General features: G+C 43.9%; 4 protein-coding genes and 1 long non-coding RNA gene across 9 annotated transcripts in view; 3 read left to right on the plus strand and 2 right to left on the minus strand.

Moving 5' to 3' along the window:
• The first annotated feature begins 11,868 nt into the window (after positions 1 to 11,868).
• Positions 11,869 to 20,633, plus strand: LOC110366997. Of its 2 annotated transcripts, none has more exons than XR_002427144.2 (4): positions 11,869 to 12,064; positions 12,397 to 12,531; positions 13,050 to 13,150; positions 20,533 to 20,633. It is a non-coding gene; the product is annotated as an uncharacterized LOC110366997 (long non-coding RNA). The 2 variants fall into 2 exon arrangements; XR_002427146.2 differs by lacking the exon at positions 20,533 to 20,633 and adding an exon at positions 19,641 to 19,753.
• Positions 20,634 to 26,300: 5,667 nt separating this feature from the next.
• Positions 26,301 to 29,156, plus strand: ntmt1 (N-terminal Xaa-Pro-Lys N-methyltransferase 1). The gene is made up of 4 exons (XM_012853537.3): positions 26,301 to 26,442; positions 26,966 to 27,125; positions 27,198 to 27,450; positions 28,800 to 29,156. The coding sequence occupies exons 2-4, from the start codon at positions 26,967 to 26,969 to the stop codon at positions 29,054 to 29,056; spliced, it is 669 nt and encodes a 222-aa protein (XP_012708991.1). The 5' UTR covers positions 26,301 to 26,442; position 26,966; the 3' UTR covers positions 29,057 to 29,156.
• An 821-nt stretch (positions 29,157 to 29,977) lies between these two features.
• On the minus strand, positions 29,978 to 35,880 carry ndor1 (NADPH dependent diflavin oxidoreductase 1). The gene is made up of 15 exons (XM_012853535.3): positions 35,743 to 35,880; positions 34,805 to 34,944; positions 34,485 to 34,562; positions 34,315 to 34,412; positions 33,870 to 33,968; positions 33,654 to 33,755; positions 33,371 to 33,574; positions 32,040 to 32,167; positions 31,758 to 31,969; positions 31,560 to 31,667; positions 31,366 to 31,480; positions 30,867 to 31,013; positions 30,677 to 30,795; positions 30,503 to 30,597; positions 29,978 to 30,245 (listed from the first exon to the last, which is right to left on the minus strand). Exons 2-15 carry the CDS (start codon positions 34,937 to 34,939, stop codon positions 30,101 to 30,103), a joined length of 1,785 nt encoding a protein of 594 aa, XP_012708989.2. The 5' UTR covers positions 34,940 to 34,944; positions 35,743 to 35,880; the 3' UTR covers positions 29,978 to 30,100.
• A 1,347-nt stretch (positions 35,881 to 37,227) lies between these two features.
• lrsam1 (leucine rich repeat and sterile alpha motif containing 1) lies at positions 37,228 to 58,842 on the minus strand. 3 transcript variants are annotated; one of them, XM_021311116.2, is made up of 26 exons: positions 58,558 to 58,842; positions 58,135 to 58,214; positions 57,347 to 57,504; positions 57,171 to 57,227; positions 53,886 to 53,930; positions 53,736 to 53,813; positions 51,808 to 51,876; positions 51,295 to 51,379; positions 49,311 to 49,432; positions 49,132 to 49,222; positions 48,944 to 49,056; positions 47,988 to 48,017; positions 47,719 to 47,841; positions 46,645 to 46,784; positions 46,501 to 46,545; positions 46,148 to 46,218; positions 44,911 to 45,010; positions 43,224 to 43,311; positions 43,065 to 43,139; positions 42,708 to 42,788; positions 40,875 to 40,970; positions 40,693 to 40,791; positions 40,494 to 40,625; positions 40,315 to 40,381; positions 39,244 to 39,446; positions 37,228 to 38,396 (listed from the first exon to the last, which is right to left on the minus strand). In XM_021311116.2, exons 3-26 carry the CDS (start codon positions 57,416 to 57,418, stop codon positions 38,274 to 38,276), a joined length of 2,205 nt encoding a protein of 734 aa, XP_021166791.2. In that variant the 5' UTR covers positions 57,419 to 57,504; positions 58,135 to 58,214; positions 58,558 to 58,842; the 3' UTR covers positions 37,228 to 38,273. The 3 variants fall into 3 exon arrangements, with proteins under 3 accessions (XP_021166791.2, XP_021166790.2, XP_012708992.2); XM_021311115.2 differs by having other exon boundaries at positions 58,135 to 58,217; XM_012853538.3 differs by lacking the exon at positions 58,135 to 58,214.
• Positions 58,843 to 64,963: 6,121 nt separating this feature from the next.
• The window catches only part of lmo4a (LIM domain only 4a), a 15,556-nt gene continuing 10,784 nt past the window's right edge, over positions 64,964 to 69,735 (plus strand). For both annotated transcript variants that reach the window (XM_021311127.2, XM_036139913.1), the window contains exon 1: positions 64,964 to 65,207. The gene's annotated coding sequence lies outside the window, so the exon portion shown is untranslated. The remainder of the gene's footprint in view (positions 65,208 to 69,735) is intronic.

The raw sequence follows: 69,735 nt of genomic DNA on the forward strand, positions 1-69,735 counted from the left end.
AAGTTTTCTTAAATATAAAATTTAGGCAAACAGTAAATATTTTCAGTGCGGTCCATTCTTGTCTTCTTGGGGTTGATCCCAGTTTGAAACTGAGCGCCGGTTCTCAGCGGGGTTTGGGTCTGGAGAGTTTTTCTGACCACAGGTCCAATTCTGCTACATTCTGATCTTTGATCCACTTCTTTATTGGGTTAGTCTTGTTACTCGGTGCTCCATCATGCTGGAAACCTAATCCCCCGTTAGATCATCCAGCTGCTCCTGGACGACGTGTTGATGCATCTCTTCAGTCATGCCGGTGTTCCTGGGCAGCGGGAGGAAGCCTTTGCATGAGAAGCAACCCACACATGGATTGTATCAGAACTCTGTTGGCACCACACTGGACTCATGGTGGCTCCCACAGTTTCTTCTCCAGATGCCCCAAACAGTCAGGAGGACTCAGTGGGAAATATGTAGCTCAAGTTTTTCTTGTTCTCCTCAGCCGGCATGCAGCTACTTTCACTCCAACCTCATGGCAACACCGAGCAAGCTCTGCACTGGTGGCAGCATTTTAATCTCACATTTGTGCTTTAGAGAAGCTTACAGAGATGCAAACTCTTCTACATTAAAAACACTTTTGGCTGGTTGTGTTTTGACTGTGAGTCGATGTGCTGATTGTGGAAGAGTTTCAGAAGTAGTAGTGCTGATAAAAGACCCGTATTCCCAGGTTCTGAGCTTGACCCTGACTGGTTGATGGTTCCAATCTGAGGACCAGAGACATTGGGACGGGGTGTAGCATGAAAAGCAAAGTAGAATCTGTGCCTTAAGCTTGTGAATGTCAGTTAGACCCATACTGAATGTGTAAAGTTAGATCCTAATGTGTAAAACAGCTGGAGGTATAACTTTATAAACAGGATTATACTTTAATTGTAACTTTAAAACAGGAAACATCCTCACCTTACAATCTTTATGAAAACTTTTTCCTTTGCAGAAACTTTAACATCAGTGCAGTCGGCTCCACAGCTGCTGCAGTAGATCAATCTGTGCTCGACACGTTTGCAGGGACATTTAGAAATAAGCATAATTTAAATCACTTATTGTGTGAAAATAACATTAACTCTGTAATTTGTATTTACTTATTAACTGTGTTATTGTATTTGATTAAAAAATCCCATTCCTAACCGTGCTGTGCATGGCTGCCTGCAGGAAGGATCTCATGCAGCGGTCGGTCTGTCAGTGGATCTGGAGAAGCTTCTCACTGAAGACTCTCTGTTGTTGTTTGACAATCTGATGAAGATGATGCTCAGGATTATCCATGATGTTCTTCATTTATGAAGAATAGTTCCTTGAAAAATCATCTCTAGATGAAGCTCAGTTACTCTGACGCTTCAAGTCAGTTGCATCTGAAGCTAACCCTACAGATAATGGCAGAAGAGAGAACAGGCTACTCAACAGAAGAGATCTGCAGCATTTTGCTACAAACACTGAAGGACATCAGCTTCTTCAAGATGTCCAGTCTGCTCCGTCACTTCTTCTAGACGCTATAATTTACATGACCTTTGTTAGGCTGCTCTGTGTCAGGGAAAGTGTAACGGGAACCCCTGACCTTCTGATCGGTCAGAGTTTTGTTCCTGTTCTCACCCTCCTCTGTTCCTCAGGTTCCAGATGAATCTTATCTACTGGTTGTCGCACATTCCAATCATTCTGCGCTCTCATAACGCCAGTGACCACGCTCGTTCCTTGTTACGTTCCATTTGCTGGTTGCACACTTCTTGTTTTTATGTATCCAGTTAGCTTAGCAGTTAGCTTAGCGGTTAGCTTCTGTGTTAGCCGTTCATTGTAGCTCTGCTACTCTCACCATAGACTTTGAACATGGCTGAGAGTCATGTGTTCATGTTAATGAGAAGAATAAGAAGAAGGCCTCAGGAGCAAGAAATAAGACCAGAGAGGATTTGGGAGATTTTTTCCCCAGGAAATCCCCCTGAGGAGCAGAAAAGCAGATAAAATGGTCTTGCACAGTAATTAAAAAGAGTGGGGAAACTTACAAAAAATTGCAGACTCTACCTTTAATAATTTCCTCTGGCACTCATAAATCGTTATTCATAGCCAAAACCAAACCTATTGTTGTACAACATGTGCAGCTGCATTCCAGATATGATGCCGTTTGGAGGCTGAACCATAGAGGATATTGTTGCACTAAGTCGAAAGGCGAGAAAGGCACAAATAATGGTTTCATGCATGAGGAAGGAGGGTGAAATGACAGAAGAAGACAGTTCTGGTGATTGCTGATGTGGTTCATGATTATGGGATGGCTCTTGAAGTTGACTCTGGGGTTGTGAATATGTGAGAAAGAAGTGGCTGACGTTGAGTCGTGGGAACTTTTAATCACAGATTTTGTCCCAGTGTTTGAAATGGTAGTTGAGCTGGAGAAAACAAGTTGGTTATTTTTTCTGCGCTGTACAGGTTGTGTTTATTGGTTGAGATGTGGATCTGAACGTTGTTGGTATAGCAATTCTGTGACAGCAAATGAGGCCAATAAGGAGACTATAAAAAGCCAAAAAGAGAGGACTAAGCACAGAACCTTGGGGAATGCCATGACTGTTAACGTGGAGGTGGAGTTAATTTTGTAAATTTACCTCTCTCTTTTACAGACGCCCTCCTCGAGAAGAGATGATCCTGGAGTTTACTGGACACTCTTGGGCGTCCTGAAGCCATCAACGCTGCTACTAAACATCTCACTTCCAGGGTCTTGATAATGGAGACGATGATTGAAGAATTGATTCCTGCTGGACTTCTTCAGCTTCGCTTGTGCTGGTGGTATGAGTGGGCTGGCATGTAGCTTTATGCTGATGATGTGGTTCTGTTGGTCTTTTAAAAACCATGACCTCCAGTGTGGAGGAGCGGTTAACAGCTAAGTGTGAAGTGGCTCAGCCAGGAGCTGGAGATCATGGTTATCCACCAGAAAATGGAGGGAGGGTGGAGACCTCCCTCTGGGTCTAGAGGAGGAATTCAAAGATCTTGGCATATTGTTCACAGGTGACAAACTGCTTAGACTTTTACCTTCATGCCCCACAGGGAGGAAACTCCGGGACAGACCTGGATCTCCAGCTTTACTGGCTGCCGGCGGAGCCTGTGAGGTTCTGGTTCCCCAGCGTCTGCCTCAGTGCTCTGGGGGTCTTTGGTTCCTCACATCCACTACTGAGCATTTTTCTCATGGATAAACCTCACAGACACAAGTTCACTCTCACCAACACCTGCAGGTGATCCAGGTGCTACAGACTCCCTTCTATCCATAAAACCCCTGTTATTATCTCCAGCTGTCACTTTCTACATGTCGTATTAATTAATCCTCTTATTATCTTCAGTGATGGTATCAAGGTGTTTGTACCTGTAATACTTTATCAGCTGCTTCTGCTGTTCTTTATATCTCTCTCTGCAGGTGTAGAAGCAGACTCAGAGGATGTTCTATCGCTCTCTACCTTTCCTCTCCTCTTTCTCCTTTTTAGCATTTTGTCTGTTTCTCTCCTTTTTTTCTCTTCTACCTGTTTCTGTGTCCATTGAACATGAAATAGTCCCAGAATAAAATCTAAAAAAGCTTCTTGCAGATATAAATTAAGCAGAGCTCTATGGTGAAAGCGGTAAGGCTCCACTGGTGAAAGTAAAACCTGTTGGGCTCTTTTTGGCATTAAGACAATTCTTAGTGTTTCACTGTCAGACAGGACACAAAAAAAAAAAAAAAAAAACAAGGCGCAACTAATGGACAGTTTCTTTTTTCTTATTATTCACCATGAGCCCGAGTGATGGTTGTGTGTGGAAATCCCTGCAGATCACTAGTTTCTGAAATACTCAGACCAGACAGTCTGGCTCTAACTACCATGCCTCGGTCATTTTTCCTCATTCTGATGACCAGTTTGGAAAATGGCTTTTACTTGTATAGCGCTTTATCAAGTACAACGACCCCCAAAGCGCACTACAGTCATTCACCTATTCATGGTGGTGAGCTATGCTAGTAGCCACAGCTGCCCTGGGGCAGACTGACAGAACGAGGCTGCCATACATCGGCGCCACCTGGTGCATCCAATGCAAAAAAAAACCTGCAGCCAAACCAGGAACTGGAAATGAGTTCCTTCAGCCGCTTTCCAGCGGAAGAACCAAGACTTTACTCCTCACCTTCCTAATAACACCATTCTTGACTCCCTCTACATGCATTAGCACCGTCACCTCGACAGAACGGGATTGGAGGGGAAGTATAGAGGCATCCAGCTGACGTCTGTCCCTCTGTCTGCAGTTTGTCCTGGAAACACGCGTCCGACCGCCGGTTCCTAAACCCCGCAGCCGTTCCCTCAGTTTCTCTGGGTGGGAGGCTGAGCTAGGTGTGTGTGTTGCAGATGCATTCCAGAGAACCAAGACAAAAAGGGAAAGAAAGAGGGATACACATCATTATAATGACTGCATGCAACTCGATACTCTTGCATACTGAATATTCCCCCAGAGGGCTTTTTTCCATTATCCCCGAACGGGGGAGTCGTTTAGCTGATCCAGCCCAGCTTTGCGTTTCTTTATTCTTCCTTTTTTTTCCACTCTCTCCCTCTTCTTTGCTGTTTTTTTTTTTTTTCCACAGACACATTGTGCAAATGTAACCTTTTGCAAGGCCCAACCCCCTACCCTACCGCTCCCCATCCCCAGGAAGTTGGCTCGCCACTTTGCTGCCAAGAAATATGAAAAACTGGCAGGCTGCCCGTTTCATCTGCAAACACACGGCGGAAAAAAAGGGAAGGGTGGATGGAAGCAGCAGGAGGCGGAGGGGAGGGAGGGAGTGGAGGTGACACAGAGGCGAAGGAAACGCTGCTGCTGTGCTCGCCACGAGGAAGAAAAAGAGACTCTAAAAGCAGAGCAGAGCAGAGAGAAAGCAGGCTGCAGAGAGATAAGGATGAATTTTACTTGCATGAAAAGAGGCCACATTACTGACTGAAGATAAATCTTATGTGGACATTTTCTCAGCGCACAGCCAGAGATGAGCCGGGTTTACGCTCAGGCCTGCACCCACACATGCAAATCAGCTAGCGGCCGTGCCCGTTCCCTCATCTTAGCCGCTTTTATAGATGCAGGATTTATTTTTGCTAATAACAGGAGGAAGCCGAAGCTCCACAGCAACACTGATGAGATGTTTTCTAACAGTGAGATTGACCTGGGTCTGAATAATTGGCTGGATCCAGTTTAGACCAGCATAACTACTGAATCCGAGGGAAGATTCACGGCTTCTGTAGCTGCTAAACTTTCAATCATCTGGTGTCTTATGAGTAAAGATTACTGTATTCTTTATTTAACCTTTATTTTTACAGGTTTGTCTCATTGAGATCTTATTTTTCCTTCACAGGAGAGATCTGTTTTAATAAAACGACGTGTTGTATCAAAAGAACATAAAAGCTACAGAGTAGCAATACAATCAATTAAGACATTCGGCTCCAATTAAAGGCACTAATAAAATATAACCTAAAACAGGAACCAGTTTCATAGGAAGATTTCTCTATTTTTCTTCAGATAAATTCAAATAGCTAGTTTTAGGTCTAGCTGGACAGTGGTGCAGTTTGTAGCTGTTTCCTTGCTGCAAGAAGGTCCTTGGTTCAAATCCCAGCTTGCTCTTTCTGGCTGGAGTCTGCAGGTTCTCCCTGTGCATGCATGGGTTCTCACTGGGTACTCTGGCTTCCTCCCACAGTCCAGAAACATGTCTGTTGGTTGAATTGGTCTCTCTAAATAGTTATTTTTTAGTTTTTTCCTAATGGTTACAGGATTAACTCACCTGTGTCACCGTCACTCCTAAGTCATTCTTTATTTAAACAGTGCAGAACGCCAACTGCTATTCTTCTTCTGCTGGTTTGGCAGCAAAGCAAGATCTGTTTCTGTAGACAACCCCTAGTTTGAGCTTCAACATTTTCACAATGAAGATTCTTTATGCCCAGAAAATGACTGGTTTTTCCAGAGCGTCCCTTTACCTTTCAGATCCTGTCTGATGCGTCTCCTCATGGACTCCTCTGGACATCTGAAGGTCTGACAGCGATGTAATTCCCAAAAAATAAAAAAGCGGATACTGGCCGCTGTTTCTCCTTATTATAGGAAGACGAAAGTAAGAATAACAGCTATTAACAACGGTCTGGTGGAGCAGGAACTGCTGCTGCTGTGTGTGGATGTGTAGTGAGAACCAGGACAGTGACGTAAACAGCAGATGAAATGCGCCATGACCGCTTTGAAAAACATATCCAAATTAGCACCACATATATCAGTATATAGTAGTATATGAGTCACGATATGAATTACTACCATCTGGCGAATGGTATAGATATAAATATTCATTCATCCCTTCCTCCATCAGATTAATAGACAAATTGCCCCTATGGGGACAATAAAGTATAATCTAATCTAAAAAAGTGTCACAAATTGGATTTTTGTTGAGTGAAAAGATCGGAATCGGGCCGTTCACACGGTTATGGGTCACATATGGGCAAAAACATCACATTTGGGTTGCATTTGTAAACGTAGCCTTTACAAATTAAGAAGTTCTGAACATCTCCCCCAGCCAGAGGGGAACCATCAGCCTCTCCTCCTGCAGCTCCGCCAGGTGACGTCAACCCTGAAGAAGGTCAACACCAACCAGGCTGCAGGTCCAGACATGGAGTCAGCCCGGACGCTTAAACATGAGCTGACCAGCTAGCAGGGGTCTTTCTGGACATCTTTAACCTCTCCCTGCAGCTCTTCATGGTCCCTGCCTGAAGTTCTCCATCATAGTTCCTGTTCCAAAAAAAAACTTTGCTTCAACAGCACCTTTTACACCTTTTACTCCAACGTTTGACCCAAGGAGTTAAATTTAGGGCTTTATGGGGAAGTTTTGGCCTCAGCCATGGCGAGAATAGTGATAAAGACTTTAAAGTGGAGAACCGTGGATTTTTATAGGTTGGGTTCTGGATATGTGTGCTGCACTGATTCTGTGGAGTGATCTTTGGTCTGAGGAGCAGGCAACCCCTCTGCCCCCCCCCCCCCCCCCCCCTCAACAATCTGGAGCAGTGCAGGAAACCAGAGACTAGCTTTGCCTTCTCCACACGGTGGTTCCATCAGAGGCCCTGAACAACTTTTTCAACCACAGACGCAAAACAAAGACAAAACTTAACAGCTTTCAGTGTAAAATGAGAGAAAGCCTCGCTGAATCCACAGATCTGTTCACATCACAATGGATGCTGAGAAGAAAACTCTGTGACGCTCGCAGGCAGGCGGAGCGGAGTGGAGATGGAGATGGAGTCGGTGTAAAAGGTAGTAACCACTACTGTTCTTCTGACCCCTGCCATTAACGGAAAGTCACTATAATCTGAAAGGAACTGAAATTGATTAAAAACCTCAAAACCAAAATCATGGAACAGACCATCACGGTAAAAGGAATTAATTTGTGGAATGGACTTTGTCAAGGAAGAGTCAAGAAGGATGATGACGTTCAGTAAAGGTATAAAAAAAACGACAATGTTAGGGATGTATAAAAGTAAGAGTTCACAGAAATTATGAGAAAATATCTATGATGGTATGACGTTTTGAATATTTTTGAATACTGTAAAATGTAATTATAGCAAGTGTGGATAACTGAGAAAATATGGATGTAAATTCTGTAAAAAAAGATGAAGTAGCAGAACGGATGTAGAGTTATTGTAAGATAAGTTAAAGGGCAGATATCATCAGATTGCTGTTCTCTCTGCTCCGTTTCATTCAACATGCATGATTTGGGAGTGGATGTATTGTTCTGTATGAATTTTAAAGTTATTTTTGATTAAATAAATTAAACTAAACTATTCATGGACTTCAGCATTCAGCACGGTGCTCCCAGACATGCTGGCCCTGAAGCTCCACAGCATGGATTCTCCACACCTGTCTGCTCCTGGATCAGTGACTTCCTCACCAACAGACCCAGGTGGTGAGGATGAGGAACATCTGCTCCACTGATCCTCAGGAGCACCACAGGGCTGTGTCCTCAGCCCAGATCTCTTCACCTTTTCACCCAGGACTGTTCTGCTCCCCCCCCCCACAGACACAGTGGAGAAGTTAGTGGACATGATCTCCACCAATGATGAGTCCCACTAGAGGGAGGAGGTCCACAGTCTGACCCAGTGGAGCTCTAGGAACAACCTGATCCTGAACACCAGTCAGACCAAGGAGGTAATAACAGACTACAGGAGGTCCAGGAGGACTGAACACCTCCTCTCTACATACAGGGGGAGGTGGTGGGGGCGTGGCCAGCATCAGGTTCCTGGACATTCACATCTCCTCTGACCTCCTGGACTGTGAACACCTCCCACCTGGTGAAGAAGGCCCAACAACGACTCTTCTTCCTCAGGAACCTGAAAGGGTCTGGATTCCCAATAAGCTGCTAAAGAAACTTCTACAGAGCTACAATAGAAAGCATCTTGTGTCTCAGTGTGACAGGGTGGTACAGTGGCTCCACAGTGCTGGAGAGGAAGGATTTAGGACAGGTGGTGAGGACAGAGCAGGGGATTGTGGGATGCCGTCTGCAGGATCTGGACACGGTTTATGCAGCATGAGTCCAGAGCAGGGTCAGACTTATTGCTACAGATCCACCCACCCGGGCAATGCTCTGTCTGACCCACTTCCACCAGGGAAACGATTCAGGAACATGTCTTCTGACAAAGTGACAAAGAGGATTTAAAAGTCCTCGCAGTCTTTCGGGCTGTAACTGCTCATCCCTGCAGCCAGAGGCCACAGAAATAAAGCTCCTAAAACAACAGACCACAAAATCACCAAAGAGGAACTAACTGATAATTAATAGCTGCTGCTTTTAGATTATAGCTTTTAGTAAAAGCTTAAAATCTATTCTGAACTCTACCTTAAAGGGTAACTCACCCCCAAATCAATTATTACTTTTATTTTTTTGCCAATATCCTGTTAACATGGTTGTCTTACTGTTCTGTTTACATATCCTGGTTGGTATTTATTTTGACAAATTATTGCACCTTTGTTTAAATCCTGCCTTTGTGTCTCGTTCCGTCAGTGTTGCGCCCTCCTATGGTTCAACAGGGGCCTCACATTGAACCTTGAATCAGTATTGCTATTGGTTCAAAAGTATTTGTGACATCACTTGGAGAAATTGACGAGTCAGCAGCTCTGCCGCTGTGCCTCCGTAGCAAGTTGGAGCTTGAATGGTGAGTTTTACGGTCCTTCTATCGATTTTTCAGGTTAGCGATTTAGTAGCTTAGCATTCAGTTAGCTTATTTAGCTTTTACTAGTAGCCCAGACCACACCCAGCCTTGGATCTAAATCTGAATAAACTGGATTGATTTAAATGACTTGGGACCAGTGGCGGTTTTTGGAAGCTAATTGAGACAAGGGAAGGCCAAGGATCCGCTCTACAGTGCAATGGTCTAACGGATTTAAAGACTCTTTTCCAGTAGTACCAACAGTAGTCCTTCACACCGAGGTGTGGGGTGGCCAAGGCGGTTCAGGCGGATTCCCAAACGGCCGGTCTGGTTTTTACTTTTTTCATTCTACCCAATAATAAAACGCAGCTGTGGTGAAGCCCGGGCTCAAAGTCAGTACAACAGGCTGAGTCAATATGGTGTTATGCGAGATACAACCGGCCCCTCATTATTAAAGAAGCAAGAAAGTCCTTCCATGGCTCCCTGTATCTCAGAGAATAGACTTTAAAATCCTTCTGTTAGTCTATAAATCCCTGAATTAGCACCTAAATACATCACAGACTTGTTATCAGGGCATCAACCCTCCAGACCACTCAGGTCTTCTGGCTCCAGCCTGCTCTGCAGAACCAGAACCAGAACCAGAACCAGACATGGAGAAGCAGCATTTAGTTCCTATGCTCCACTGATCTGGAACAAACTCCCAGAAAACTGTAAAGGTGCTGAAAGCCTGAGTTCCTTTAAATCAGGATTAAAAAAACATTTGTTTAGGATTACCTTCAACTGTTCCAGTTAACTGAAACACCACTAGTTTTTTTATGTCCTATTTTCTATCTACATTTTATTCCTACTTGCTTTTATTCTGTTTTATTTTGCTATATTTTAATCATGTAAAGCACTTTGCATTGTCTTTGTACTGAATTGTGCTATATAAATAAATTTGCCTTGCCTTGCCTTGCCTTGCCAAGAAATATACTGGTGCGACTTAAAGTAGAAAAGATGCTGGAAAGAAATGAGTGGAGTAGAGAAAATGTCTGCAGGATGTTGACAAATAAAGCCTAAATTAACCACTTAAGTTTTTTACAGCTGTTTATTTTACTGTGGAAGCGCAGTTCTGTCATGGTGCAGCTTTTCCTGCTGCACCATGAACATTTCATGGCACTTTCCACCTCCCATACGTTCCACTTCTCTACTCCACCTTCTGATCATTTACACCTATCAGCCTTAATCAAGCCCAGACTCAGCGCACCTGCCTCCTTCATAAGCTCTCCTCAGTCAGCTCTTCTCTGCCGGATCGTCTGCTCATTACTGCTCACGTTATCGGCCTAACCTCGTCCTGCCTGAGCTCTCTGCGTCTCTGCTCTCTAATCAATTAAAATGAGAGTCTATGTTCAAAGGGTAATATTTTAATAACTATAGGTTAGGCCAAGAAAATTCCAAATGAGTTGAGTAATTCCCTGACTTTGTTGGTGTGTTTAGCACTTTCCTTATCTTAGTAATTTTTTATTGTATTTGTGTTCTAACATTCTATAATGTTTGTTATTGTAGCTGTTATTGTTATTAGTAGCTGAGGAGGCCAGTTTCAGTCGTGGAGCTGATGCAGAAGGACAGAATAAAGTCATAGGAGGAGGAGGCAGGTGAGGGAGGACAGGAGGAGGAACCGCCTAAAAACAGGTCCAGGTGCAGGCTGGGTTACCAACAGGTGTTTGCATTGAATCATATAAAACAACCAAGGTTTGCTGTCCAAGCCAAGGTGTTTTGACATCTGCTAATAGGCTGAAAAGGTTGTATTTGAAGGTATGCCTGTACTTAATATTTGCTTTTATATGGTAAGCTGCTTGTTTAGTAAACTTTTCTAAACATTAATGTAGCGTTTGCACATGTCGGGGGTCACCTAACATATATAACTTTATAGATGTTAAGTGACAGAGCAGTGCAAAGTTTTGCCTAAATGGAAAGTAGAAGGAAAATCATTCACGGTTTTCCACATCTTTATAAACAGAAAGCTGAAAAGTGCGGCAGATGTTTTCTTCTACAGCCCGTTTGCTCTTTCAGTGCAACGTGTCGGCTAACGCCCAAAAGTCGTGTTGCATCTATAGCCGCTCCCTTCAAATGATCATCCTGCGTCTTTAGCCCTGATAACTAACTTCAGCTCAGTCTTTTTTCAGTGTCTGAGCTAAATGAAGGAGGGAACATTTAGCTGCAGCAGCTTCCCAGGATTTAGCGTCCCCTCCCTCCATCATGTGCAGTAATAGTGTGAACTGACTTTTTTGGGTCAGACGACATGTTCTGGAGAAGCTAACTGGAGATGTACTCATGCTAACGTTCTGACGGCTACATTACTGTTAAGTAGTTAAACTGTCACAAGTGAAACATTGGCTGATTATGTGGAAACAAGTGGGACAACCACACTGCCGCTTGTTTGGCCGCCCACGTCTTTGGAGACGGAGTAACAATGCTGGTCAGAAGTGGAGCAGTAAGTTCCTGAAGGCTGTAGGAGTTTTAGTGTCATAAGTGGCCATTTCCCGCATGCGTAAATTATCAGCAGACACATGGGTTCACCACTGAGAGGTAGAAAAGGCCTCCAGGGTGCCAGGTCGTCTCTGAGATACGAATCTCCGACTTCCTCCTCCTCTTCTCTGGATAAACTGGATAAATCAAGGTAGAAATCTTTATTTTATGAGCTCTAATTTGTCGTCTTTGCTTTGGTCTCAGTTGGAAGTTTTGTTTTGAGTCCAGAGTTTCAAATCAAACAGCTCCAAATTTCATCTGTGTTCTCTGATGATTTTCTCTTTTCTTTTTGTCCTTATTTACATATTTCTTAATTTCGGTCAAAGGAATGAACACAGCCGTCATGATCTACAAGGTGGAACCCTACTGAAAAAGAAAAGTTGTGAAAAACTCGTGTGAGCAGAGCTCCATAAAATGGGAAAAATACGAGAGTTTTAACTGTGCTTTAGAAATAACTGTCAACGTCTGCCCTTGTTTCCTGTGAATTATTATAGCAGAAATAATATTATAATTTTAGGTGAATAACATTTATTTAAAAAGAATCCACCAACGTCTCCGGGTTCAGATCTTTGCAACCTACTTTCTCCACTAAGGTGCAGAAGTGATGCAGAAGCGTCCTAATAAATATTTACTCCTGCAGCTCTTTCCCCGCGCGGCTCGTTGAGGTGACCAAACAAATGTTTTCAGTGTGCTGGCGGTCATTAAAGCTCATGTGTTGCTTTTTCAGGTGTGCCGACGCTCTCTGGATGTTTTCCTTCAGCCTGAAGTGTCTTTCTGGGAGCTCTTCCTGTGGTTTCCACGTCTCCAAGTGATGCTCTTCCTGTCCGTTGCCTGGCAACAGAGGAGGGAAAAAATAGATGAGGTGATGAGTGAAGGTGATCTCGAGGGAGTTTGGAGGAGAGGAAGGAGAAGGCTGGGAGGAGGGGGAGGGAAGCGAGGTTTTCTTTTCAGAGAGCTTTTCGCAGATTGTTCCGCTTCTGTTCTGTGGCGTTTGTCTTCCTGGTGAAATGAAAATAACGTCCAGTTCTGTGCGTGAAAGACCGGAACGTATTTATCTGTCGTATTTAACTGTAAAGATGATCCAGGCTTCACAAACCAGTGAGAAAATGTGAATCTATGGGATGTAAAACACTTGATGTTTCTCAGATTGACGCGATCGTTCCTCCACAGTGGAAAAAGTTGCTGACCTGTTAAATTAAATTCTCCTTTTTTTTCATACCGTGACTTGGATAAATATTCACAATTTTGTCGCATTTTAACCACAGAGTTTCATACATTTTATCAGAATTTAATGTGACAAAGCAGAGCGGAGGGAAAAGGATGTTTTAACACGTTTTACTAACTAAACTCTGAAAAAGTTGATTTTATCCCCCGTTACAGCACCGCCCACCGGCCTGGATCTAGATCATCCTGTGAGACGGGACAAGACAACATGTCCATCAGCAAACCTTCAAAGATAATGGAGCAGCTGCATTATACTGGTACGTAAAATAATCACACCCCACCTGTGCAGCTGAACCACCCTAAGCATCCAGTCAGAGGTATTATGGGATGGTTTAGATCAGAGCAGAGCGATGAGGTGGAATGGCCTAGTCAAAGTCCAGTAATAATAATACATTTTATCTATAATGCACTTTAAATTTCAAATAAATTCTTAAAGTATTACAATAGCAGGGGGTTAAAACAGTTCCCAGAGTGTAGTAAAAACACCATAAACGCAAAATTTAAGTCCTAAGTATTAAAAGGCCGTTTGAAACAACAGCAATGACTTTAGGTGCTTTTTGAACACCAGACCTGAGACCAACTGAGAATCTGTAGTAAGACTTGAAAACTGATGTTCTCAGATGTTTAGTGAAGAAGAATGGACAAAGATGACAAAGCTGGTGGAGAAAAAACCAAAAGCTTCCCAGGAAGTTTTCATCAGGAGGACAAACACAAACGCTTACATTTCTGCAACAAACGCTGAAAACCAGGTTTTATTCTCCGTCCACTTCCTGATTACCACACTGTGTAGGTCTGTTTCTTCTCTAATTTTCAGACCCAGGTTTCCATGTTAATAAAGCTTTAAAAGAATTTTACTTTCAAATTAGTATAATTATTCACAAGATTGCCTTAAATCCAAGTTCAAAGCTGCAATGATTCACAGTTCGTTTGCTTCTGTCTTAGTGGCTGCAGACATGGTTCTGCTCATGGTTCTGTTGGGTCGTCTCATCTGATAATATAATATCTCACTGAAAGTTCACTATAGATCCACATGATGGACTAATTGTTTCTAATTAAACAAACTTAATTAGTGTTTAAAGGTTGTCCAGCCTTGCTGATGGGAGAACACTGAGTTCTGCTCTAACAGAACCGGTTCCATGTTGATGTGAATGAATGATCTGGATCCTTTGTCTGTTTTCTGGCAGAAGCTCGGTTTGAACGAGGCTCTTTTTAGGAGAAACGGCCCGCAGCATCACAGATCCTCCATCGTACCTGCCTGACGACGCTTTAGCAGCCTTTGTTTGACACCTGGTTGCTAAAACGCGTCACCTCAGCCTCATCTACAGTTCATGGCTCCACTTCACATCCCAGCAGAGTTCAGCGAAATGTTTCACGTTTGCGATGCTCACAGAGTTTCGTTGGTTTTCAGCTTTTTACTTAATGATCTGCAGATATTAGCACATTTAGGCCAGCAGGCATGTAGATGCAGCCTGACTGTTTGTCTGCTTTACATGTGGAGCGCTGCGTCCTCGCTGCCATAAGCAGCGCTATCACAGATCCTTCCTCCCAGCTGCTGTCGACGTTAGAACCGTCGCTGCTCCCAACAAACCCAAAAATAACTCACATCCCGCCTGTTGTTGCAGCTTTTAATGCACAGTTATGTATAAAGATGTTGTGCATTCGGTGTTATTTCTTTTTTGTCATAGGTTTGCCCTCACCTTTCAGTCTTTTATTCTTACTTTCTGTTTTTATTTTAGCTTTGTGTGAATCTGTCCGCTCCCCTCTGGCTCAATAAAGGCTGTTTCTGTTCTGTTGGACCTTCCTGGAGTTTTCTCTGCCCCGTTTTGAAGAGTGGCTAAAAGAACAGCGTGGTTGCTGCTCATCTTTTCCCTTCGGTCATTAAACACGTGAGCAGTTTGAAGTTGCCGAGCTGCAGCTTTGCATTTAGAAAAGAAAACATTGGGATCAGATTAGCGGCTGCAGGGTGACGTTCCCTTTCATCGCCTCTGTAGACGTAGATGTGCTTTGGTTGATGTTTTAGCAGCTTATTAATAGGCGGGTAGATGTTGCAGGAACGACTCCTCTGTTAGTTTTAAATCTAAAAGAAAGGGATAATATCTGGCGTATTCTCTGAGCATGTCCTGGTGGTCCAGGCTGAACGCTGAGCTGCACCGGCAGCCGTAATGTCAGAGATGGAGCAGAGATCAATAAGCACATCACATAAAGTGTCAGATCATCTCTGCTTTGTGTAGCATCAGCACCACGGCTCGCTAAAAGCTGAACTAAGCAGGAATATCTCTGGCTTCATGGGCCAAAATTTCCATAATAACCTTTTAGCAATAATGTAGTTTAAGTGGTGCGAGAGGAAACCTGGACATGTGCTCCTCCTCCTGGCTGCTTCCAGGCTTCAGAAGATCCAGTCAGGAGAGTCGTTACATGCTGACGTGTCTTCACGTCTAACTAATTCACTGAAAAGCTGGATAGTAAGCTTTGTGTGCCTCAGGGCTCCGTACTGGGCCCTCTGTGTTTAGCTTTTATCTCAGGGACTCTCATGAAGATGTGTACAGTGCTGTGAAAATAATTCACCTTACAGATTTTGTGTGTTTTTGTGTTCCTGTCCCACTAAAATGTTTAAAAAATACATAATGTTGACTACACAACTTTGAAACATTGAATCTGCATCATAAAACAAGTGACTCTCAGTGATTTTAATTTAAAAAAGCAAAATAAACGAGGTAAACAGGAGTGAACAGCGTTCCAGTTGACACACTCAGAGAAGTCGGATTCCAAAAAACAAACGAAAAAACAAAAGGTTAGTATTCCAACATGGCGACGGCCAGGAAAGCTGTTGTTTAGTTCGTAGTCCCTCTTATAAACGTCCTTTAAAGCTGAACTTTCCACATGCAAACACCTCCTTTAATCTGTGTAACATTGATTCTAGACGCATTCTTACAGCGGTGTGTTGGAAGATAAACACGTTTTACCACAGATAACTGTTGTTGATGTGAGTGAGCGGCCATATTAAATCTGATAATCGACCTTAAAACATTTCTCCGCCTTTCCAAGGGGAAAATCCAACTTTAGCGTCTGTTATAGTTGATTTTTCTTATCAGAAGCCGACTGAAAATGGAACGTAACATCTCAGCTTGGTTCTCGCCCATGGAGCCCTTTCTGACAGGCGGTGAGGCCTGCAGAGCTTTAGATGATTTCTGGGTTCTTCACGGATCTCCTGGACGAGTCGTTGATGAGGTTCTGGGGTGATTCTGGTGGGTCGGCGGCTCCTGGGAAGGTTCTCCACTGTTCCGTGTTCTCTCCATGTGCACTGCAAAAACAGAACTAAAATTAAGTCAAATTTTCTTGAAATTAGTGTCTTTGTCCTTGATTTGAGCAGGTAAATAAGATGAGCTGCCAATGAAATGAGTATTTTGACCCCTAAAATAAGATAATTATATATACTGCACTTGAAATAAGATGATGTAGATGAGTTGTTCCTATTTTAAGTGCAGAAATTTTATTCCATTTGCAAATCATCTTATTTGCCTAATCAAATCAAGGACAAATACACTCAGTTTAAGAAAATTTGACTTATTTTTAGTTTAGTTTTGCAGTGTGTGGATCACGGTTCTGACTGTGGTTCTCTGGAGTCCCATAGCCTTAGAGACGGTTCTGTCAGTGACTTTGTCTTTTATCTGTTCTTGAATCAGAGCTTGATGTGTTACTTTTAGCCTACTTCATGCTGTCAAACAGGTTCTACTGCAGTGATTTCTATATTCTACGGTAATCAGTCTGGATTTGATTCCTGAAATTAAAGCCAAAGAATATAGTTAATTATATTTAACTTGTGATTTAAAAAGTGGGGAATTGCTTTTTGACATTCGGCCACGTTGGTCTGAAAAGCGTTTTCCCTTCAAATAAATGAAATAAACATGAAATAAATATGAAAACTCTTTTTTTGTATGTGCAGGTTGTCTTTGTCTATTGTTTGCCACAGTTGACTCAAACTAATTTTAATATCAAAACAGAAGTCCTCTGTAACGTGCCAAACACAATATGCAGATGACACAGTCATATATTTCCATAAATAACCAGAATGCTGCCGTCTGTTCTAACGGTTAACATCTCTGACTAGTTGTGTTGTTCAGGTTTGCATCTCAGGGGATTTCATTGTTTCGCCTGTTAATAGACACTCAGATGTTAAAGTGGCAGGGAGATGACGGTCAGGAATGCTGAATTGTGGGTATTCAGGTGAAGTAATGGGTTCATCACTTACTGCTAAAACACGTGTTAAAGAAGTTAGTGACAGAATTAAATTAAATTTGATGATTTTTAGAGTCATACGGAGCAATTTAACCCCCGAGGCTTTGCAGACGGACATGAATGCTGTGATTGTGTCACATTTAAATTACTGTTGGCCCAAAGCAGGAAGGACAACACCGCAATCAACAGGAAAAATATACAGCGGGAGCAAGATTTAAAGTACTGAATAAAAGGTCTAACTCATTCCTATCACTGCATGGTTTATTTACTTAATAAACCAGGATTAAATATTCTGATATTTTACTGCAGTTTAAAGCTCAGCCTGATTTGGATCCTTCTCCATTGAATAACTTCATTAAACTAAATCAGAACAGGAGAGCTGGAACCTGTAAGAAAGTTCAGACATATATTCTCCTCATATTTATGGGTGCTGCTAGTAGAGCATAGATTTTTGATTTTCTTTTTAGTTTTAACACTTTGTAACCTAATGAAGCTTAGTGAGCACAAAGACCCCAGACGTGACTTTTTATCCTCTTTAGCTTCTTTCATCAAAGCCCTTTAAGAAATCCTAACTTTTTGTCTCCTTCTGTGTCTCTGCTCTGTCTTCTCTAACATAGAAAGTACTCCTGGATCAATGTGAGCTTCTGAGCTTTCTGTGTCTCTGCTCTGTCTTCTCTAACATAGAAAGTACTCCTGGGTCAATGTGAGCTTCTGTGCTTTCTGTGTCTCTGCTCTGTCTTCTCTAACATAGAAAGTACTCCTGGGTCAATGTGAGCTTCTGAGCTTTCTGTGTCTCTGCTCTGTCTTCTCTAACATAGAAAGTACTCCTGGGTCAATGTGAGCTTCTGTGCTTTCTGTGTCTCTGCTCTGTCTTCTCTACCATAGAAAGTACTCCTGGGTCAATGTGAGCTTCTGTGCTTTCTGTGTCTCTGCTCTGTCTCCTCTAACATAGAAAGTACTCCTGGGTCAATGTGAGCTTCTGAGCTTTCTGTGTCTCTGCTCTGTCTTCTCTAAGCCCCAGTGGGTGGAGGCAGATGAGCGTTCACACTGAGCCTGGTTCTGGTTCTGCTGGAGGTTCTCCTCCCTGTTAAAGGGGAGTTTTCCTCTCCACTGTCGCTTCATGCATGCTCAGTATGAGGGATTGCTGCAAAGCCATCAACAATGCAGACGACTGTCCACTGTGGCTCTACGCTCTTTCAGGAGGAGTGAATGCTGCTTGGAGAGACTTGATGCAACCTGCTGGGTTTCCTTAGAGAGGAAACTTTCTCACCAACCTGGAGGATCTGATGGAAGCTGACTTTGGAAAGAGCCTTGATGATGATATGGTGGGAAGTGGTGCTATAGAAATCAAATTGAAGTGAATTGAACTGGTTTCTTGGATTTAGAAACCAGTTCATCAGCATCAAGAGTCTCCAAAAGAGCGAGGACCTTCAAACTCTGAGATATTGTGTTCAAAATGTTGTCTGATTATAAATTATCCTGATTAAGACATTTAGAAAAGTTTTCTAAAACTGTTGTATTTTCTAGTTTTAGTTTTAATATTAGTATTGCAGTAAAAATACCCATTTAATCTGTTATCTAAATCATATTACAACATTTAATGATCTAAACATCTAAACATTTTTAATTAGAAACCTTCTGATGCCTGAGCCATGCTTTAAATCATTTCATAGATAAAATGAAAGCTTTGGTTAATACAAACTATATTTATAAAAATACTCGAAACAAATAGTATAGTGGTCAGAAATATCCATTACTGTGGGGAAGCGGTGCTGGTCCAGTTTACCCGGTCCAACAACTGTCCTCCTGTTCCGTGTGGGAGGATACAAGTGATGGAGGCCAGGATGCATAAATGAGAAGAATCCCAATTAAATGGATCCCAGGAGTGACAGAGAGAAGGAGAGCAGGTCTAAATGAAAGAGAAGGGATCACCAGAAGGGAATGTGTGGCGTGCCAAAGCCGGGGAGGGGGGGTTGCTGGAAGGATCAATATCTAATTTCAGTGCTGAGCTCACGCTGGACGCTTTTCCAATAAGACCGGGATAAAAACAGCCAAGCCTGAATAGGTGTGTGTCTGTGGCTGTCTGCAGACCACACATCCATCTGCTGCTGCTGCTGAGAAACCGGCTCCGGCTCCGGCAGCCCGGCCCAGTCACACTGAGCAGGAGCTGGTGGTGTGTGCCGGCTAATTTAAAGCCCAGTCTGAGCGCATGTCACCTCCAACAGCCGCTGCCACACACTTTGGGATTTCACTCCCAAACTGATCCCAAGGTTTAAAAAGTTCATTTTATTTCAGCGTTTTCCATCTATCATCACACACCTGCAGCAGAACCACTTCCTGGACCCTCAGTCAGGGATCTGACCGCAGATCAGCACAAACCGGCCGACAGGCACGGTGGTGGAGGGGTCATGGTTTGGGCCGCAGACCCTCCAGTCCGTCTGTGAAACATCTGAAGCTCGGTCCAATGAAGGCGAACACAAGAGAAACATCTCTGTCCTTCTGTCTCTGCAGGCCAAACATCAGCGGCGAGGCCAGGATGGATCCATCAGAAACTGGACCACTGTGGGCCTCCTTCCTTTGAGACCGAGACAAACAGGAAGTACACATCATTAAAATGTATTTTTTCTTTAGTTTTTTTTTACACGTGTCCTGTCTGGCAGCGCAGCATTAATAATTGTTGCCAAAGAGAGCCCAACAGATTTACTTTCACATGTGGAGCTTTTACTGTGAAAAGCTTTATTAGATTTTATGCTGGAACTATTTCATGTTCAATGGACACAAAAAGAGGAAGGTGGAAGAAATAAAAAGAAACAGATGAGACAAAATGCTAAAAGGGAGAAATGGTGAAAGAGAAAGAGGAGAGGAAAGGAAAGGAAGAGAGCGATATAACATCCTCTGAGTCTGCTTCTACACCTGCAGAGAGAGAGATAAAGAACAGCAGAACCAGCTGATAAAGTATTACAGGAACAACCAACACCTTGATACCATCACTAAAGAATATAAATTAAATTCAATTTAAATTTATTTATATAGCATGTGATTTCAAGGTTCTTTCCAAAGTCAGACTCCATCAGATCCTCCAGGTTGGTGAGAAAGTTTCCTCTCTAAGGAAACCCAGCAGGTTGCATCAAGTCTCTCCAAGCAGCATTCACTCCTCCTGAAAGAGCGTAGAGCCACAGTGGACAGTCGTCTGCATTGTTGATGGCTTTGCAGCAATCCCTCATAATATAGAGGGAATATACAGTATTAATTAATACGAAATGAATAAAGTCACAGTTAAAGCTACTAATGAGCGTTTTCTGTATAAAAGAGAGTCAGTAAGCACCTGTAGGTGTGAGAGAGTGCTGGTGTCTGTACGGTTTATCCATGACAAAAATTTAATTTTACATTTTTCCTCATTCAGGCGGCTGCAATGAATCTGTGAACAGCAGTAAGAAACCGGCTGAAGGAAACAGGATTTAAGTCCAGAAAAAGGCGAATTACGACCATTATTAGGGAGAAGAAAAGGTTCCTGTTGGCTTAAGAGAAGCAACCAAGGACCGCTGAAGATAACCAGTCTGCACGGACCAAAGTGATGATGGTGGAGCTTCATTATGTGAGGAAACCAGCAGGCGTCCAGCATCACTGATGATGATGTGCAGCTGAATGAGGTGCAGGAGCAGGAAGGATGGCGGCTGGCCTCTGAGAGAAATCACCAGGGGGACATTTAGTCCAACACCACAGAGAAAGTTCACTGATGATCTGGATCTACATCCATTCGTCCACCAAGCAGACGGAGCTCAAACTGTTCAGCCGGATCTCCTTCAGGGAGGAACCTGGAAACCTTCTCCGTCCTGCAGAGCCCAGCTGAACACCAGAACAGAGAAACCTGGTTTCCATCTGAGAAATCCTGTCAAATCAGAGCAAAGCTGCGGCACAGACTAAAGTTACTCTGATGTTCTCCCTTTATAGGGAGACCATGTGTGGGAAGCTTTGTTCCTACAAAATAAAAGCCCTGAATGAACCTGAAGCTCAGGAGGAGAGCCCTGGGATCAGATGCTCTGGTGGTAGCGGTCCAGTCTCAGTGATCCTATAAGGACTTTATCTTGTTGCCCCAGCAGCAGATTACTGAGACACAGGAACACAACAGATCATTGAAACGTTAATGACATATTTTCATCCTTTTGATAAGACAATAAATCAGTTTTCTTTTGCTCTTTGGGGAATTTTCTCTTCCTGAAAGTTGAGTTTAGGAATGAAAAGTGAACCACCGAGCTGGGCTGAGTTCTCTTTATTTATTATTTTAATAGTTTTCATTTCTGCACTGGAGCTCCCCTCAGTGGAGGCTGGCAGGAATTGGACCCGCATCCTCTGAGCGCGGGAGGAAACAGAAGCAGGTAGGAAGGTGCTCTCCATCCTGGGTCCTCCAGGGGTAATCACTGCGGGTTTAAATCAGAAAGTCCGGCTCTGTTTGCGCTGGTTTCTGGTGAAGAACCGCAGAGAGGAGTCTAAAGTCTGCAGGTTAGAGTTTCACTAAGAGACAAACTCAAATACTGAGAGGAAACGACCCCAAACTCACACATTACGCCCGCGGATCGCTGAAGCTCGGTGCTACACTGCCCCCATGTGGCCACGTTGCAGAACTGCAGGATGCAACGTTCCCCTGCGGGGATCCGGCAGATCAGAACCTTTGCGTTGACCCACTTATCGCTGCTTCTTGTTCCAGCGTTTCTCTGACTGACTGCAGAACAAATTAAAACATTTATACCTTTTCAAGACTTTTATCAGCCGATTGGTCCCGTTTCTACGCAGAGGGAATATTTCCACTTGTCATGCTGGACATCCACATCTGGACCAGATCTCTGGAGTTTGTTGGTTTCTGTTTCTGCAGAATTTCAGAATGTCCTTAGCTTTGCCTGAAAGTCTATTTCTGCAGTGCAGATGTTCTCGATCCCACTCACTGCCTGTGCTGAGCAAGCTCTGCACTGGTGGCCACATGGCTCCATAGCGCCCTCTAGAGGAGCTTGTTGGACCTGAAGCTTTCTTCTCTTATGCAGCCGAGACCCTCAGCTTGAAGTTCTTGATGATGCAGAAAACTCAGCAGGTTCTCCCACTGGTCAGCACTTAAAAGTGTAATATTTTTTTAAAATAAAATAAAAATATTTACATTATCTCAAGAAAATAATGTTCTGATGTTATTTTTCAGTAAATCTTTATACTTTAACACTCAATGGATCATGATTTTGTTTGTGAATGGAATAGAAACCTTTCATTGCTTCGTTAGGACGTTGTCCTCACTGCCGAGGAACAAAAACACGAACAATAAATAAATCTGAATAAATAATTTCTTTTTTTTTTTGTGGAAAAAACTGAAATAAAGTTCAGTGACTGGAGGAAAACAACACGGTATTGTATGACAGCACTTTATCAGGTCCTGAGGACAACAAAGACCTTTACACAACCATTCTCACGCTGATGGGGGTGAGCTACATCCACAGCTGCTCTGGGTCAGACTGACAACCGGAACCTCTGACCACTGATATTTCATCCTGTTGCCTCCAAAATGAAATTAAAATGGATACTTTGAGAGTTTTCTACATTTTTCATGCTGGACGGTTTTGACTGGTGAATCCTACCTAATTGTTGTGATCAGCACCATTCAGACAGCGTTCTCCTTGGTGGCTGAAAAGTTACGTTTCAGTCTCATCTGACCAGAGTACCTTCCTCCAGACATCTGGAGAGTTGCCCATGTGCCTTTTAGCGAACTCAGACCCTATTTGTTATTTTTAGCATTTAGTAACGTCTTTTTCCTGGGCACTCCTCCATAAAGCTCAGCTCTATGGAACGTACGGCTCTGCAGATCCTTCAGGGTGACTTTTGGTCTTTGCTGCCTCTCTGATTCATGTCCTCCTGGTGGAGAGTCGTCTGCATTGTTGATGGCTTTGCAGCAATCCCTCATACTGAGCATGCATGAAGCGACAGTGGAGAGGAAAACTCCCCTTTAACAGGGAGGAGAACCTCCAGCAGAACCAGAACCAGGCTCAGTGTGAACGCTCATCTGCCTCGACCCACTGGGGCTTAGAGAAGACAGAGCAGAGACACAGAAAGCACAGAAGCTCCCATTGACCCAGGAGTACTTTCTATGTTAGAGAAGACAGAGCAGAGACACAGAAAGCACAGAAGCTCACATTGACCCAGGAGTACTTTCTATGTTAGAGAAGACAGAGCAGAGACACAGAAAGCACAGAAGCTCACATTGACCCAGGAGTACTTTCTATGGTAGAGAAGACAGAGCAGAGACACAGAAAGCTCAGAAGCTCACATTGACCCAGGAGTACTTTCTATGTTAGATGGTAATAGAGGATGATCTGCCTCCCCTGATGATGTCACAGCTAACAGAACGCCAGACCAGGTGTACCTTCTATGAAGAGAAAAATGACAGAGAACAAAAAGTTAAAAGATGAAATGACAACAAACAATGCAGATCGGAGAGCAGTAGGAGAACTCCGCAGAGCGAGTTCCAAAAAAAGGTAAAAAACAAAGCAACTGAACTTGTTTTCCGTAGTTGAAGACGTTTCGCTTCCTCTCCAGGAAGCTTTCTCAATTCAAAAAGAGAGGAAGCGAAACGTCTTCAACTACGGAAAACAAGTCCAGTTGCTTTGTTTTTTACCTTTTTTTGGAATGACCATGACCTGATGACTGAGAATCTTCACCAGCATCCGCAGAGTGAGAGAAATAGGCCCTGATGTCCTCCAGCAGCCTAAGCCTATAGCAGCATAACTATAGAGGTAGCTCAGGGTAACATGAGCCACTCTGACTAGAAGCTTTGTCACAAAGGAAAGTTTTAAGATTAGTCTTAAAAGTAGACGGGGTGTCTGCCTCACGGACCAAAACTGGGAGTTGGTTCCACAGGAGAGGAGCCTGATAGCTAAAGGATCTGCCTCCCATTCTACTTTTAGAGACTCTAGGAACCACCAGCAGACCTGCAGTCTGAGAGCGAAGTGCTCTGTTAGGAACATACGGGATAATCAGAGCTCTGATATATGGTGGAGCTTGATTATTAAGGGCTTTATATGTTAGAAGGAGAATTTTAAATTCTATTCTTGATTTAACAGGAAGCTAATGAAGGGAAGCTAAAATTGGAGAAATATGATCCCTCTTGTTGATTTTCATCAGAACTCTTGCTGCAGCATTTTGGATCAGCTGAAGGCTTTGAACTGCATTTTGTGGACTTCCTGATAGTAAAGAATTACAATAGTCCAGCCTTGAAGTAACAAATGCATGGACTAGTTTTTCAGCATCACTCCTGGACAGAATGTTTCTAATTTTGGCGATATTCCTGAGGTGAAAAAGGAAACTCTGGAAACCTGTTTAATATGGGATTTAAATGACATGTCTTGGTAAAAAATAACACCAAGATGACATCCAGCTTTTGATGTCATCAAGACATGACTGCAATCGAAAGCATATATATAGTAAAGAGAATTGTAACTGTACTGTACAATTCTGTACTGAGAACTTTACTGAAGAGAAATCTAGGATTAGTTTTATTCTCCTCAATTAATGATGAAAACTATGCTGCTCTAACTCTGCGAAGTTTTTTTTTTTTATACAATAATAGACTGTCTTTCCAGATTAGGTGGGATTCCTCTTGGTGTGTAGAGCGCCATAACTGATTTACTAATTCCAGTGCATCATATGTTATAATTTTTTTTTTTTTTTTTTTTTTATAGCGCCAAATCATGAAACATGTCATCTCAAGGCACTTTACAAAGTCAAGTTCAATCATATTATACAGATTGGGTCAGATTATACAGATTGGTCAAAAATGTCCTATATAAGGAAACCAGTTGATTGCGTCAAAGTCCTGACAAGCAGCATTCACTCCTGGGGAACCGTAGAGCCACAGGAAGAGTCATCTGCATTGTACATGGCTTTGCTGCAATCCCTCATACTGAGCAAGCATGAAGCGACAGTGGGAAGAAAAACTCCCCATTAACGGGAAGGAAAACCTCCGGCAGAACCGGGCTCAGTATGAACGGTCATCTGCCTCGACCGACTGGAGTTACAGAAGACAGAGCAGAGACACAACAAGAGAAACTTTGTCTGTTTGTTTTTATTTGGTTTATAGAAAAGGAAAGATTTGTTGTTGTTAAATCAAATTTTGCCAAATCCATATTAGAGCAGCATCATTTTATAAAAATCCAACTTTAATTAGTACATTTACTTAGTGGGAATGCCACACTAAGTGAAAAATGTTTCAAGAAAATATCCAGTGGGCGAATAACTGGCTCCTCTAACAGGGTTCAGTCCTTGGACCAATTCTATTTACTATATATATGCTTCCGATCGGCAAAATTATCAGACAGCATGGGATTAATTTCCACTGTTATGCTGATGACACTCAGCTATATTTATCCATAAATTCTGATCAATCCAATCAGTTACTTCGACTGCAGTCATGTCTTGATGACATCAAAACCTGGATGACTTTAAATTTCCTGCATTTAAATTAAGACAGAAGTTGTAACCTTTGCACCAGAGTCCTCAAAAAATAAACTTCTTAATCAGTCACTTAATCTGGATGGTATTAACTTGGCCTCTGGTAATAAAGTAAAAAATCTTGGTGTTATTTTTTTACCAAGACATGTCATTTAAATCCCATATTAAACAGGTTTGTCTGACCATCTTTCAATGTGGCATATGTGCAGAACCCTTTTCAAGTTTGCGGTCTACAATGATTTACACATCGCCTTTCAAAAAATAGCACACTTTTAAATCAGTTTGGGTCATTTTAGTTGGTTTTTAAAGAGTACTTTTGGCCCTCAAATACTTTTGATTTAGAGCATGGTCAGAGATATTAGTCTGTTTTTGCTTTAACCTGAAGATTGTGACAGAAGAGAACTGCACTGCTGGCACAAAGGGATTTACAATTATATTAACAACAGGGTGATAACAGCTGTTGTTGCACCCATAGATAAAATGTCTCCATCTTATCGTTGCACCTTTGATTGTGGTGAAAACTAATATTACTTTAAAAAAAAACACTCCCACTGAATAAATGTTCGGTGAAGAAATTAGCGGCTGTATTAAAAAAAATTAACATGTGACATCACTGCAATAAAAACGGATTTAATAATTAAAAGGTTTCATGGCCCATCAGGGCTGAACCGTCTAGAACCGGCCAGCAGGGGGAGCCACTGCCGGCTGTTCCCCAGGAAGACCAAATAAGGAAATGACGTGCCGTCCGTGCGGCGATGTCCTCAAATAGAAAGTGTGCTTTAAACGCGGCGTGGAGGACCGTCTGACAGAGACTCCGCGGACTCTAAACCAGGTTAGTCTCCGTGTTTAACCCGGGTTAAAGCCGTTCAGGGTCAGAGCTGCCGGCTGTCACCGCAGGGAGGGAAGCTAGCGGCGGCTAACGGCTAAAAGCGGCAGTTTGCTGTTAAATCAGCAGGAAGTAAAGCGCTTTAGATGTTTAAAATTAAATTTTTTAAAACAGCTTTTCTGCTGCTGAAGCTCCGGGTATCGGTAACTAGTCACTGTCAGGTCAGATATCTGCTGTTATAGCGGGTTTACATGTTTAACAGAACCGGGAACAGTTCACATTTTTTAAAGTGATGAATGTCTGGTCACGTGGTGGCCGGTGACAGCTGAGCTGCTGCCAAATATGGTCAAGGTTACTGCTTCCATTTCCTGGCACTGACAGGTTGCAGTCCCACCTGTCAGGGGGCGGGACGTGCCCGGTAACTGGACCCGAACCGGGTCAGAACTGTAGTGGGATGTTTGTTGGACTTCCTGTTTCCTGGACTGAGACAGCTGATGGTGAATGTCTGTGTGTGGGGGGGGGGGGACAGGATGGGGGACGTCGCAGAGGACAAGGCTAGCTTTTACGCCAACGCAGAGGACTACTGGAGGGAGGTCCCGCCCACGGTGGACGGCATGCTGGGGGGGTACGGCAGCATCTCCAACGTGGACATCAACGGTTCCAAGGCCTTCCTGAAGAAGTTCCTGGGGGTAAGATGTTCCGTCCGGACCGCTCTGGGTCCGACGTTCTGTCCAGCAGCCAACCTGTGACGTCGTCCGCAGGAAGGAGACGGGAGAACGGGGACAGGCTGCGCGCTGGACTGCGGCGCCGGGATCGGCAGGATCACCAAGCGGCTGCTGCTGCCGCTCTTCAGAACCGTGGACCTGGTGGACGTGACGAAGGAGTTCCTGGACAAGGCCCGGTCCTACCTGGGCGAGGACGGCAAGCGGGTGGGGAACTACTTCTGCTGCGGCCTGCAGGAGTTCGTGCCGGAGGCGGGACGCTACGACGTCATCTGGATCCAGTGGGTCATCGGTGAGGAACCGGACCGGTCCTGCTCCGTAACAGCTAAATGTTGTTTAACCTGTTTTATGAAATATTTATTCAGGTTCAGACGAGATCGGCAAAAAATAGAAATAAACACAAACACTGCTTTGGCTAGGATAATAGTGCCCATATTTATTATCCCCACAGAATACAGCAACACAAAACATCAAGCACTTAAAGCAACATTGCTTTCAGACAAGCGTGATGTGAAGTGCTTGCTGTTTTGTGTTGCTGTATTCTGTGGGGATAATAAATATGGGCACTATTATTCTAACAGAAACGGTGTTTGAGTCCTTATCTGTGTGTCGCCGATCTCTTCCGAACCTGAATAAAAATTTCAGAAAACAACCTGACAGACGGGCCTCATCAGAACCAGGTTCTGACTTATTCAGTCTGAAGGAGTCAGAACTTTGTAGAACATTCAGACTGAAGGTTCTCTTCGTTCTTCTTTGTGGAACATCTCAAGCTCAGACCGGAGGAACTCTTTCCTACGGACTCTCTGTTGGGTGTAGTTCAGGACTTTGACTAGGCCGTTCTAACCCATGAATCTGTTCTGATCAGAACCATCCCATAATATCTCTGGCTGCCGGTTCAGAGAGGTTCTCCTGCTGGAAGGAGAACCTCCACCCCAGTCTCAGGTCTTCTTGCAGGCTGGTCCTCCTGATTCTGCTCCATCAGCTCTGACCTGCTTCCCACAGCATGATGCTGCCTCCACTGTGTTCCACAGCAGGAACGGTGCGTTCAGGGTCAGTTTTCCTCTGCGGTCTTTTACACGCAGGCCCAAAACGTTTGGTCTTGTTCTCCTCTGATCAGAACTTCTTCTGCCTTCACGTCCATGAAGGTCAGCTTTGTGGAGCCATCACTAATAGTTCCCCTCTGGGCTCCTTGTCCCACATGAGCTGTGGATCTCTGCAGCTCCTCCAGAGTGCTCTGGTGGGTCTGCAGGTGGTCCATCCTCTCTCCAGGTCCAGATGATGATCAGAGCTCTGGGAGGTTCTGTAGAACCTGACCCTGCTGTAAACTGGACCAGAACCTCCTCCCTGACTCATCTGCTGGGTTCCCTGGTCTTCATGATGCTGGTTGTTCTCTAAAGAACGTCCCAGAACCAGAACATCTGCAGTCACTGTTTAATGACCTCTGAGGGGAACCGCGTTCTCTGGACTTTATTTTGGGGCAGAATAAAAATTCACGCCACACTTTTCAGATTTATTTCTCTTTTTTTCTACAAAAAGTTGAGAATCATGAATAATTTTTCTTCCATTTAAATTTTTTTTCCTACTTTCTGTTGTCTCATAAATCAGCGGTCAGCTGACCCGGTTCTCCTGGTTCTCCTGCAGGTCACCTGACGGACGACCACCTGGTGGAGTTCCTGCGGCGCTGCCAGAGGGCGCTGCGGCCCAACGGCCTCGTCGTCATCAAGGACAACGTGGCGTACGAAGGCGTCGTCCCCGACGACGTGGACAGCAGCGTCTGCCGGGACCTGGACATCGTCCGGCGCCTGGTGGGCCGGGCCGGGCTCCGGGTCGTCCACGAGGAGCAGCAGCAGAACTTCCCCAAGGAGATCTACCAGGTCCACATCCTGGCCCTCAGATAGGCCCGTCTGGACGCCGCTGGGACTCTGACCCGCTCCGGTTCTGAGGAACCGACCCGGTTCTGAAGAACCAACACGTTTCTGGGTTTGGTGCAAAAAAAAACGTTTTAAAAGTAAAAAAGATTTTATTCATTTAGTGAGAAGTCGATGAACTTCAGGCTCTCAGGTTCTGCTCTCAGAAATCTGGTACCACATTTCTCCATGGACCGGCCCGGATCCAGTCAGACTTCCTGTTTTGTGGGTCAGACCAGAACGACTAGCAGGAAAAGGTTTCATGCCCCAGAACCAGAACCGCTGTTTGTCTCAGAGGGAACGGGTTTGGATCCGTCCAGAACCGAAACCTCAGGGACACAAGAACCATCCTGATCACGTCCCGGTCCATTTCCTCCAACTGAACCAGAACCAAACTGGGTGGAGATCTGGACTTTGACTAGGCCGTTTCACCTCCATGGTTCCTTATCAGCGGTTCTGTTGTAGATCAGCTGCTGTTTTTGGGTTCATGGTTCTGTTGACGACCCGGTTTGGACCAAGCGCCACACAGTTGGACTCCATCACGGTCCTGTTCTATCAGAACCCAGATCACCCTGCCTCCACCACCGTGCTTTACATAATGGCAAACATCTGTAGGTCCGTTTAGTTTCAGGGACCGGTTCTGGTTCATCTCTTCTGAGCCTGATGATAACTTTAAGGCCCGGAAACCAGAACCGTTCTGGTGTTACTGCCGGTACCTTTCAGGGTAAAGAGACGAGGAGCCGAAGCTTCAGGGAAAACTTTATTAACCAGGAAGCAGACGGGTTCTACGACAGAGTCCGGATCAGGACCAGGTCCGGTTCTGCAGGCGGTCCGGATAAGGACCAGGTCCGGTTCTGCAGGCGGTCCGGATCAGGACCAGGTCTCGGTTCTGCAGGCGGCCCGGATCAGGACCGGTTCTGCAGGCGGTCCGGATCAGGACCAGGTCTCGGTCTGCAGGCGGCCCGGATCAGGACCAGGTCCGGTTCTGCAGGCGGCCCGGATCAGGACCAGGTCCGGTTCTGCAGGCGGCCCGGATCAGGACCAGGTCTCGGTCTGCAGGCGGCCCGTCTTCTCCATGGCCTCCAGCATCTGCTCGGCCTCCTGGGTAGAAACGCCTCCTTCCTGCTGCAGCGCCTCCTTCAGGGCGTCGCACACGGCGCCCGGCATCAGCTTGGCGTTCCTGAACAGAACCGGACAACCGGGTCAGGCGGCAGAACCCCAGGTGTAAATAAACCCAAAGGTTCTGGTCTGTGTCTGTCAGGAGGGGTGGGAACCTGGATGGTTCTGGTTCCTGTCACTATGGTTCTGACCCGTTTCTTCTCAGGAGCCAAACGTCCCAAAAAGAACCGGGTCAAAGTTTGGCTCTGAACCAGAACCCTTCGGACATCCGACCCCTCCGGGCAGAACCTCGGCGCCGCCCGCTGGTTCTGGACTCACCCTGCGATGTAGAAGCAGGCGTTCTGATTGGCTATCAGGTCCCAGAGGAGCGCGGCGTTCTCCTTCACCCGGTGCTGAACGTACACCTTCTCCTCCTGAACAGATAGTTGAACCGGGTCAGAACCAGCCCAGCCGTGGCCCGGATGAACACTGGACCTTAGGGGCGGTTCTGACCTGGTCTCTGGAGAAGGCGGTGAAGAGCTTCAGCTTCCCGGCCGCCACCAGGTCCTCCCACTCGGAGCGGAAGTAGAAGTCTTTGGACCGGGACCGGCAGCCGAAGAACAGAACATTGGCTGGAGAGAAGGGAAGAGTCTCAGGACGACCAGAACCCAGGCGGTTCTGATCCGAACGGCAGAGATCTCACCTGTTTTCCCTTCAGAAACTCGCTCCTGCAGCGCCGCGCGGAAGGGAGCGACTCCGGTTCCGGGTCCGACCAGAACCACCGGGGTGTTCTGCTCCCTGGGGAACCGCAGGCTCCCCTTCTTGACCCACAGAGGCACCAGAACCTCGCCTGCAGGAACACAGAAACTCTTCATCTGGGTTTCAGCTCAACAGTGACCCACAAGAACCGGGTCCAATGTGAAGAATGTGGGACAAACTGGGAAAAAACGGGTCGGTTCCGAACACTTCCTGCTCCCTGACAGAAAACTGGACCTTTTTGTTCAGAAATAATCTGAATTTTATTTATTTCAAAACCAGTTCCTCCTGTAAAAGTTCTGCTCGGTTCTCCTGAACTGTTGGGTTTTTACTTTTATCACTAATAAAAATAAAAGGTTTCTGAATAAAAACGATCGTTTCCTGTTTTTCCACGTAGAAACCGGTTCTGCCCGGTTCCAGAACCGGTCCGGTTAGCGTGAGGAGACCTTGCTGGGGGTCCAGGGAGGCCAGCCACGAGGAGCAGAGGCCTCGTCTGGGTTTGTGCAGCTTGGTTCTGTAGCGCACCACGGCCATGAGGATCTGCAGCCGGTTCTGGTGGACCTGCAGACAGACCCGGTTCTGTGATGCGTGTCAGTATCCCCCCCCCCAGAGGAGACCCGGCTAGGAGGCGAGGCGGTACCTTCAGAGAGGAGGCGATGGAGAAGGAGCGGGGCTGGATCTCGGGGAACAGATCCAGCAGGTGATCGGTTCTGATCTCCGCCGTGGTCCGAGGGAAATCCGCCAAGACCTGCAACGACAGCGAGATCCCGGCTCAGATCCGTGTCCTACGTGTGGGTCAGCGGTACCGGCGGTACCGGGCGTAGCGGTTCTGGGTCACCTCCAGCGCCGTGCGTCTGGGCCGGCTGCAGTAGCCGTGCAGCTGGTCCTGTCCGGCCGCCGAGCAGAACTCGGCCAGCTTGTCCCGCTCCAGCTCGCTGGAGGCCAGGGAGGCCAGCAGCTCGAAGAAGGAGCGCCGCGGCACGGCGCCCACGTCCAGGTAGCGCTCCACCAGGTGGCGCACGGAGCAGGGCTGAGGCAGTCTGGCTGGAACTGGGTCAGAACCGGGTCAGAACCGGAGTCAACAGAGCTGGAAACGTGTCTGGGTGTTTTCATACGATACCTGGAGCGCCGTCCGTGGCGCTCAGCGTGAAGATGGCGTCCGGATCCAAGCGCAGCAGCTGACAGAAGAGCTGCACGTCCTCCGCAGAGTTCTGAGGACGGATCATCACAACGTCTCCGGCTGCAAACCTGCGCAACGGAACCAGAGCCAGGGACCGGACCAGGTTCAGAATCTCAAAGCATAAATACTGAATTATTTTATGCATAGATGTTCCTACAGAGGCCAAGAGGAACCTGGACGGTTCTGAAAGAATAAATCGTTCATAGATGCTCGATTAAAAACTGACCCGTTTGCATATATAATTGTAACGTTGCCTTATTCCACCTGCAATCTCATTACACTAACATGTATGCAACAAAATCTAAAAATAATAAAAATTATTATAATTTACCCAATTTATGGCCTTTCTGACCGCAGAGCTGCAACAGAGACTCGTTCAGAGGAACTTTAGCTGCTAGGCAGACGGACAGGGAAAAAAATCTGCTGAACGATGCTACACGCTAAGCTAATGCTACACGCTAAGCTAATGCTACACGCTAAGCTAATGCTAAAACACTGATGTTTGAGAGCATATAAAAAGGTAGAATTCCCTTAATAGCAGCTCCTAGCTTCTGCTCTGGACCTTTCATGGGGTCAGCAGTCAGACCTGTATAGTGAAGAGGAAAGGAGCTGCTGTGCTAATTCGGACAACCTTTAACTCAGACATCATTACGTGACGGAAACACATGGAGGATGCGAGTCAGAACCTACAGCCTTCTCAAAATGAACTACAAAGCGCACAAAATCTCTTTCTTCAGACATTTTAGTTAATTTCCGTGAGGTGGGGATGTGCTGATACATTTTGTCACACAAAGGATTGTGGGATACCTAAAAGGGTTCTTAGCACCGGTAAGGGACGTTGCGGGGTTCCTAGGCTAAACTAGCGGCGAGAGGAAGCATTCAGGCTCCTTTTCCTGCCTCCTTCCTCACTGACTGCTCTATTCAGACAGCTCTGATCATGGAGACCGCTGACGCACTTCTGCTTTGGCTGAAGAGTCCTGACCCTACAGAGGCATTGGGACTGAACCAGAGTAGAGCTCCTGAGAGACACAAGCTATGTGGCTAAATATTCACTTCACTGACCCGGTTCTGTTGGTCTGAACCCCACAGCGCTCGGTTCTACTGAGTACGAATCAGCTGTCGGCTAATAAATAGCGAAGCTACAAAACAAAGCAGTTTCCAAAATGGTACCATGTATTTTTCTCTAGTGTTATAACCCCAGAATGGACGTACGGATGGACGGACCTGTCCCGGACTAGAACCTCGGACCGGACTGGAAGGAGGACACCTACTCAATGTTGGACCCGCTGATGTCAAACTCTATGAGCCTGACGTCCTGGAAGTGCGTCGGTTCCGTGACTCTGGTGTTGGACAGCATCCTGGCAGCAAAAGGACGGGACGCCGAGGGGACCGTCTCCTCAGAACCAGCACCGGGCCGCTCCTCGCTCTGATCCGCCTTTTCGTCCAGGAAGTGGAACGTGTACGACGGAGGGAGTCTGTGGGAGAAACCAGAGACCCAAAACGTTAGAACCCGTCCTCAGAACCAGCTGCTGAGTCGGGTTCCGGATCACTCACGGTTCATCGTCCCTCAGAGGCTCCACGTCGGATAAAGACGGATACAGAACCAGGACCTTCTCCCAAAACGATCCGAGCCACGGGTCGATCACAGCATCGGGCCTAATCCAGACATGATGATGCAGGAAAAAGGCGACAGAGAGCTTTAGATCTCGTCTAAAGAGAGGTCTGGATGAGAACCGGTTTGGTTCCAAGGCGAGGGAGGGAACGTCTCACCCCAGGTCGTGCTGATCGTCTGCCAGCCCCACAGGGAGCAGCATCCCCGCTCCCAGCTGCTGCAGGCGCTTATGGAGCTTCTTGGCAACAAAATTAAACCTGCAGCAGAAAAGCAGAAGACTGAGGGTTCTGATTGGACGAAGGAGTATTTCCACTTCCTGTCACTAAACGGACGAAGGAGGCATCAGATGATCCATGTTTGCTCCTGATCCAGACCAGCGGCCTGGATGAAGCGCCGCTGGACACTGAGACGTGTCTGCAGGGTCGCTACGGACAAACAGAGGCTTCATGGATTTTATCCTGACTGCAGGAACGTGGGAACGTTGGGAAAACTGCAGCACAGCACCGGTTCTGTTCCCCAGCGTCAGCGAACACAGACTGTGACGTCTCACATGGAATGAAACTATTTCCCATACAGCCAGCGAGTGTTTGCAGACGGACTAACTTTGGGTAGGACGAGTCTCCCAGTCCCAGAACGCCACAGTCCAGGCAGCTCAGAGATCCGGCCGGCAGCGACTTCCTGAAGAGGAACCTCCAGAAGCTCTGGGAAGAAAACAGAGAAGCGCGTGGAGACGGTTCTGAGACGGAGCGACGGTGGAAGACGTCCGTACGTACCTTCATGTTGTCCGGGGGATCGCCCTGTCCCGTGGTGGAACAGACGAAGAGCACCAGAGACTCTGAGATCAGGTGGGCCTGGGAGGAGGAAACAAACACATGTTTACTGCTTCCCACACTGAGAACAGCTTCACTCCCAGGTTAGAACCCAGAGTTCTCCCTCCGCTCAGCGCATCGAACCAGAAGCATTAAAGCAGGCTGGAAGGAGACAGAGCCTGTGACATGAAGTTTGATTGGTTTGGGCTGAAGCCTTTCAGCTCCACAGACCTGCAGCTCTGTGTAGAAACGGGTTCAGAGAGACAAACGGAACCAGAACTCACCACGTTGTAGCCGTCCAGAGGCAGCACCCGCACCTTCACGCGCCTCCTCTGGGCCTGCCGGCCGATCCTGTGGGCCGTGTCCTGGGCGGTTCCGGTCTGACTTCCGTATAGAACCAGGAGAGCCGGAGCCGACATGATTTCTGAAGGAAACAGATTGATGTCAGAGAGCAGACAGACCCCTGAACAGTAAAACTGACAAATAATCTGCTTATTTTAAAACTGTTCCTGCTTAAATTTAATCATCTGCACATAAACATGAAAATCTGCACTAAAAACAACTGAAATATCAGAATAAAGAATGTTTTTAAAAGTCAAAAACAAATAAAAACTACAAAGTTTGACAAACGTATTTATCCTGAGACAGAATATTGACTAGTTTGTGAAAGCTTGCATCGTTTGGCTCCTGATACACTTAAAACTTTTACTGCAGATTAAAACTGCTCCATCAGAACCAGAACCGGTCTGGTCCATTAGAACCAGACCGGTTCTGGCTGATTTCTGATCACATGGACAACATGTTTTTATTCATCTCTATATTTTAGTTTTTATAACAACAAGCCTGCTTGTCTGGATCAGCACATTTACATCCTAGACGCGTCAGCTGGGCTTTTTCTAAACATTTACAACAAACACAAAGCCATTATATGCACATAAACACAGCATCTGACTCTTAAACTTTTATCACCAATAAACGTGATTAAAGTTTCTGTCTTTCAAAGAGAATACATTTATCTAATTTTCCATTAAATTTTGACCCTTTTTCTACTTTTAATGTCTTTATGTATATGTAAATCCAGAGTAAATGAAGCTAGTTCCCCCTGACAGCTAGCCGCTAGCTGATGCTAACAGGAAACAGGAACAAACATTCCCACTCGGGTTATATTTCCTCGCGTGTAAAAGTCACAGAGAGGCAGAAACTACGTGGATAAATCACTTACCGCCGCTGTCTTCGTGGGGAACAGCTTTAAACGACGATAAAACGAGAAGAAGTGAGCAAGAAAACAGAAACAACGAAACACTTTACGGCAAGCCGGCTGCGCGCTGCATTCACGGACCGGCCGGAATAATAGGATAAAACAGTTTTATGCAGCTAGCGGCTCACTACGATCGTATTAATAGATTATTGAAACGCTCATTTATTTACGTAACTCCATCACAAAGTAAAACACATTATATAGATTAATTAAATCCAGACTTCAAGCCTTTATTTCTGTTATATTGTTCTACTTCCGGTGAACGAAAACACAACATTTAAGATTACAACATGACATCAGACCAATAAAAAACATGTTTTAATACAGAAATGTGATTTGTAATACCTGCTTAAAGGTTATTTTTCGTAAGGTACTTTTTTTCTGAAATGAGCCACATCAAAACCTGATTCTGATTTATTCAATATGATTTTATTTTTAGCTACACCTTCATAAAGTAACATTAAACCTTTTAAAACACGAACTTAGATAAATAACATCACTCAGTATTTTCAATCAACTCCAGCAATTAGTCTTTAATCAGGTAGAATAAAAAGGCTTTGTGTCAAAATTTTGAAATATCACAGAAACATTGTTAAACTAATTTCACTAAATGTTTGGCCAAATTCTAACAGTTCAGGGCTTTGAAAAACGGCAAACTTTTTATTACTCTTTTCCCCACATGCTGCTTTTTGTGTTGAACAATATTAGGAAAAACATGAAATTAATTTGAACATTATTGTATAACAGTGATAAAGATTGCAACTGTCCCAAATGTGTATCCCTTCATCACAATGATCCCATCAGCTCATCTTTGAGCTTCCTAGGATTCAACATCTGCAGCTAACTCTGCAACTAATCTGCAAAAAAAAAAAAAAAAAAAAAAAACAGTTTCTCTTTCAAAATAATGCAAGTTTCAGTTTTCTAACCGAAATTAGTGCTTTACTCCAGAAACATTTCCTGAAGCTGAGGTATTTTCAGGAATAATTCAGTCACAGTAAATAAAATTGTGGGTTCAGATCCCAGCCTGGGGCTTCTCTGCATGGAGTCAGCAGGTTCTCCCTGTGCATTCATGGGTTCTTTCCAGGTACTCTGGCTTCCTCCTGGTCCACAAACATGACTGTTGGGTTAATTGATTAATAATTGCTCTCAGGTGAGAGTGTGCATGGCTGGTTTTCCTTTATCTCTGTGTTGGAGGAAGGCATAAATATATCCATTGCTGCATAATTTGGCTTTGAAGAACTGCTTTTTAAGTTCTAAATATTACTAATTATAGGAAACCTTATGTCAGTTATTGTCACCCTGAAAGTGTTTTCCTACACAAGCAGCTTATTAGTTTTTCATGCACTTGCACCAGACGACCAGCAGAGTATGGGGAGACCCACTAAGTGGTTTATAAGGACTCCATCTACAGCCCTAAACTCAAGGAATGAGCAGACACCGACCACAGGATGGTTACAGGTTGTATTTTATTGTAGCATTAAATATCTGATATACAGTGACGTGAAAATCCCCTAAATGATTGAGGCTGCTCCGTTTACAGGCGGCGCAGAGACTTCCTGGAAAACACTGAAGAGATAAGAGCACTTTATAGAGAATAAGAGCGTAAAGGAAGGCTGCAGACGAGCGCTGTTCTCACACAGCCTTCCTTTTACAGCTTTACACACCAGGACACAAACATCACCGACTCCTCAGGCTCCATGAATGAGGTAAATGTTGCCTCAGCATTTTATACAAGCAGAAGGATTAACATCAACTTTTTAGTTCACTGACCAATGAAAGGCTTTAATCTGTGAAATGTTGCTGACTGAACTCATTTAAAAGGACTTTTTATCCTGTTCTGGGAATAAAACCTAATAGACAGCGTGTGCTTACTTAACATTTTCTAAGGACTTATATTTTCTTATTAAAATCCATAAACAGGACTTTTTTGGGAGGGGGAGAGGGGGTAATAAAGTGCTTTATGTGACTGAGTGTCTGCTGACAAAGAGTTAATTCAACCTTTTTATTTGGGTTAAAACACCCAAAGAATAAAACACTAAGTAACTAGAAATAAGCTTATTAAAGTACAGGAACTCCCTTTTCATCATTGTTGTCCTTTTGCTGATATTCGACTCTTTATAATGATTCACGTTATGTCTATTAAAAAAAAAAAACATGGTGATGAAAGTGGGATAAAACGTGAGTTAAAGTCCGGTAGCCAATCAGAAATGGACGTTTGATTTTATGATCTGCTACTGTGGTGAGAAATGTTAAAATTGTGCCAACCTGGAGAGATTCAGCTGCTCAAAGGCAAACATCACCTGCAGGGCAGAGTTTCCTCTCTGGGCTCAGAACACAAATAAAAGTGAGACTAAAGGACAGAAACACGACAAAGTTCTGGTGGTCCGATGTGGCTCAGCGCTTCACAAACACGTTTGCTCACAGCAGCTCCAGCGTCATGCATAAATAAGAGAGCGAGGCGGTCGGTGGGCAGGAGGAGCCGTTCGGTCCGGCTCTCAGTTCTGGTAGAGCCGGATGCGCTGGCTGATGCTGCTGCGGCACAGAGGGCAGTTCTGCAGGGCGTCGCTGCACACCTGGCAGCAGCAGACGTGGCCACACACCAGGAAGATCACCTGAGCCTGAAGCACAGAGACCAGTTAAACGAAAACTGGACCATCCAGAACCGACTCACCGCACGCTAACTCTGTCACCAGCAGGACACAGAAAACACACTGCAAAAACAGAACTAAAAATAAGTACCATTTTCATGAAATGAGTGTATTTGTCCTTGATTTTAGCAGGTAAATAAGACTATTTGCCAATGGACTAAGATTTTTCCACTTAAAACAGGAACAATTCATCTCCATCATCTTATTTCAAGTGCATGATGTCTAATTATCTTATTTTAGGGGTAAAGATACTCATTTCATTGGCAGATAATCTTATTTACCTGCTCAATTCAAGGACAAATAGACTAACTTTGAGAACATTTTACTTATTTTTAGATCTGTTTTTGCAGTGCATTAAAGAACTGGGAACGATGACCCAGCGGCGCTCTGTAGTCTCCATCAACACGTTTACACTCGTTTAATTCACCTTTTCCAGGTTTAAACGACTAAACATGCAAGGATTTAAAAAAACGATAACTTGATGAACAAGTTTGACTTTACTAATGATCTCCTTTAATCCACACAGGGTCAAAACTCTGAAAGGAAGTCGGGTCTCACATATTTGCCAGAATGACTCTGAAACGTGTTGATGGCTGCAGAGAGCAGCTGCTGAGGCATCAGTTATATAATAACAACAGAACGGACTGAACAGAAACGCCTGCTAGATTAGATTAGATTAGATTCAACTAATCTAATATAATCTGTTAGGCTGCTGACATCAGACCAACTACTCATTTCTGACGAGAACGGGATGAAGGCTGGAGAGATTCGCTCAGAGAAGTCATCCATAACTGAGGACAGTCAAAGTCTAACTCACCCCAGTCTCCATGCAGACCACACACTCTGAGCTGCCGGGTCCCTCCACGGGTGCAGGGGCCGACGGGGTGACGGGGGTCCCTGGGGTCGCGGGGGATCGTGGCGGGCTGGGGGTGTGCGTGGTGGAGGGAAGAAATGGGGAGGGGGGCGGTGTCGGAGCAGTGGGGCGTACCTCCTCTCCCTTATGGACAGCTTTGCAGGCTCCTAGAGAGCGACAGAGGCAGGTTAGTGATGAAGAGGAGGCCCTTCATCGGTTCAGATTAGGGCTGCACAATTAATCGCATTTGCAATATAATCACAATAAAAAAAAAAAACATTTTCCAAATGGCAGAGGTCTGCAATTATTGGCTGTGTAACAATTAGTGAATCAGAAACGTCATAAAGGCGTCGGTAAAATGTTTAAAGTGGGTTTAATCCACATGGATGCAGCAGCAGTGAGATAATATAATTATAATATTTGTTTTAGAGTTTATATAATCATATATAATCAGTATGATTATATAATCATTGCTTTTTACCAGAAACTTTTAGGAATCTCACCACAGCATTAAGTTCTGGTCAATTAGTTTAATACATAGACGTGTTTGTTGGTTGAACTTTATGTTCAAGAAGGATTGACGTCCAAATAATTAAAATCTTAAGATTAATCGAAACATTAAAGGTTCTTATTTTAAATCGTAATTGTTTACAAACATCTTTATCTAGAGGCAATTTTTGTTGCTTGTGGTTAATGCAGAGAAAAGTCTAAATCAAATCGCAGTTTTGGTTGAAATATATCGTAGTCAGAACTCAATCATTTCTACTGAGAGTTGAGACGCAGCGGCTCTTTTAGCACCTGATCTGCACAGCGATGAAACAGATTGATTTGTTGTTTGTATGTTTAGAAACACATGATAAAATAAACAGAGAAAAAAACTCACTTTAAATCGCAATATAAAGATAAAAAAGTTGCAGTTAGATTATTTTCCTAAACCGTTGAGCCCTGGTTCAGTTTGTGTTCAGCTTATACTGAGAGCAGGAAGGTTCAGGCTGGTGGAGCTGCAGCTTCTCCGCCTCAGTCGGGGTCACATACCTGCAGGCTGGCGCTCCCGGGCCCAGCTCAGCAGCGCCTTCTGGATCCCAGCTTCACTGATGCCCAGCTGCAAGACAAGAAGTGCAGCTGCTGATACCTGTGGAGGTCAGGAGTTTCTCTTCCTGCTAAATCAGCTGAGCTAACAGAGGGAAGGTGGAACCATGATCTCAGGGACCGACCTTCTTCAGGTCTGCAGCCTGCATGTGGCGCAGCGCCTCGGTGGTGATGTGATGATGGGCCAGGGTGGGCAGGTGGTGCTGGGCCGACATTCTGCACATCATGTTGACCAGCTCCTTCTCCAGACCCGCCTCCTGCAGGGGAACCCGCTTTAGAACATGGACTCAGAACCCTGAGAGCTCATCGTGCGTTAAACTCCACCTGCATGCGCAGCGACAGCGGCTTGGCGTCCAGCAGGCGCTGGTACTGAATCATCCAGTAGTTCTCCTGGTTGGAGTCCGACTTCTTCTCCATCTCCACCTGGGAAATAAAACACAAAATGCTTCTCTAACGTCCCGTTTCCCGTCTCAAACTTCCTGCCGGGCTTGGACCCGCCTGCTCACCAGAACCTGCAGCAGCTCCTGCTCCCTCTGGTCCCTCTGCTTCAGCAGCTGCTGCAGCAAATCGCCGAGGGCGGTGCGCTGCTCGCCCAGAACCTCCTGCAAGCAGACAGAGTTCTGAGAAAAGGCTGCAGCTAAAAGGTCCAGACCCGACCAACACAAGTTCTTCAGAACCTCCTTAACCGGGACAGAACATTGCAAAAGTATTCCTACCAATCCTCTCCTTGCCCCAGCCGGTCAGATTAGGCGCACTGGGTTTTATGCTGGTGAAGATTCTCAGTCATCATGGTCATTCCAAAAAAACAAAGCAACTGGACTTGTTTTCCGTAGCTGAAGATGTTTCTCTTCCTCTCCAGGAAGCTTTCTCAATTCAAAAAGTCTGGAGTAATGTGGAGTACCAAGCTTTATACTACTGCCTAACAAAGGCCTGTAATAGCTTAGATAATTAATCCTATAGCTGTGTTGTAAGTTTTTGAGAGTTTCAGAGTCCTCTGCTAGGTTTCAACTCTCAAAAACTTACAACACAGCTTTAGGATTAATTCCGGCCAGTCATCACCTTAACTCTCACCCTCATTCGGGTGATCAAAGCATCGTTCCTTTAAACCAGGGGTGTCAAACATACGGCCCGCGGGCCGGATCCGAACAATTTAGTCCGGCCCTGTGGCTAAATGCATTATCATTATTTAAAAAAAAAATAATGATTTTTTCTTCCAGTGTCCTGTCTGGCAATGTGGCAATAAGATGCCACAAAGAGCTCATCAGATTTGACTTTCACAAGTGAACAAGATAAAAGGAAGAGAATGATAAAACAATTATTGAAAAAAACATGTACTTCATTTAATTGAAAATAGGCAGTTCCTATATTGTCCACGCGGGGCGCTGTGTTTTAATTAGCAGATTAAGCTTCAGGTGTGGAAAAATTCAAATCATTTCTTAATTTATATCTGTTTGATGTATTTTGTCATGCAGGACAGTGTTTTTAAGTTCCAAAAAATGTGAATAAATGTTTTTCAACATTGTCCAATCACTGTGATCAGTTCTTATGCATAATGCACAAGTAAATGTTTAACTGAGTAAAAGTATTGTTGAAATTGCACATACTTTTCTTAAAAACGCTGAGGTTATTCATAATATATTGTGTAAAAGTGAAATTCATTTAATATAAAAATCAACAACAAGTTCACTTTTATTAGTTCTATTTAATCTTGCAATGAGTTAACTCGTGTGGCCCTCTTGAGATCAGATTAAGCTGAATGCGGCCCCTAAACCAAAATGAGTTTGACACCCCTGCTTTAAACCAAGCCAATAACGACCTTAACGACTCCTCGTTACAGAGGAGTGGACCAGTTTCTGTCCAATCTGCTGGTTTAATGTCTTTAACCGCCCATTACTAAGGGGTGGTCCTGTTTCTGTTGAATCTGCATGTTATCTAAGCCACTACAGGCCTTTGTTTGCCAATTGTATAAAGCTTGTTACTCCACATTACTCCAGACTTTCTGAATTGAGAAAGCTTCCTGGAGAGGAAGAGAAACGTCTTCAACTACGGAAAACAAGTCCAGTTGCTTTGTTTTTTACTTTTTTTGGAATGACTGGGTTTTATGTGCGGGTATCAGAGTAAAGGGGCAGATTATAATAAAAGAACATAAAACTGTGACATAAAACCCGAGGAAAACAGGTGGAGGTCTGAGGGCGACACCATGAGGGAGGAATTCATGGAGGATGGATGTTTGCACGGCCCTGATGGATGATGCAAAAACTCTGGCATGGAGCAATGAAGCGGGCCAAGAGGAACCGAGACGAACACATGAAGGCAAATAAAGAAAGCAGCAGACCCACCTGCAGGTTCTCAGCATCCAGACTGCGTCTTTTAATCTCCAGTTTAGTCAGCTGCATGAGTTCGGCCTCTATGAGCTTGATCTGAGGACAGTGGAGACGCCACATGCGGCTTTAAATCAGGCTGAGTGAGCTGATGAAATGGATCCTGAGCTACAACACGGTTCTGCTGGCACCAGAGCTGGACCCACACCGAAAACAGAAGTGGCTGAACCGGGTTATAAAGGCTGTGGGTTCAGCTCTGGTTGACCTCCACGGCTACATGGAGGCAGCGACGACCTGAACTGTGAGTAAAAATGATTCAGATTGTGAGGAAAAATAAAACATTAAAATGATCGGCACCGTCGGCGGCTCACACACCTGACTGCGGATGTAACCGTGGACCGCGTCTTTCTGCAGCTGCAGAGCCTGGAACGCAGCTTTCTGCATCTCCTCCTGCAGAGAGCAATGAGAGCAGAGGACGCTGTGACCTGGTGGGACCTTCGCTGCACCAGAGCGCCCCCGACAGGAACACCTTACCTCCTGCAGGATCTGAGCGATGGCTTTGGATTTGTCCAAAACCTGGAGCGACAGCATCCGCTCAAACTTCCTGTCCAGAGTCTCCATGCTGCTCAGAGGAAAACAGCTTTGGTTTCTGGTTATCGCTCTCTAACAAAAGGTCGTTATGAAACTAAAATACAAACCACATACTAAGAAAAATATTCAATACCATTACAGACACCACAGCGACATTTCTGACCAGAAAATATGATTAATTGCAGTGTGACAAACTCAACTTAATTATGAAAGTGAGCGACAATTCAGGCCTTATTTAGAGAAATATATAATTTACGTGTTAATATCCTTTATGGATGCAAGTATTTTATTATAATTGCTTATTTTTAATGGGCTACTGTGTGCTTCCACTAGCCTGTGAAGTTACCCATTTTATAACTGAGGGACAAATACAGGAATAATTTGAACAAATATATATTATGATCATTTAAACTAAAATAATTTGTGTTGCTTGGTTCTGCTCGAATTATCTGCTTCAGTCTGGCTCCACCAGAACCTGTGTTATTATTAGTCACATTAGCCTCCAATACTGTTACAGCTAAACAGAGGAGCAACAGAACCAAGCCAATGGAAGCAAAACAGAACCTGGTCATTGGGCTACCTGGGTCCATCCTGCTAATAGTCAGACAAATAACGCTAGCTTATGTCATCTAGGTTTACTACTTCACTGTTGCAGATACAGGAGCTTTATGACCTTTTAATGTTGCTCTGAAACATCAGTGTCTTAGCGTTAACTTGTAGAGTTAGCTTGAAGAGTTAGCTTGCAGCATTAGCTCATAGCATTAGCTTGTTGGGCTAGGTTCTGGGGTTACCTTGTTGGGTTAACTAGTAGCATTAGCTTGTAGGATTAGCCTGTAGGGTTAGCTTGTACCATTAAATTGTAGCATTAGCTTGTAAGGTTAGCTTGTAGCGTTAGCTCGTAGCATTAGTTTGTTGGGTTAGGTTGCGGAGTTACCTTGTTGGGTTAACCTTACAATAGCTTGTAGCGTTAGCTCATAGCATTAGCTTGTTGGGCTAGGTTGTGGGGTTACCTTGTTGGGTTAACTAGTAGGATTAGCTTGTAGGGCTAGCTTGTACCATTAAATTGTAGCATTAGTAGCGTTAGCTCATAGCATTAGCTTGTGGGGTTAGGTTGCGCAGTTACCTTGTTGGGTTAACTAGTAGCATTAGCTTGTAGCATTAGCCTGTAGGGTTAGCTTGTACTATTAAATTGTAGCATTAGCTTGTAAGGTTAGCTTGTAGCGTTAGCTCGTAGCATTAGCTTGTTGGGTTAGGTTGCGGAGTTACCTTGTTGGGTTAACTAGTAGCATTAGCTTGTAGGATTAGCCTGTAGGGTTAGCCTGTACCATTAAATTGTAGCATTAGCTTGTAAAATTAGCCTGTAGGGTTAGCTTATCGGTTTAGCGCAGCTAGCATGCGGTATTCTGCATTTTGTTTTTTTTCTGTGCATCCGCCTCATAGGAGAACTTCCTTCAAACAACACTTTTGTGTTTCTCTTGTCGACAAAAACACTCTTGTATGTGTTTCTGGTTGAACTTGACATGTGAGAATCTTTAAATAATAATTTTTTTGCATCAAATAAATCAGAATATTGTTTCTTTAGCCAGTCCTGGTCCTAAATAAGTTGCAGATGTAATGTGTGCTATCAAACCTCCTGTAGGCCTCAGAGACCAGACTCTGTCTGCGGCAGTCACTGGCCTCCTGGAGGACGCACATGGCGTAGCTGTCTGAGAGCATCTTCTGCATGGCGGCTGAAACCAGAAGGAGAACCGGACTCAGAGGAAGCGTGGAGCAGAGAAGGCCAGGCGATACGAACGTCACAAAAACCAGAAATGGAGATTTTAAAGCGGTCTGAATTATTCATTTTTCAGGATTTAGGAAATACTTTCAGGGCTTTGTTCCCACATTACTGGAAGACACTGCAAGTATAAAGCTGTTAACAACATTATTATTAATAACAAGGAAACACCATGGAGTTCATTAGAGGTTCAGTTTTACAATCTTTATGGAATTGGGAAAATTAATAAATTCATAAAAGATCTCCCCACGGGCCTAAAGCTTTAATGGGTCACAGAAAGTTGGACCGTACCTGACCCAGTTTTCATTTTGATCCTTTTTTCTAGTAAAGTTTCTCCTCTGCTCCTCAGAAAAGGTGGGAATAACCATGGCAACCAGTAAACCCCGCCTCTTTTCTGCCTCTGGTTCCTACGTTATTACGTAGTACAGCAGCTTCTTCTTCTTTCTAATACCAAACCAACATGGCGTCCGCTTATGGTCCTGAATAATCTGATCTGATGAACGTCAGAACCGGGTCAGAGGTTCTGCAGAGTTTTCTGTTTCCAGAACAAAAACACTTTTAAGCCAGATAAATGAAACTAATTAAGTGCTGCTAATGTTACAAGACGTTATAGAAAAAGATAAATATCTACAACAGGAAACTTCTCATTTCTTAAAATCCACTATTTTATTTTTCTAGGTTTTAAAATAAATAATAAAAAAAGGATGAATGCATTTGTTGGTATTTGTGTAACAAAAAGCAAAGTTTCCAGCCTAATGAAGAGAAAAAGTGGATCTAAAATGAATTATTTGTACCTTTAGTCTGATTGTGATTATTCCATGATAATCATTTATTATATGGATATCTGTTGGTTCTTTATCACGTTTAGCCAAAGCTGTTAAGAAGCACAGCGGCGGCTGCAGAACCCGGTTTAGTTTAGAAGAGGTTTAGAGGAAGTGCTGCGGCTGCATCAGCCTCTTTCTCACGTTCTCTGAAAGCTTTAATGCTCGAAGCGTTTCTCTATTTCAGCCTGAGTTCCTCTCCGTTTTGCTCGGTGTGAAGGAGCAGAAGGAGCAGAAGGAGCAGAAGGAGCAGAAGCATAACCTCCTACCTGCTACGTCCCTCCTCCGCAGGGAGCTGGCCTCCTCCTGGGTGATGGCCGTCAGCTGCTCCATTCGGATCCTGGCGGTCAGTGGAAACAGATTAAAATCTGATTTATTCATTTAGAAGCAACCATGACGGCAGAAACATAAACTATGAACTAAACCCTCAGACGTTCTGCTTCTTGTTATTTTTCAGGATTTCTGCTTTTTCACACCGGTCTGTATTTATCCTTCTCTTACAGTGAATATCTGACAGCATCGTGTTTTTATTGCTCTAATCTAGAAGCATCTCGTTGCTAAGTGCTCCGTTAATATGCAGCTAAGTGGAAACAAACCGGATCTCCATGATGTCTCCACTCACCGTTCCTCCTCCATGGCCTGAAGGAACTCTGCGCTCTTCTTCTGCCTGCAGAAACATTCAGACGATCAGCGGAGGAGGAGGAGGAGGAGGAGGAGGAGGAGGAGGAGGAGGAGACCTGCGGCTCCTGACGGCGGCGCCTCCTACCTGCTGTTGTCCATCAACATGCTGCTGATGCGGCCGCTGATGTTGTCCTCGGCCTGACGGACCTTCTCCAGCACCAGCTGCCTCTCGGCCTCCTGCGCCCTCTGCTGCAGGCTGAAGCCCTGCTCCACGCGCTCCTGGTCCTGCACAGACACCAGCCTCAGCTTCTTACAGTCCTTTAGAACTCCAGAACATCACGTCTGGGCTCCTTAAACATGAAATCCAGCGTCGGTGCAGCGGAGCATGGAGGAGATCAGCCTGTGGTTCTGCTCAGATGTTCTGGAACATCAGGAGGCCTGGATAGCAGCCTCTTTTCTTTTTAGACCCGTTTTATTTAAGCAGTGGTGCCATCTGATCAGCTTTTGGTACCGTTGGCCGTGTGGGCCGGCACCACGTCCTGCTGCAGCGCCTCCATAAAGCTGCTCAGCATGAAGAGCTCTGGAACGTGCCGCTAGACGGCTGCATTGACTTTGCACCAAACGTTTTCCTTCCACTAAACTTTCCACCAATGCAGATCCAGCTCCATCAGCAGGGACCTCCTGCACTGCAAAAAGGGAACTAAAAATAAGTAACATTTTCTTCAAATGGGTGTAGTTTTCCTTGATTTGAGCAAATAAATAAGATTATTTGTCAACGGAATGAGTAGCTTTACCTCCAAAGATAATTAGATATCCTCCACTTGAAATAAGATAGATAGAGATGAATTGTTCCTATATTAAGTGCAAAAATCTTATTCCATTGGCAGGTAGTTATTTATCTATTCAAATTAAGCAAAAATGCACTAATTTCATGAAAATGTTACTTACTTTTAGTTCCTTTTTTGCAGTGTGTGACTCCTATAATTCTGTGTAACACGGTCATATTATAACGTCTCCGTCATCAAAATCTTTTTTTTTTTTAAGATTTTGATGTAATATTCTACTTTTCTGAAAACCTGTTGTATTTTTGCTCACTTTAAAGATTTAAATATCTAAGTAGATTGTTTTTTTTCAATGTACAGAGAAACATCTGTACATTAATGAGAGAAGGAGGCGCCCTTCTCCCTGCACAGGTCACAAGTCAGAGGTCAGAGGTTACCTGTCGCACTGAATTCAGGATGTTTTCCTTGTGGGAGTTGTTCATGAGGAGAAGCTGGGTCGTCTCCCGGTGTTTCTCCTCTAGGTGGCGCTCAACCGCCAACTTCTCCTGCAGCTTTTGCTCCTGAAGGAGAAAACCAGGCAGACAGTGAATGAAGCTCTGTGGACGGCGGCATAAACATTAATTATTATTATTATTATTATTATTATTATTATTATTATCTACAGGCTGGTTTGTTCTGATAAAAACAGCGTAAGAGTGTCACGAACCTTTTTCCTCTCATAGTCGCTGAATTTACTCTGCAACAGAAACAAAGGGCTGAGTGAGACCTCCACCTCTGAAGCCTCGGCTCAGATCAACACTCACAACCAGGAAAAAGGCTTTAGCTGCTCTAAAACACAGAATTTAGGGGTTCTGTGTGACCGATGAACATAAAGTAGAGCCAAATAATGAAGTGGAAGGTTTTCACGTTTCTGAACAGCACGCAGAGCATTGGCAGCCGGCGCCTGGAGTCTGGACTTTGACTAGGCTGTTCTAACCCATGAATCTGCTCTGATCAGAACCATCCCATAATATCTCAGTCAGCAGGTTCAGGCTGGTTCTCCTGCTGGAAGAAGAACCTCCACCCCAGGCTCAGGTGTCCTGCAAGATTTACTGTAATTTTCAGACAGTAAAGTGAATTTAAAATCCTTAAATTTTCTCAAATATTGATGGTGCTCCTTATCTATGATCACCGTTGTGCTGACTGAAATCTGTTAAAATGTGTAAATACAACTTTGGTTAACAAAGCTGCTCCTCAATGGATATTAGGAGCATTACGGTACACTGTGTCTCTACCTGAGGACCCCTGAGCTGTCTACAGACTGCCTGACTGTAATGTCTAAACTAGAAGTGCATTCATGTAGCAACAATAAACCTAGTAAGTTAATTTAATATAAAGTTTATTTTGGCCTCATGTTAGAAACAGGGCAGCGTAGTCCACATGATGATCAGAACTCTGGGAGGTTCTGTAGAACCTGACCCTGATGGAAACTGGACCAGAACCTCCTCCCTGACCCGTCTGCTGGGTTCTCTGGTCTCCATTACGCTGGATGTTCTCTGATGTTCTCTACAGAACGTCTGAGGCCAGAACCAGAACATAAATCTGACGTGTGAACCACTGAGGAGGTCCTGAAGGACTCTGGCTGCATGTTTGGGTCGATCAGAGTAAAGGAGGCTAACAGACCTGCCAGGCCTCCTCCAGACCGTCCAGACAGTCCGAGCACTGGCCGCCGCCGCCGTCGCTCTCCAGCACGGGCAGCAGGTACTGAGACGGAGCGCAGTACTCCTCCCCCAGCTCTGCGGAGAACACCAAACATCACGTTCTCTCCAGGTTCTGCTGCAGCGTTCTCTCTGCAGGAGCCGGCTCCTTACCGCTGCACAGGAAGCGCTGGATGCTCTCCGTTCCCTCAGCGCACACGTCTGCCGGCGGGTAGGTCATGGCGGCGGCGTCCAGCGTGAAGCTCTGCCCCCCCACACACACACACACACAGTCAGTCCCAGCAGCGTGGCCACGGCGTGCAGCGAGCAGCGAGCGGCGAGCGCAGACTCACCTCCAGCGTGCGGACGTAGGCCAGATGTGTGGGCAGCTGCAGGATGGCGTTATCACTGATGTCCAGAGTACGCAGGCTGCTGAGGGAACCTACAGCCGGCGGCAGCTCACTCAGACAGTTACCTGATGGAGACATGAAGGGAGGCGCATGAAGGAGGCGCATGAAGGGAGGTGTTTGAAGGGAGGTGCATGAAGGGAGGCGCATGAAGGGAGGTGCATGATGGGAGGTGCATGAAGGGAGGTGCATGAAGGGAGGCGCATGAAGGGAGGTGCATGATGGGAGGTGCATGAAGGGAGGCGCATGAAGGGAGGTGCATGATGGGAGGTGCATGAAGGGAGGGGCATGAAGGGAGGAGCATGAAGGGAGGTGCATGATGGGAGGTGCATGAAGGGAGGTGCATGATGGGAGGTGTATGAAGGGAGGAGCATGAAGGGAGGTGCATGATGGGAGGTGCATGAAGGGAGGTGCATGAAGGGAGGTGCATGAAGGGAGGTGTATGAAGGGAGGAGCATGAAGGGAGGTGCATGATGGGAGGTGCATGAAGGGAGGTGCATGATGGGAGGTGCATGAAGGGAGGTGCATGATGGGAGGGGCATGACGGGAGGCGCATGATGGGAGGTGCATGATGGGAGGTGCATGAAGGGAGGTGCATGAAGGGAGGTGTTTGAAGGGAGGTGGAGGTGCATGATGGGAGGTGCATAAAGGGAGGCGCATGAAGGGAGGAGCATGAAGGGAGGTGCATGATGGGAGGTGTATGAAGGGAGATGCATGATGGGAAATGCATGAAGGGAGGCGCATGAAGGGAGGCGCATGATGGGAGGTGCATGAAGGGAGGCGCATGAAGGCAGGTGCATGAAGGGAGGCGCATGAAGGAGGCGCATGAAGGGAGGCGCATGAAGGGAGGTGCATGATGGGAGGTGCATGATGGGAGATGCATGATGGGAGATGCATGATGGGAAATGCATGAAGGGAGGCGCATGAAGGGAGGCGCATGATGGGAGGTGCATGAAGGGAGGTGCATGATGGGAGGTGCATGAAGGGAGGTGCATGAAGGGAGGCGCATGAAGGGAGGTGCATGATGGGAGGTGCATGAAGGGAGGCGCATGAAGGGAGGTGCATGAAGGGAGGTGCATGATGGGAGGTGCATGAAGGGAGGGGCATGAAGGGAGGAGCATGAAGGGAGGTGTATGAAGGGAGGAGCATGAAGGGAGGTGCATGATGGGAGGTGCATGAAGGGAGGTGCATGATGGGAGGGGCATGAAGGGAGGTGCATGAAGGGAGGCGCATGAAGGGAGGCGCATGAAGGGAGGTGCATGATGGGAGGTGTATGAAGGGAGGCGCATGAAGGGAGGCGCATGATGGGAGGTGCATGATGGGAGGTGCATGAAGGGAGGTGCATGAAGGGAGGTGTTTGAAGGGAGGTGGAGGTGCATGATGGGAGGTGCATAAAGGGAGGCGCATGAAGGGAGGAGCATGATGGGAGGTGCATGAAGGGAGGCGCATGAAGGGAGGTGCATGATGGGAGGTGCATGAAGGGAGGCGCATGAAGGGAGGTGCATGAAGGGAGGTGCATGATGGGAGGTGCATGAAGGGAGGGGCATGAAGGGAGGAGCATGAAGGGAGGTGCATGATGGGAGGTGCATGAAGGGAGGTGCATGATGGGAGGTGTATGAAGGGAGGAGCATGAAGGGAGGTGCATGATGGGAGGTGCATGAAGGGAGGTGCATGAAGGGAGGTGCATGAAGGGAGGTGTATGAAGGGAGGAGCATGAAGGGAGGTGCATGATGGGAGGTGCATGAAGGGAGGTGCATGATGGGAGGTGCATGAAGGGAGGTGCATGAAGGGAGGCGCATGAAGGGAGGCGCATGAAGGGAGGTGCATGAAGGGAGGTGCATGAAGGGAGGTGCGTGAAGGGAGATGCATGAAGGGAGGCGCATGAAGGGAGGCGCAGGCGGACTGAGAGAGGCTGGAAGTGAAGCCTCACCCTTCAGGTTGAGCGTCTGCAGGAGCTGCAGCCTCCCGATGGACTCAGGCAGGGCCTTCAGACGGTTCTTCTCCACATTCAGGATCTGGCAGGGAGGAAGCAGACAGTGAGGAGGAGGAGGAGGAGGAAGAGGAAGAGGAGGAGGCACTACAAAAACAGAACTAAAAGTAAGTGAAATTTTCTTGAAATCATTGTATTTTTCCTTGATTAGAGCAGGTAAATAAGACTATTTGCCAACAGAATGAGATTTTGCACTTAAAACAGGAACAATTCATCTCCATCGTCTTATTTCAAGTGCAGGATGTCTAATTATCTTATTTTAGAGATGAATTGTTCCTGTTTGAAGCAAAAATCTCATTCCATTGGCAAATAGTCTTATCTGCCTGCTCTAATCAAGGAAAAATACAATGATTTCAAGAAAATTTTACTTATTTTTAGTTCCCTTTTTGCAGTGGGAGGAGGAGGAGGATGATGATAATGAGGAGGAGGAGGAGGAGGAGGAGGAGGAGTTACCTGCAGCTTGGTCAGGTTTCCGATATCCTCAGGGAGACAGCTGAGCTTATTCTCATGCAGATCCAAAACCTGAGGAGCAGAAAGAACCGGATCAGCTGGGAGAGGAGACACTGAGGAGGAAGAGAGGAGACGCTGGATTCTCTTCATCATCCGTCCTCTACTGATCCGAGGCTCGGACCTGAGAAGAACCGGTCCGAGAAGAAACGGATTTCTCTCCAGCTCCTCCTGAGAGGAAGAGAAATCTGATCCCTGCAGGAAGTTCTGAGTCAAAACCAGAACCTTCCACGGAGATTCCTGCTCAGATCGAGAACCTGAGCTGGTTCCGTTGATCGAGAAGCAGCAGATCAACTCTGGGTTCCTGGTCGTCCATCTGACGGAGAACCCGGGAACCTCGTTTCCAGAACCTGGTTCCTCTTCATCATCTGGATCTTCAGGTAGCGCTGCACGGCTTCTGCTCCGTACGGCAGCTCCACCGCCTCCTGCCGTCGTCAGGGTTTTATCTGGACTTTTCTCTTAGTTTGTTTTTTCTAGATGCTGGAGAACCGAGGAGCCAGACCGGGTTCAGAGGAACTGAGGATCCAGACCGGGTTCAGAGGAACTGAGGATCCAGACCGGGTTCAGAGGAACTGAGGATCCAGACCAGGTTCAGAGGAACTGAGGATCCAGACCAGGTTCAGAGGAACTGAGGATCCAGACCAGGTTCAGAGGAACTGAGGATCCAGACCGGGTTCAGAGGAACTAAGGATCCAGACCGGGTTCAGAGAACTGAGGATCCAGACCAGGTTCAGAGGAACTGAGGATCCAGACCGGGTTCAGAGGAACTGAGGATCCAGACCGGGTTCCAAGGAACCGAGGATCCAGACCGGGTTCAGAGGAACCGAGGATCCAGACCGGATTCAGAGGAACTGAGGATCCAGACCAGGTTCAGAGGAACTGAGGATCCAGACCGGGTTCAGAGGAACTAAGGATCCAGACCGGGTTCAGAGAACTGAGGATCCAGACCAGGTTCAGAGGAACTGAGGATCCAGACCGGGTTCAGAGGAACTAAGGATCCAGACCGGGTTCAGAGGAACTGAGGATCCAGACCGGGTTCAGAGGAACTAAGGATCCAGACCGGGTTCAGAGGAACTAAGGATCCAGACCAGGTTCAAATAAACTAAGGATCCAGACCGGGTTCAGAGGAACTGAGGATCCAGACCGGGTTCAGAGGAACTGAGGATCCAGACCGGGTTCAGAGGAACTAAGGATCCAGACCGGATTCAGAGGAACTAAGGATCCAGACCAGGTTCAGAGGAACTGAGGATCCAGACCAGGTTCAGAGGAACTAAGGATCCAGACCAGGTTCAAATGAACTGAGGATCCAGACCGGGTTCAAAAGAACCGAGGATCCAGACCAGGTTCAGAGGAACTGAGGATCCAGACAAGGTTCAGAGGAACTAAGGATCCAGACCAGGTTCAAATAAACTGAGGATCCAGACCGGGTTCAAAAGAACCGAGGATCCAGACCGGGTTCAGAGGAACTGAGGATCCAGACCAGGTTCAGAGGAACTAAGGATCCAGACCAGGTTCAAATAAACTGAGGATCCAGACCGGGTTCAGAGGAACTGAGGATCCAGACCAGGTTCAGAGGAACTGAGGATCCAGACCGGGTTCAGAGGAACTGAGGATCCAGATCGGGTTCAGAGGAACTGAGGATCCAGACCGGGTTCAGAGGAACTAAGGATCCAGACCGGGTTCAGAGGAACTGAGGATCCAGACCGGGTTCAGAGGAACTGAGGATCCAGATCGGGTTCAAAAGAACTGAACATCCAGACCAGGTTCAGAGGAACTGAGGACCCAGACCGGGTTCAGAGGAACTGAGGATCCAGACCGGGTGCTGGACAGGAACGCAGCAACAGACGGTGAAGGCTGATCAGCGCGGACTGTACCTTTAAGGTGGACAGGCAGCTGATGTCACATCCTTTGGGCAGCAGGTGTTTCAGCTCGTTGGTGTGGAGGATCAGCACCTGGAGGAGATCAGGGTTATTACAGCTGATCCAGATGCTGCATGTCTGACGGCTCGTTCTTCTTCTCCTCACCTTCTTCTGCTGCACCTTGCAGATGGAAAACGCCTTCGACGGCACCTGCAGCACAAACAACGCGTCACTTCCTGTCTGCTTTCTGCTGCACTGAAATCTTTTAGATCACCAAACTAATTTAAATATAAACTAAAGAGAAGCGAAGTGAAAACAAGCAGCAGCTTCCAACCAATGATTTCCTTCATTAAGGGAAAAAGATCCAAACCAACCTGGTCCTGAGTTAACGGCTGCCTACACCTACAATCATTCTTTAACGGCATTATTACACTCTCCATGGGAGAGATCCTCATTTTCTACTTATTCATCAATTCAATTCATCAATCATTTATTTATTAGTTCATTTTTTGATTTTAGTCCAGTTAAGAACTCTGTGTAAAAGTTTTTATTGACCGATTTATTTTTTTAAAAACTTTAACATGTTTAATCTCCTTCATTTTATTGTAGCCGGCCTTATCTTTAAGGCAAAGATGTTTATTAATAGACGACTTTCATTAACAAAGTGAAACATCACGTTAACAAAGGAGTAAATCCTGGACTAGATGTCTTTTATTTCACTGGATGGATTTTCATCACTAACATTCACAGCTTCATTGTTTCTATTCATGCATTAATAAACACGCAGAAAGCAGAAAATCACAGTAAATTGTTTCTATTAATAATAAGAAATAAACAAGTCCTTAGGAGTTTCTGATCTAAAGTCATTTTGTCCAACTTTTCTAAAGCTACAACTAGAATAACTTAAAGTTTTGATATTTCATTATTTTTATAATTCTTGATTTTAGCATTATTATTATTGAATATCAGTATTTCTATGCTGTATCTTTTTAAATGTTCATTTTCTGTGTTTTCACAGTTCTCCTACTGACTTATTTTTCTAATCATTTAGTGAGTCGTGTTAAATCCCCTGAGTTCTCTGAGGTTCTGATCACAGCAGAGGTCCGTTTGCTTTGTCTGTTTGTAAAAAAAGGGAACCGACTGTGATGCGGTTCCTGTTCTGGGTTTCTGACTCAGTCACATATTCTGCTGACCGGCCCTCGCAGCGTCACAAACGACCAGAATAATGAGGTTTAAAGGAGAAATAAACGATAAATGCTGCATTTCTACAGCGCCAGCCAGATTCACACATTCAGGCAACCTGGGCTAAACATGTGATCAACATGTGACAGGAGGAAGCTGGAATCAAACCCACAACTTTCAGGGTGCAGGATGACCACTGAGCCGCAGTCAACCAGGTCCCTGATGGTGTCTGCCGTTATGTCTAAGCGTGGAAATCAGCAGCCGTATCGCGATACGATATTTAACGACATCACAAAGTCTGTTACAATTTCTGAACGACGCAAAACTTCCAACTCTAATTTTCTATTCATTAATGTTCCACATTTCTTCTCTTGCATAACACCACCTTTACTTCAACTTCAAATAAAAAATATAGCCTATATGATTAATATTAAGTTAGGTTGGCACAAATTAAACACCTACAAGAAAATCAGTGTCAACTCATTTTTAGAAGGATGGGTGAACAATGCTGGCAAAAAGATTAATATATTAGTTATTTCAATAACTCCCACCATCCCATCATTAATTGTATATGTTGAATACAGACAATTAATACTTTAGTTGATTAGGGTTAAACAGAAGATTACCTAGTAACTTAACCATGCGTGATTAAACTGTATTTTCATTCTTCCTCATGATTTGCTGCCACCTCAATTTAATGCCTGTCAGGTTTCACCTATAGACACAAAATCAATACCCCCCGGTGATAAATGAGTGAAGCGTGAGATTACAGTTTTAATTGTATTTTTCAGAAATTCTCTGCCACTAACTTGCTCTTTCTGCAGTAACAGCATTATTTCATTTCATTAATTATGCTTTAATATTCTCCATATGCCTACGTTAAAGACATCCACGCTTCTCAGAGGGTGATGTACCTCTGTCTGTGTCAGAATTTCCCCATGTGGGACAATTAAAGAAATTCTTATCTAGAACAAACAGACTAAATGAAAGTCTAAAGTCCTGATCCAGCCCCTATCTTTGGATTTTCACTAAAATTTGTTGCAATTCTCTGAATTATGTTTTTTTCCCCAGAAGGTCCACCAGAGTTGGTTTTTACTGGTCCAGCAACAGAAAACAGCTCATCTCAGCCTGAAGAGCCGCTTTGAAAAATTAATGAAGGAAGAGTTCAACATCTGCGTTGCTAGCTGTTCTGCTAACTCTGAGTAGCTGCTAGCTGAACTAACCAAGCTAGTGCTAAACCAGACCATGCTAGCAGCTAACCCAACTCAAGCAAGCAGCTAACCCAGATCAAGCCAGCAGCTAACCCAGATCAAGCCAGCAGCTAACCCAGATCAGGCTACCAGCTAACCCAGAGCAAACTAGCAGCTAATCTAGATCAAGATAGCAGCTAATATAGATCAAGATAGCAGCTAACCCAGTGAAAGCTAGCAGCTAACCCAGATCAGGCTAGCATCTTATCTAGATCAAGTTGGCAGCTAGCCCGGATTAACTAGCAGCTAACCCAGATCAGGCTACCAGCTAATCTAGCTCAAGATTGCAGCTAACCCAGATCAGGCTAGCATCTTATCTAGATCAAGTTGGCAGCTAGCCCAGATTAACTAGCAGCTAACCCAGAGCAAGATAGCAGCTAATCTAGATCAAGATAGCAGCTAACCCAGAGAAAGCTAGCAGCTAACCCAGATCAGGCTAGCATCTTATCTAGATCAAGTTGGCAGCTAGCCCGGATTAACTAGCAGCTAACCCAGATCAGGCTACCAGCTAATCTAGCTCAAGATTGCAGCTAACCCAGAGAAAGCTAGCAGCTAACCCAGATCAGGCTAGCATCTTATCTAGATCAAGTTGGCAGCTAGCCCAGATTAACTAGCAGCTAACCCAGAGCAAGATAGCAGCTAATCTAGATCAAGATAGCAGCTAACCCAGAGAAAGCTAGCAGCTAACCCAGATCAGGCTAGCATCTTATCTAGATCAAGTTGGCAGCTAGCCCAGATTAACTAGCAGCTAACCCAGAGCAAGCTAGCAGCTAATCTAGATCAAGATAGCAGCTAACCCAGAGAAAGCAAGCAGCTAACCCAGATCATGCTAGCAGTTTACCCAGATCAGGCTAGCAGTTTATCTAGATCAAGATAGCAGCTAACGCAGATCAAGCTAGCAGCTAACCCAGATCAAGATAGCAGCGAACCCAGATCAGGCTACCAGCTAATCTAGATCAAATTAGTAACTAACCCAGATTAACTAGCAGCTAAAGCAGTAAAGTGTTTTCATCCTCACCTCTGTTAGTTCACATCCTGAGATGTCCAGGATGTCGTCCGCTCCTTCTTGATTTGACTGCAGAACAGGCGGGAAAAGACCTGAATGAATTCATGTTTCCAGCAGGAATCACCGTGTGCTGATCTTTCCAGGCCTCCACCATCCCCACCCAGCCCAGCGACCCGCTCCCTTCTTACCCAGTACAGCTGATGCTCCAGCCTCTTCTGGGAGTCCTCGCTGGGCTTCCTCTTCCTGAAGAACAGAGGCATCCTGAATCCCACCTGACCTGCTGCCCCTCCAACTAATCCCTGGAGCTGGTCCAAGGGGACCGGCGGACAGGCTGGAAGTCCCTCAGCTTTACGGCAAAACCCAAACAGAACCAGGTTAAACAGCCTGGACTGCCAGATCCAGGGTGGAGTTTCATCCACCCTGGATCTGGGAGTCACAATAAATCAGGACATTTCTTGTATAATTTAAGCCTTTCTGCAGACGACACATTTCACTGGCATGTTTGCTGCAAACCTAAAACTAAGATGATTAATCTTTTTATAACATAAAGGGAAATAAAACCTGCTGCTGGTACATTGATAGCATTCAGACAGAAAATGAATGATGCAGAAAAGCAACAGGCCTGCTGCATTTTTCATTATTTATTAACATATTGTTGGTTGATGCATTTACTGGCCCAGAACGGTGGGAAATCTTAGATTTTATGTATTTATTGAATTTGTATAAACCCTCCTGTGCCTCTGGAGAAATCCCACAATAAATTCAAGCTTGTTCGTCTAATTGTTGTTTTTAAACATAGTTTGAAGTTTTGTAATCCCTCCCTGGGAGGGTTTATGCTTCAAATAAATCATTAACATCCCAATTTAATGTGACCTTTTAGGACGAAGGGATGGAAACTGTTGTTTCTGATGCTGGAGACAATCAACGACTGTCTGTTCAGAGTTAAACTTAACAGAGTGACGTGAAGTGGATTTACCTGTTCAGGTAAACAGAAATATAACCCAATCCTTCAGGGATGCATTTTCATCTGATTGCAGCTCAGAATGAGACGTGAAGCTACTGAAGTCAGAGAATGATCAGTAAACAGAATGGATGGAAGATGGGAGGATGCTGCTGCCACATTTTTAGTCAAATGCTGCTTTAAATTCATTATAATTGCCACGTTAAGTTAGCTGTGTTTCTGCGCTGGTTCCGCTACGCCTTAAAAACCCAATTAACAGCATAAAACCATCCCAGCAGAACCAGGTCGGGCTCCAAGTCTGAGGAAGATGACGCTAACCTTCCTCATTACAGTAAACGCACGATGCTAACAGAGCTAGCATGTCAGAATCCCTCAAAACGGCACAAACACAACACGTAACGAGTATTTAACGATATAATAAATCTATTTTATACTCACAGACTCGATGTTGGTGTGGGTTTGTTTTCCGTTTCACTTATTTAACAGTTAAAAACCTTGATTCGAGGAGGGTTTTGGTGTTTGCTAACCACTAACAGCTATAAATCGGTTAATGCCGCTGTCAGAAATAACATGAATCTTGATAAAGTTAAGTCTCAAACCAGTCGGATGGTAAAGTTAGTTAAGAAAGCAACGTTTCCACGCTAAACTTTGGCAGGGTGAGCCCCTTCACTCAGCTGATTTTTTTACGGCAACCCCGTCCAAGAAACTGTCTGCGCCTCTACACGATTCTTTACGGCCCTTAGCAGCGTCTTATTTGCTAACAGCGGAGACAAGTCCGCCATATTTTGAGTGGCAACGTCACCCGAGAAATCTGATGTGAGGCTTTTTTTTTTTCTTGAATAAAACATGGAATGTTGAATGTATTCATAGCAAATTGTAATCATCTTTTAAAACTAATAATTAAAACGCACCCGTACACACTTAACTTATTTTACGTCAACCACACTCAACACAGCCCTGAGCTGTGGATCAGCCTTCCGGTTAGCGCAGGAGACATGTTGCATTCCAGTTGCCTCGGAAAACGAAAACAACAGCTGGAAATTGGGTAAACCAGAGTAAAAACCGTTCCACTTAACACAGTTGTAAAATGGGAAATAAATTAAATACAATAAAAGTGAAAAAAAGTTATTTGTTTAATTCTGGAGAAACATTTACATGCTTGCTGCTAAACTCTCCAAAACAATAATGAGAGACTCCGTGTCTGTTAAAAGCGTTGCAGTTAACAGAGACGGAGAAGTTGTGAATAAAATAAATAAATATATATATATATATATATATATATATATATATATATATATATATATATATATATATATATATATATATATATTAAACTAAAGGCTACCATTCCAATAAGGTGATGGCCTCTTAAACCTCTTTTAAAGCTGTACTCTTCACAGGCAAACACAACTTCCAATTTGTTTGGTTCGGAGTTCCAGCCACTACACGTAACATTGATTTTAGATACACAAGTTCTATCACAGCTTACTGTTGTTGATGCGAAGAGCGGCCACGTTGGACCCACCAATAGACCTTAAAGATTTCTCAGACTTTCCGAGTCGACAGTCCGACTTTAGCAGCCGTTACAGTTGATCTTTCCGATCAGAAGCTGGGACTTCCGAGTCCAACTGCAAATGGAATGCAACAACACTACTGATGTTTTTAAAAGGAATTTCAGGAATAACATTTATAGCAGTTGCATAGTGATCACAATTAAATTTGGGGTTTTGTTTTTCAATAATATTTATTTTGTTTAGATTTATCAATTAATTATTTGTCTAATTTTATTTCAGTTTATTACTTTTGAATCTATTCTCCTAGAATCATGGCATCCACCTTCTTCATCCACGTCAACATAACTACGTCTCCTCACACCTTAACTCCCCAAAACACTTCTGTTAAATTCACATTTCTATATGTGTTACGTTTTAAATGAATCCCGTTTTTATCCTGTGAAAAGTACTTTGTGCTGTCATCACAGATAGATAGATAGATAGATAGATAGATAGATAGATAGATAGATAGATAGATAGATAGATAGATAGATAGATAGATAGATAGATAGATAGATAGATAGATAGATAGATAGATCATCTATGACTTTTTTTTTTCTTTTCATTTTTTTTTTCCCCCCAGTGTCCTGTCTAGCAATGTGGCAATAAAAATTGATATCTTAATGCCAGATGGAGCTCGACAGATTTTACTTTCACAAGTGGAGCAAACAGCTTTCGCCATAATGCTCCGCTTGATTTGTGCGTGTAAATAGCTTTATTGTGATTCCTGCAGGGAGAATTTCAAATTATATGGACACTACAATGGGAAAGTAGGAGAGTAAAAGAAAAACAAGAAGAGAAAAAAAAAGAGAAAGAAGAGGTGAAAGAAAGAAGAGATAAAAGGAAGAGAATGATAAAACTTCCTCTGTCTGCTCCATCACCTGGAAAGAGACACAAAAAGAACAGCACAACCAACAGACATAAAGCAACAGATACAATCGTGTAACACCTTGATACCATTGCTAAATCATATGTATTATTATTTAAGCTGACATGTGTAATGTGATACCTAAAAAAGAAAGTAAAAGAAAGTAAATAAATTATAGCCTTTCTGTATCTAAGTGAACATTTAATACCTGGGACCCAGCACCTGTGGGAGATTGTGAGAGTGCACTAGTTTAGGTGAAAATTATCCAGAAGGAAATAGCTCAATAGTGATTGTGGAGAACCGAAGACCCACCTTCCCTGAGCACAGAGGCAGGGGTCAGGGAACCCATAACCCCGGACTCCCAAAGGGCCCCCCTCATCTATGACTTTAATATAAATTGATTAATATCTCAAGCAATAATTTAGATATGAACATTTTTTGTGTATGTACAGAAATCATTTAAACATTTATGTCAGTGTTTATTTTCACATTACCGTTTTATTTAATATATCCAAAATCAAAATATTACTTTGACAAATTAAGTGTTTGTTGAATTGTAACACTTTTGGTTCTATTGTTGAAATAATTAAACAAATAATCAATTGATTAATGAAATAATTAAAACATACTTTTGATAAATAATGGAATAACACTTTTTATTCATGATTACCACATGTAAATATTCAGTCATGGTTTTCATAGATTACTGAAACTTTTAAATAATTGTAGATGAACGTCTTTATTTTAAACTAGAATTTCATGTTTTATTTAAAATATCACATATTTAGTCTTATTCGGTTATTGAATAGGACACTGAACAGATTTATGATTTTACCATGATTTGCTTCAGCGTGGCCTGTTTCGTTTACAAGATGTCTTTGAATGCACCACAAGAAGAATGGGCGACCGTAATAGGCAGTGTAGAGGCGCAAACGTTTATTACGTATTCTTCCAGGTTTTGCGATCAAATCAATCATAACAAACAGATGCTGCGTTCATGTTTCCTCGTAAATAGACTTCTGAAAAAGATGTCCCGCCCGAGTTCCATTTCAAATATAAAATTTATCAGCAGCACGAGTTTAAATTAAAAAGTATTATGTTGTATTCTGATATGGGCACCATATAGTTTTAATAGAATTGCTTGACAGGGATTTAATGATGAAAAACCAACAAGAACAACAAACTGTTTCTTCAGCTGAAGAAAACCTGCCGGTCTGTTAGCAGTGGCCAGTTAATCACTTAGGATGTGAAGGAAAGTTGGTGTGAATTTTAAGATATATATTTTTGACTTCAAAGACCCTTCAAAACAAGTCATGTTACAATGATTTATAAATTCCTGTTTAAACATGAACGCAGCAGCTGTACCGCAGTCTGTCTTCTGCCACATGATTATGACATTATTTTGACATCAGATCTACAGCACATCACTTAATAAATTGGCTTTTTTTTATCACTTTTAAGTCATGTTTATTTTCTAAGAATCCCGTCAGAGCAGACAGATTTCTGAACAAATAAATTAAAGATATAGAATTACTAAGTGCATGCCATTTATTAGCGTCTAATGTACTGTGCTTTTTGGTTAAAACAGTTTTAATAAAACCAAATCATTACAATAAATAATATAATATTTTACTGATTCTAATTGTTCTTTTCTTTCCATTTATTTACTAAAATCAAATAAAATCAATTAACTAAAAAATAACCATCGCCAAACCAAATTTTGTTTATCTTAGTTTTGTAGTTATTTGTTTTTTATGCATTTTTATGTATATTTTGAACAAAACTCAGATTATTTAAACCAACAAAAGTTTCAGAACATAATTTCCAGAATTTCTCACTGAATGAAACCGGTGTGAAGCTGGATGTTATGCTGCATGACAAAAACTATATATATATATATATATATATATATATATATATATATATATATATATAGATAGATAGATAGATAGATAGATAGATAGATAGATAGATAGATAGATAGATAGATAGATAGATCAAATTAATAAAAAAAATTCAAAAGCCCAAATGTATTATTCCAATAACCATAAAATGATGACAATAATGAAGACTAAAACACTTAAATACTTAAAGGTATTTCAAGAATTGTTGCCTAGATAAAAATGTTCCCCAGATTAACGATGAACGACGAGATTTCTACGTTTTCAGGTTGTTCTGTGTTGCAGGACTGCAGATTACCACCAGGGGGCAGTTTTCTCAAGGAGAAAACATCCTAAATGTTGTTTTTGCTGAGAAGTCCTCGTCCATCTGTCTTTCTGCTGTGCAGGCAGCGTCCAGCTGGGGGCGCTCTCACCCTTTGGAGCCGCTGTCAGCTAATGTGACCCCCAGGTTCCCAACATGATGCCATCTACAGCAGTGAGGATCCTGTGCAGCTCCCCGGGCAGCACTATAACTCTGCTGGCTTTATGGCAGCATCTGCAGGCGGTGGCTTCGTTAAGCCTCCTCATCGCCACATGATCCATAAATAACCACATGGTTAACGGTGCTGACAGCAGCCTGACGCTGTCCCTCATGTTTAATCCAAACATCTGTTTTAACGCCAGCATCAGGTCAGCAATGAGCTGCAGCAGGACGCATCAACCGCGTCTTCCTTTTAGCCTTTATTTTATTCCCTCTAAAGCAGGGCTGTCCAAACCTTTCATCATCTGGGCCAAAACCATCAAGTCAAGCGTACTCAAACACAATTTTTAAAAAGCTAAAATTACCCGAAAAATATAACATGATTTCATTTTTAACTGCTCCACAAAATATGAGCATCCAATATTTTAATTAAACAAATCGGGAAGGGATGCGTAAATCATTGCAGATCCAGGGTTTTGCATATTTTTCTTATTAAAAGAGAATCGTCTAGTTTGCACATTCTTTTAAGCTCAGTTGGAAACAAATTTAACAAAATCGTCTGTTCCTAACGATAAGAACGGGAACCGTTTTTTTTTTTTTAAACATTTGCTTTATTCTAGCCAATTTTTATTTGGTGCACCCAAACTTGCTTTTGAGTAAAAGTCATTGGATAAATGTTCTCCTAATTACTGTGAAATGGAAGAGGATGTAAAAAGTGACGTTTTTAGAAGACAGATACTTTGTGTTGTAGCTGACACTTTTAATTCTGAGAAGATTTTATTAATTTTGCCCTAAATAAAGATGAAAAGTCTCCAACTACCTGTACTTTTGGGCCAGAGCATTGTTGAACTGCACATAATCAGTCCAGGGGCCAAAGTGTGGCCCCTGGTCAAAACTTTCTGTATTTATACTTTAATGACCGTGAGCGCGTGAAACTGAAGTTAAATTCCTGGTTTGTGGGCCCAGTGTTAGTAAAAAGTAAAAAGTGAAACCATCAGATATGATTTACAGATATTTTCTGTTGTTAAAAACTTTTTTTTAACTTAAAATGTCGAACACGATAAAGAACGGTCCAGTTTGACTGTAAAAAACTTTAGACTTTATTTGTTGAAGCTCTTTCTGACCCAGTTTCAGGGTTTAGATTCGTTTAGTTGGACCGGTGTGGATGAAGAGTAACATCTTCCTCTTCGTTTTGCTCATCTTCTTTTCAGTGGCAGCTGGTGATCAATGTTTTTGGGGTTAGCTCACTAGAGATTGATCATAAATCTGCCCTCCATCATTTAAATGCTGCTGCAGACAAAGCAGCATTTACCAGTAATGTGCTTTTATTTATCTCTCTTCTCCTGACTGATACCTTTGTACGCTGAGCTCCACCTGATCTAAAGTCCTCCCAGCTACAGGAGGAAAAACAGCAAATGTAAGACTTATTCCAGGTTCATAAGGAACTGATGCAGACTAAAGGTCCACGGATTACTGTAGCTGTTTATTTCTTATATTTACTCTTCTAACAGATTATTTTGTTTAGAAATGATCGTGTCTGCCAGGAGAGTGAAGCAGTCACAATTTCAGTCCTCTGGTCAGACCAAACATGATCACATGGTTATCTAAACATCATTAGTTAATATTTTAAATGCAAATATCAAATCAGCTGATATTACAGGACAGCCATTAATTTAAATCAGCAGATCTTCCCTCCGCTTCTGGATTTTAAAGTTAAATCTATCATCATTTCTCTGGAAGCGTTAGTAGGCTAAGAGTGTTTCTTTAATCTAAAGAGTATTTTCAACGAGTTTCCTTTTATTTGTATCATATTTTATAAGTTCATATTTAACATTTACAGGAAGTAGCGTTTTTTGTTAAGAATAAACATTATTTTGGACATTAAACACATTTAAATGCTGTTTTTTTAATTGTAATAAATTATTGAAACGCGCTTTATGGCGCCCTCTAGCGGCCGGGGGAGTAACTGCAGCCGGACGCACACACCCCGCCCTCCCCGGTGAGGAGCCGGAGCTGCGCCTCCTCCATGACGTCAGAGGAGGAGTGACTTCCAGGCGGTTTTAAACCTCAGACAGAAGGAAAAGGTTCTGCAGGAGCAACCCGCTGCACCACTTTCAGGGTCCGGTTCCGACCCAGAAGGCTTTTCTATGGGAGCGAACAGACGGGAGGAGGTTCTTTTCTTCAGAGGAGGAGAAAACAGCCGCTGAGAAGTTCCTGCGACTGCTGGTTCCGATCCCTGCTGGACCCGGAGGACCGAACCCAGGCAGGAGGCGCTTTGCCCACAGACTGAAGTTTTCAGCGGGGAGGTGAGTTCGAACCCATCCGGATCAGAACCGCTCCAAGAACCAGGAGGCAGAACTGCTTCATTTAGACCAGTTCATTGTTTATGATTTTCTTTACAGAAAGCTCCATTATCAAACTAATAATAATAATAATAATAATAATAATAATAATAATAATAATAATAATAATAATAATAATACCTTATTTATAAAGAACTTTACATGAACAAAGGTCAACACGTACAACTGAAAATAACTAAAATAATTAAGATAGACAAATAAAACACAGACAAGTTAAAATAGACAATCTAATAATAATCATGAGTTTAGTTTTTTAACTACTTAACATTTAAACCTATGTCCATGTTTGGAGTTTTTTTTTTATAATGATGTCACATTCAAATAAGCAAATAAATGTTAGATTTAGTTGATTTAGTTAAAATTTTATTTCAGAATGACATTAAATGTTTGCTTCTAATTTAGCAAGCATTTTAAGTGCATTTAATATAACAAATAAAGATTAACTTTTTTTTGTTTTTTTCTTCTGGTTTTTTATTTATTTATTTATTTTAAGTAGTGGGAAAAAATATATTTAATTTTCTTACATAAATTATTATTTTAATTCAGCTCCACGGCTTTTCCACTGATTTAAAGAAACAATTGAGCAGCATGAAGGAATGGTCCAGTTCTGGTCCGGTTCTGGTGCATAACTCAGTTTACATCTGGAAAGGTCACTTAGGATCGGAGCGATGATGCTATCAGGCAGTAACAGGAGCATCCGACGGTCCAAAGGGTCTGTTCTCCTGCATGCAGGGTGAGCAGGACTGGACCTGGTACCGTCACAGATCCATCTGACATTTAATCTGGACAATTATTGTGACCCACTGACCCAAATCTCTACATCTCCTCTAAATCAGCCGACTGGGGCATAAAAAATGGTGGAAAAGTAAGAATATAGCGTATTAAAGATTTAAAGAGTATTACAGTAGAGAGAGAAATCATTAATGACCCGGTTCTGTTATTAAACTTTATTTCTACAGGCAGACACAAGTTCAGAGTTAAAAACTCGTCCAGAACTAGACTTTCTAAAATACTGAATCTAAAAACAAGAGGTTTCTGACATTATTTTAGGATTTATTAATCGAGTAATAAAAACAGAGAGATTGGATCCAGCAGTTTAAGGTTCTGATGAGTCCAGGATGAAGGTGCAGAGGAAGAGGAGGCTGGTTCTTCTGGCTCGGACCGGACCAAAGGAACGCCGAGAGGAACGACTTCCTGGGATCGTAGACGGAACCTGGAGTGTTTTTGTGACCGGCAGGAGGACCGATACAGAGGAACCAGCCGAGGATGGATTTATAGACGAAAATGGACCAAAAATGGACCAAAAAAAGAAAAACTATGCAGAGAACCAACTAACTAAAGAAGACAAAGTGTAATGATGGAGCAACCTTCAATAGAGGAACCTTCTGAGGACAAAACCAAAAGTAGAACAGCAGGAACTCTGCTTTAGCTGGAAAACAGTGGAGCGGTTCTGGTTGTGACTGGATATCAGACGCAGACGGTAAATAAACGTCAGTAAAGAACGACGTCGTCAGCATAGAGACGCAGAAAGAATCAGCAATACCTTCTGGTGTCCCACAGGGAACACTTTATGCACCGCACAGGACACGCCGTCACACGATTGGGCCAAAAACACGCAGTTTAAAGTTCTCACAGGGCACAAAGATGCACATAAAAACAATCATAAATAAATAAATTATATGTGCAGAAAGTATTTCAGTGTTTTATAGTTTTATGCTACTTTTTCTGTTGTGACCTGAAAGCACTTTTAGATTAAAGGTTACTTTTATTATTTTTTTATTTTTTTACTTAGTTAACAGGAACTAAAGATGCAATATTTTAATGAAATTAACAAAGTAGTCAGACATTTGTTGAAAAAGGGATCTACAGATAATTATAAGGTTAAAATTTAATTTAAAAGGATTTAGCTTGGTCTTAAAACACATTTGCTGCGTTTAGCCGACGTCGGTTGTGAAGTAAAAGTCGTTGGTGTTTATATTTCCTACGGGGAAAAACGGGGTTAATAAAACACTCGTATTTTAAATTGTGCTTAACATTTTTCCTTTTTAATAAGATTTTATTTAACAGTGAAAACTTCACCCCAATAGGCCAGGAAATGTCCTTTTTCACCACAGCCACAAATGGCCTCTGGTCTTTAGACAGTATAGATCTGTTGGGTCAAACAGAACCTTCAGAACCATCCAGAGGGGAAACCACCATCTGCATTCTGGGCTCTGATTGGACAGAAAACAGGAAGTCCTGTGGCGGTGGGAGAAACACTGACTGGACAGAAATGACTTAAAGGTTCTGGATATTTCACCGGGTCAAAAAGAAATTCTGTGATTGTGGGAAACTGGAAAAAGGATCAAAGTGATAACCGGGTCGGTTTAAGTCCGACTACTTGTGACCCGTTAAAGCTCTGAATTCTGGTTCTGATGGAAAGGACGGCTGAGATATGAAGGTTCTAACAAGACTGGGTTGTCACTGTTTTCACCAATATCACACTTTTTATTTTTCCTAAATGATTTATTTTTTATGCAGTTTTGTAAACCTGTTGCGGTTCTGATCAGGATCCGTGTTTTAATCTATTCTCTTTGGGTTTTTCTCTCAGAGGAAAAGCAGAACCAGACGTGTACAGATATAAATGTTTTAAATGCTGCTTCCAGGTCTGTTTATCTGATAAAATCATGTTTTAATCAGCATAAAATAAATCCTCTTTACTGAGACTGAACCTTTTCACTTTAACAAACGAATAGGGTCCAAATTACTCATATTTATTTTGTTATTTAAACCATTAAAAAGCATCTTAAAATTTTAGAAAATATCCTAAAATTAAAAGTTGCTGTTAAATCTGAGAAATCGGTCAGTTTCTGGTTGAATGCATGAAGCCATCTCTGGTTCTGGAGGAACGTGTCAGTAATGGCAAAGCCGGTTAAAAACATAGAAGAAGAAATGACATAAAGATGAAAATTTTAGCAGAACGGAAATAAAAATCAGATTAGAGACTGAAATCAACAATATTTCAGTTCAGTTTAAATAAAACAATCCTGAACAAATGTGTTTTTAATCTTGATTTAAAGGAACTCAGGCTTTCAGCACTTTTCCAGTTTTCTGGAAGTTTGTTCCAGATCAGTGGAGCATAGGAACTAAATGCTGCTTCTCCATGTCTGGTTCTGGTTCTGGTTCTGGTTCTGGTTCTGCAGAGCAGGCTGGAGCCAGAAGACCTGTTCTCTACGTTCTTAGTCTTAGTGGAAGGACTTCAGAACCGGGTCCATGTTCTCTACGTTCTTAGTCTTAGTGAGGACTTCAGAACCGGGTCCATGTTCTCTACGTTCTTAGTCTTAGTGAGGACTTCAGAACCGGGTCCATGTTCTCTACGTTCTTAGTCTTAGTGAGGACTTCAGAACCGGGTCCATGTTCTCTACGTTCTTAGTCTTAGTGAGGACTTCAGAACCGGGTCCATGTTCCCTACGTTCTTAGTCTTAGTGAGGACTTCAGAACCGGGTCCATGTTCCCTACATTCTTAGTCTTAGTGAGGACTTCAGAACCGGGTCCATGTTCTCTACGTTCTTAGTCTTAGTGAGGACTTCAGAACCGGGTCCATGTTCTCTACGTTCTTAGTCTTAGTGAGGACTTCAGAACCGGGTCCATGTTCTCTACGTTCTTAGTCTTAGTGAGGACTTCAGAACCGGGTCCATGTTCTCTACGTTCTTAGTCTTAGTGGAAGGACTTCAGAACCGGGTCCATGTTCTCTACGTTCTTAGTCTTAGTGAGGACTTCAGAACCGGGTCCATGTTCTCTATGTTCTTAGTCTTAGTGGAAGGACTTCAGAACCGGGTCCATGTTCTCTACGTTCTTAGTCTTAGTGGAAGGACTTCAGAACCGGGTCCATGTTCTCTACGTTCTTAGTCTTAGTGAGGACTTCAGAACCGGGTCCATGTTCTCTACGTTCTTAGTCTTAGTGAGGACTTCAGAACCGGGTCCATGTTCTCTACGTTCTTAGTCTTAGTGGAAGGACTTCAGAACCGGGTCCATGTTCTCTACGTTCTTAGTCTTAGTGAGGACTTCAGAACCGGGTCCATGTTCTCTACGTTCTTAGTCTTAGTGAGGACTTCAGAACCGGGTCCATGTTCTCTACGTTCTTAGTCTTAGTGAGGACTTCAGAACCGGGTCCATGTTCTCTACGTTCTTAGTCTTAGTGAGGACTTCAGAACCGGGTCCATGTTCTCTACGTTCTTAGTCTTAGTGAGGACTTCAGAACCGGCTCCATGTTCTCTACGTTCTTAGTCTAAGTGAGGACTTCAGAACCGGGTCCATGTTCTCTACGTTCTTAGTCTTAGTGAGGACTTCAGAACCGGGTCCATGTTCTCTACGTTCTTAGTCTTAGTGAGGACTTCAGAACCGGGTCCATGTTCTCTACGTTCTTAGTCTTAGTGAGGACTTCAGAACCGGGTCCATGTTCTCTACGTTCTTAGTCTTAGTGAGGACTTCA

This window comes from Fundulus heteroclitus, chromosome 8 (genome assembly GCF_011125445.2).
Source record: "Fundulus heteroclitus isolate FHET01 chromosome 8, MU-UCD_Fhet_4.1, whole genome shotgun sequence".
In the NCBI taxonomy this organism is placed as follows: domain Eukaryota; kingdom Metazoa; phylum Chordata; class Actinopteri; order Cyprinodontiformes; family Fundulidae; genus Fundulus; species Fundulus heteroclitus.

Excerpts from the sequence above, each read along its gene's own strand:
- ntmt1 (XM_012853537.3), top strand. The coding sequence starts at position 26,967 with ATGGGGGACGTCGCAGAGGACAAGGCTAGCTTTTACGCCAACGCAGAG. Across the intron at positions 27,126-27,197 it reads TCCTGAAGAAGTTCCTGGGG|GAAGGAGACGGGAGAACGGG; the intron begins GTAAGATGTTCC and ends CGTCGTCCGCAG. Across the intron at positions 27,451-28,799 it reads CTGGATCCAGTGGGTCATCG|GTCACCTGACGGACGACCAC; the intron begins GTGAGGAACCGG and ends GTTCTCCTGCAG.
- ndor1 (XM_012853535.3), bottom strand. The coding sequence starts at position 34,939 with ATGTCGGCTCCGGCTCTCCTGGTTCTATACGGAAGTCAGACCGGAACC. Across the intron at positions 34,413-34,484 it reads ATCCCCCGGACAACATGAAG|AGCTTCTGGAGGTTCCTCTT; the intron begins GTACGTACGGAC and ends TTTTCTTCCCAG. Across the intron at positions 33,756-33,869 it reads GACGATCAGCACGACCTGGG|GCCCGATGCTGTGATCGACC; the intron begins GTGAGACGTTCC and ends TGTCTGGATTAG.
- lrsam1 (XM_012853538.3), bottom strand. The coding sequence starts at position 57,418 with ATGCCTCTGTTCTTCAGGAAGAGGAAGCCCAGCGAGGACTCCCAGAAG. Across the intron at positions 40,971-42,707 it reads TGGATGCTGAGAACCTGCAG|GAGGTTCTGGGCGAGCAGCG; the intron begins GTGGGTCTGCTG and ends GTCTGCTTGCAG. Across the intron at positions 40,626-40,692 it reads CGCTGTCGCTGCGCATGCAG|GAGGCGGGTCTGGAGAAGGA; the intron begins GTGGAGTTTAAC and ends GTTCCCCTGCAG.